The sequence below is a fragment of the Scleropages formosus genome, chromosome 5, assembly GCF_900964775.1.
Source record: "Scleropages formosus chromosome 5, fSclFor1.1, whole genome shotgun sequence".
Taxonomy (NCBI): Eukaryota; Metazoa; Chordata; class Actinopteri; order Osteoglossiformes; family Osteoglossidae; genus Scleropages; species Scleropages formosus.
Window position 1 is genome coordinate 32,630,577 of NC_041810.1, and position 72,089 is coordinate 32,702,665.

A 72,089-nucleotide genomic window follows, 5' to 3' on the forward strand; every position below is an offset into this window, starting at 1 on the left:
TTGGACAGGACACCTGTCCATTTTTAGGGTAGCCACACATGCCCACTATGGGTAATTTAGAGTCACCAGTTCACCTGAAACACATATCTTTGCACTGTGAGAGGGAAACGGAACACACTAGTTTTCATACTATGGGCCTTCACTTAGCTGCCAATGTAAGAAAATATTTGGAAATTATCTGTAAAGAAGTATTTGGAGAGAAAACAGTAGATTTGTTAACCTTTGACCTCAGTTTACTGACCTTGAGGCAGTACAGGGATGCTAGCTTCAATGCTGCACAAGGTTCCTAACTAGAGTACAGTACCAGACTGCTGTCCTTAGTACAGTATGGGAATGTCTGTTGTTGGACAATACTATATTACTGGCCTCTGTAGAGTACAAGACAGTTCAGGATATATCTGTTGAGCATAGAATACTAAAGAATCACTGACTAGATGAGTCCACTGGATTTCTCCACACAACTGAAACCAGGAAGGTAGCAGGAATGGTCAATGACGTGCACAATAGATGTATTATGAAACCCATGAAGAGTCGATCCATGAGATCCTAAACTGTTTGGACATGGAACCAAGTGAAGAAGGTGTTGAGGGACCTGTTTCATTTACATTAATTCATTTAGCTTACACTCTTCTCCAAAGCAACTTACAAGTATTTACCCATGTATACAGGTTGGTCATTTTATTGGAGCAATTTAGGGTGAACACCTTGTTCAAGGGTTCTACAGCCTAAGATGGGATTCAAATCTACAAATACCAGGTCCAAAGGCAGCAGCTCTAACCACTATGCTGTTGCCTGTTTAAGGGTGGTCACACTAGGAGTCACCTAGGAGACCAAAAATGGAACTTGGAGGGGGACACAGAGATGAATGAGGAAGGTGTCAAGCAGCCTGTCTCATGGTTGAAAATACATAAACACTGCGAGTTATCTGGGAGACCAAAGATGGAACTCGGGGCATAATGAGACATTTAAACATGACTGTATGCGATCTGTAACTGACATATATGCAATATGCAATAAAATGCATACTGGGAGGTGGAAGGAGCACTTTGAGGTACTCCTAAACCAGAGAGATATGATTCCCTTACAGGAGTCAGGGCCAAAGGCTTCCGGGGTACTAGAGTCCATTTCCCTGGTGGAAGTAACTGAGGTAGTTGGAATGATCCACAGTGGCAAAGTACCAGGGGTAGATGAGATTCACCCGGAACTGCTTAAGGCCCTGGATCTTGTAAGGCTGTCATGGCTGACATGCCTCTGCAATGTTGCATGGACCTCGGGGACGATGCATTTGGATTGACAAACTGGGGTGGTGGTCCTTATCTTTAAGAAAGGGAACCAGAGAGTGCGTGCCAACTATAGGGGCATCGCACTTCTCAGCCTCCCTGGGAAAGTCTATGCCAGGATGCTGGAAAGGAGGCTCCAGCCGATAGTTGAACCTCAGATTGAAGAAAAGCTATGCGGATTCCGTCCTGGCCGTGGAACAGTGGACCAGCTTTTTACCCTCTCACAGATAATTGAGGGGTATGGGAGTTCGCTAATCCAGACTACATGTGTTTTGCACACTTGGAGAAGGCCCACAACTGTGTTCCCCGAGAAATCCTGTGGGAGGTGCTTCGGGAGTACTGGGTGCCGGGGCCACTACTGCAAGCCATTCGGTCTCTGTACATATGGAGCGAGAGCTGTGTCCGCATACTCGCTATAAGTCAAGCCTGTTCAATGTAGGTGTTGCACTCCGCCATCGTTGTGCCTTGTCCCCACTCCTGTTTGTGGTGTTCATGAACAGGATATCAAAGCACAGCCAAGGTCAGGAGACTATTCTATGTAGGGGCTGAAAGGTGATGTCTCTGCTTTTTGTGGATGATTTTGTCCATTTGGCACCATCACATGGATGCCTCCAGCACAGACTGGAAGGGTTTGCAGCTGAGTGTGAAGCGGTTGGTATGAGGATCAGCACCTTCAAGTCTGAGTCCATGGTTCTCTCATGGAAAAGGATGACATGACCCCTTCAGGTAAGGGGAGAGAATTTGCCCCAGTTGGAGGAGTTTAAGTATCCTGGGGTCTGTTCATGAGTGAGGGGAGAAGGGAGCGTGAAATCAGCTGGAGACTTGGAGCAGCAGCAGCAGTAATGCGATCGCTGTACCGTACTGTAGTGGTGAAGCGGGAGCTGAGCCATAAGGTAAAGCTCTCTGTTTACCAGTCGGTCTATGTCCCTACCCTCACCTATGGTCATGAACTATGGGTAATGACCGAAACAATAAGATCACGGATACAATTGAGAGGAGCCAGTTGAGGTGGTTCAGGCATCTGATAAGGATGCCCCCTGGGTGCCTCCCTTTGGAGGTATACCAGGCACGGCGAACTGGGACAAGGCCCCGAGGTCGGCCCAGGACCCGCTGGCGGGATTATGTCTCACAGTTGGCCTGGGAGCAACTGAGGATCCCCTCGGTTGAGCTGGAGGAATTTGCAAGGGACAGGGACGTCTGGGCCTCTCTGCTCTCCCTATTGCCACCACGACCCTAGAAGGATAAGTGGACAAGAAAATGGATGGATGGATGGATGGATGGATGGAGGGATGGATAATTGTTAAAACCAGGTTTAAAGAGATGTGGAACAGACTACATAACTTCCACATGGTTGTGTTTACTGGTGAAGTCTGTCTTGTTAAGGTTTAGTCTTGACTAACTAGCTGTTTCCATGTAGGGAGGGCAAACTTGTTTCTAGTTGTCTTCTAAATTACAGCTTGTGTCATACTGCACTTAACATACTGTGTAATATCTTTACTCAGCCTTTTCTCCCAGGGTCATGCAGTAATTCCTTACTTTTCCTAAGCTGCTCCTGGTTTTTTGTGTTTGTTTTTTTATGTTCTACTTCATGTTCTCTGGCCAGGACTACTCATCGCACCATTCAAAAATATTTAATACAAGAAAAACTGACCTTACATGAGCCCAGAGTTGTATGTTCCACTTTACTCCTCTGGATTGCCTATAATCTGTTGTTTTCTATGTGGACTTCATGTCCTTTGGATGGAACTTGCTTTCTAAGAATGATTTGGAACAAATCTTAATACTATACGAGATAGACGAGCACGTCTGCAAGTTCCAGGGATTACTTTTCACAAATTAAATAATCTTGCGCATCCAAGAACATGACCTGTATGGCCTGGACAGCAATAAAGACCTAGAATAGTTAGGTCAGGGCCAGGCCTGGCTTGGGACAGAGGAGACATCTGCCTACATATGTTCCGCAGAGGGGGCCGTGTGTGCTATCAACTGCGCTAATGACTCCAAGCCATAATTGCCCTGCATAGCCCCGAGATAGCAATCAAAGAGCTCCAAAACTCTGAATTCCTACTGCTCTGTTTTCATCTAGCACTTTGCTTTCAGGGCACCGAGACAAAGGCATCTTAGCATCTATTATGTTAGCCAAGGAGAAGGAAGCAATGTGGTTAAATTGAACTAATAGCATCCTTGATAGCTCTTTGAAAAGTATCCGAGAATCCACCCCTTTTCTGTTTCCATTCTAGTTTTTTTCTTCCATAGCTTTCTTTCTTATTATTGAGCATTTCATCAGCTTGCCTTCATAGGCTTGTTCTTAACTGCTGCTTTTCTTGTTTGTTTGTTTTCTTATTTATACTGTATGTCTCTTCGTTTCATTACATTTTTATTTATTTAGCGGATGCTTTTCTCCAAAGCGATTTCCAATGAACTCTATGTTGTGTTATCATCCCACACACTTTATTCACCGAGGTGACTTACACTGCTAGTACTGTACACTGCTTAAAATGGGTGATGTTTCTTTGCTTGTTTATAATTTCAAAAGCATTCTTTGCATTATTGAGTCTGTGTTTTGAACCATTTAACTTGAACGTAAACAGACCACAACTATTTTTGAAAGTAGCATTATTGTAGGTAGATATAGTACAAATTGTGATCTGAAATTTGTATTCACATTTCAGATTATACGCAATCAGTTATGATGGTTGGATTAGGTCTGACTACTGAGAAGCAGTGTGCGTGGAGTTGTATCTGTTTCTGAAACATATTTGCATGTCTTTGTTTCTCAAGAGTTCTGCTGTCTTCCTTCAGTGTATCTACTCTACCTTGCCTTGTGGAAACAAGAATGAAAGAACAGGGTTCCAGTGCTGTTTCCAGAGGAACCCAGTACAGCAGAAATTGTGTATAATCTGTGCCAAGTTTGTGAGCGTCTGCTCCTGACACATAGCCACACTCTGTATCTGTCACTTTGGGTTCCGCTGAGACTTTAAACAACATGGTGAGGAGGGAGATGCATGGAGAGACACCCGAGGGGAGGTGCACTCATCGCTTTACAGGGGGTGAGGAAAGGAGGGAAAGACACCTGCAGTTCAGCAGATGTTCCATCAATCTCCCCAACATCCCTTCCCCTCATTTCTGTTTCACGTAGGGACACACACACACACACACACACACACACACACACACACACACCCTGTTACTGCATCTGCTCTCCCATGTCTGTAGTAGAGGAGCTCCCTCCAAAATCAACTATCTTCTCCCTGCTTGGAACAGTCACAAAGCAACATGGGAAATTGCGCCAATAGTGACGTACACACTCTGGATGCTGTGGAGCAGATGCCAGCGTGGAACGATGATGGAGGTGGTATTGACCCAAAAAGTCAAAACTTTAAAAAACTGTTACTCTTGTTCTTGCCTCGAGTGAGCAGTTCTCCATGAACAGTCATATCCATAAAGCTGTACAAATGGCAGAATTGTGCAACCATGAGACCTGTGGTTCCTTCTCCATGAAAACCCAGATCTGGATTCTAATGCTTATTTTAGAAGTCTTACACTTATTAGCCCACACACCTTATTCACCAAGGTGACTTACACTGCTAGATACATTACTTACACTAGGTCACTCACCCATAGATCAGTGGAACGCACACACTGTCTCTCTGTCACTCACACACTATGGGTGAACCTCAACAGCATGTCTTTGGACTGTGGGAGGAAACCCACGCAGACACAATGAGAACATGCAAACTCCACACAGACTCAGCAGAGACTGAACCCACGTTCTCTCACCCACGTTCTCTCACTCTCATCACCCAGGTACTGTGAGACAGCAGCGCTACTCCTGCCACCGTGGCTTCCTTTTCGGTTCACCTTTACATGGAATGCTGTAATAGAAGAGGGTCAGCAGGTTGGTTTCACCCACTGGTTGGGTCCGTAGATAAGACAGCAGCTGTTAGAGAGAGGGAAGGAGGAGTGCGGACAAGAGGACCTCCAAGCCGACATGCTCCAAGGGGGAGAGGCGAGAGGCCTGGCGGGCGGAACGGGCGGAACAGGCCAAGCGTTTGAAGTGGATCACTGCAAGCCAAACATCTGAAGAGGACAAAATTACAAACATGTCATAGTATTGTGTGCACGCACTTAGCAGCAGATGTTTGGTGTCTTGGGACCAGATAATGGCTCCGTAGTCAGGTTGGACTGACCTGATATATGAATAATACCGTGTGGAAAAGCTGGCACTGTAACAAATGGTCGTAGGCCCTACAGCTTTTCCCTTTTTTTACCTCCTTCTTCTCTTGCTACAGAATGCCCAGCCACGCTTCCTTTTAAGCACATAATGACTCTGAAGCAACTGAAGACCATGCATTCTTCCAATATAATTGCGCTGGAGCCATTTGGGCTTAATTTATGAGGAAAGGGCTCAAGGTTTAAATAATATTTGGATACTACACAACTCTAGATGTGTTCACGACATGATGGATAGAAGGACATCAGGCCTATTGTGATTCTGAGCATGACAAAGGTATTGGCACAAGGCAGTGTTATATTTTTCACACGCTTTATTTTGTATTCCAAGTACAGGTGGACAAAGAAAAGCAAGATACATGAATTATACAATTGAATGATGGATACAGAGCTTTACGGGGGATGGGAGGCACATGAAATTACATTTTTTCCAGATTTTCTTCCAAATGGTAGTCATTTCCACTTGTGTTTAGCTTTGCTGTTTGCAAGTATTGCCTTCTATGGGAGACACATAAGGTAGCACTGGTTCCCGAGAGTGCCTTGATTGCAGGTTTGGACATGGGATCAAATCCAGCTCATTATGCGTTGAGTTTGCAAGTTCTCGTTGTGTTCATGTGGGTTTCCTCCCAGAGCCCAAAGACTTGTATCTCAGGTGAAGTGGTGTCTCTAAATTGCAGCATGTTTGAGGCTGTTACTTTGCTCTCTTGAGCAGATGGGTGTGTAACTTAAAGTAGTTCAGTGTAATATATCTTGCATTATAAATTGCTTTGCACAAAGGGGTCAACTGATTATGAATTACAGATTCTTTCTGTGAGACAGGAGCCAGCTGAGGTCAAATCCAATCCAATCCAATGTCTATAGCCGCTTGTCCCGAGTGGAGTCGCGGTGAGCTGGAGCGCATCCCAGAAAGATAGGGCGCAAGACTGAAGGGGTGGAGGGGTGCACCCTGGATGGGACGCAAGTCCATCGCAAGACCGACAGCTAAGGTATGGATCAAACTATGAATGGTTCAAATACTGAAGGGATGAATAATGCATATCGTATTGCTGATTACTACAGCTTGACAGGTCATCATGACCACTTTATTTTTGCAGTACTCTTTGCTGGTGATAAATTTTTTGTAATTACTGTATAAATTTTGTTGACAAGACACAATGTGGCCATATCCAAATAATATACTAAATAATTTCCCCAGTATTTTAAATTCTATTAAATGAGAGCAGTTAAAGTGCAAACACTAATTCTGTACTGTAAATAGCTGTATCAGAAGGTATCAGTGCAGTAAAACAACTAACATAGGTGGTTACAACAACAGAAAAGATAGTGTCTAGTGTGACAGAACTTGTGAAAAGTATGATTTTGATATTGTACATGTCAGAGGACATTCAAGACAGAGCTTGTGGGAACAATAAATCAAAGTAGTTTTAATTTTATTGTAGTTCAAATTCAATACACATAGCAAAGTCTCGCAACCTTTTCTATTTTTTATGGCTATATCTATGGCTAAGATTTTTATAGAACCTAACTTGCAAATAATTTGAATGGGCCTAATGGAAGGCTAGAGTAACAGTTTTTTAACTAATTAGTTGAAAGTGTGGAGGAATTTAAAAATTTAGGAATTTAGAGACTTCCATGTGTCCATCCCCTGAGTGAAGGTGGGAGAGTAAGCAGCCCTGTGAGGCACCAGTGCTACCCGCTGTCCAAATCTGAGCTAGATAGATAGATAGATAGATAGAAGCAACTTGTAAATTTTGCTAGTAAACTTGTACAGTGCATTTTTAAAAAGAGTTTTGATTCTCATGACATTCAGAGTTGTAAAAAAAGTAAAAAAAAAAAAAAATTTAGATATATTAAAGGCATCTGGGGAGAACAGAGTGACAGCTAACCAGCAGAGTAGAGTGATGTATTGTACCTTACCTCAGTTTGAGAATGAAGTAAGTAAACATAGTTTTAAAAAAAAAAAAAAAACTATACAGGAGATGGAATAATTTCAGGACTGGATGTGTCTCATTTCCAGTGACTATATAATTTGCGTAACTGGTTTAACTGGTATGCAGACCAGTACTAAACCATCCATACACTTAAGTACAGTTATGAAACAACTTGCCAAGTCTTGAGGACAAAAAGTAGTACTGGAGTAACTGGAGTTATCTACGTGGATGTTGAAACATAGTGGGGACAAGTCCTCAAGGTGATTGCTGTTGGAGACCTCATTCTCCAATATGCAACATGAATATTGTCATTTCCACATGGAGATACTGCCATCACTGCCTGGCACAACTTCATTCTTTCATGTCATAAGGAACTGAACAAAACCAAAGAGACGGAATCACATCCCGAACCGACACTATTGCAATCAGGCCATCCATTTACAGCGTTAACTAAACATCATTTGACGTTCCTGATTAAAGCGGCACGGTCAAAATGCGGAACACCCCAGATGTTACTAGAAGTTGGTATGGTACACAGACTACAGCATTGCTGACGTCAGTATTTTCAATACTGTCCTTGCATTTAAAAATGGTTGCGAGTGTCGATCCAAGAGGACTGGGCAATCAATCTTGTGCTTTTGTGTTTTGGTTTCAGTTGTCAGTTTAATTCCTTTACCCCAGTAAGCAGGGTGCAAATGGCAGTGCTGGCTTGTAATACATGGAATTAAACATTGCCATTCAGTTTTAATGAACAACTTGTTGGAGTGCCATTGATTCTGTGGACATTAAGCTTTCTCTGAGATAAGACAGAGCAGAAAATTCTCTAATTTATCTTTGTCCCACGTCACACCAGCTTTTTTTAAAACAAAAAAAAAATCTTTAAATCAGAAAATGATTTCAAAATGAATCTGAAATATATTGCAAAAAATGAATTTGCGGGCTATCGGGAAGTAACTGCTAATGTAAGTGTGTGTCTGTTTTTTTCCTCTTCTGAAAATCAAGTAGTGTGTCAGGAATTTGGGGTTTGAACCTTTATTAAAATATACACATAGGGCTGATACATAACAAAGTGTGATTTTCATGGGGCACTGTGATTAAAGGTGGTTTGTCTTCAGTTTATTGCTCTGAGCTCCCTGGGATGGCTCCCACGGGGCGTGGGGGGTGGAGGGTAGATGGCCAAAAGGTAAAAACTGGTTGTTTTTACTGTCAATATTCCAAAGATAACATCAGCAAGAGAGAGCATTGTAGAAGTGGCTTACTCTTTCACACGTAGCTTGAAAAAGTCCTGTGTTCAAAGGCCGGGTAGGTGGAGGATGGGAAGTGGGGTTGCATTAAGAGATTGCCACCTGAGATTTATGAAAATGCAAAGTGATAAAAGAAGAATGGTGTTGCCTGAAGTCGGGTAAGTGGCTTTGATTCATGAAGGGGAAGGGGCCGTTAACTGCTCCAACCTCAGCCAATAGATGGATCTGGGGCTGAATGCTTTTACCGCTTTGCCATCAATTAGCAAACAATTGTTTAATTGTCCCTGAACAAAATTGCATTTTTATGGGACAATAACAAGAGTGAGAAACTAAGGAGATAAGTTTTCATGCCTTTCTGTGCACCATTTTAACCAAGAGGGGAAGAAATCAGCAGCTTGGCTGTGAGTGTGTTTAATGAATTGATGCCATTTAAAATGATGTTTTTTAATAATGTCGCTATTCCAAGCAGTTAGTTCGCAAACAGATGCATGCAGCTCTCAGTAACTGCAGCTATTTAAATTAGACAAATAAATAAGAATAACTACTCAGTAGTTCTGTGTGTGTGTTTGAGTGTGGCCTCATGTGAGGTCGATCCTTTGTTTCAATTTATATTTTAGTTTTCATATTCTCTTTCATATACTCTTTTCCTAATTAAAAAAATTATGAAAACTCAGGTTTTATGTGTAAACTCTCAAGCACATCAAACTGATCAAATCTATTGTCACGCTTTGTGTTTTGAGGTCTGTTTCAATCTCTTTCAGTATAATGCGGAAGCATAATCATTGATTAAAATTAGAGGGAATACTTGAAAAACTGTAGAATGGGTGGCAAGCAACCCAGCTGTATACTGAAGCTTTGGTCCATAGAAAGACATCCTTAAAGTTTCATTGCCCAGGAGGCTGTGCCAACAGCTTCTATATCCCATCAGCTCAGAAATTGCTGGGACGCGTTCAAAACCAGCAGCAACAAATAGATGGCGTAAATTCATCAAATGGACCGTAAAAGCAATGACATCATTGGTCGAGGTTTAAACCAGCACATCAGTGAGGACTGTGCTTTTTTACAACAAGTTTGTGTCAGGTGAACCATGGTGCACGTCAGCCCCCAGCACCCCAGGGCCATCCACGTCAAGAGGCGGACGAGCAGTCATAAACGTAGCAAATGGGCACGGTGCCTTCTAGCCTTGGAAATTCATCTCCTGCTCATAAACCCATGCCCTTGTTTGAAAAACAGGAGCAGTTCATTGGCAACAGGCCAAGGCAGACATAGGGTGAGGTTCCCCAGCAGGAGAAACCATCACTCTTTCCAAATAACACTGCCAACACAGCCACACCCATCTCACCATAACCTATAACCAAACTCATCATTGCCCTCTACACCAACCCCATGACCACCCCAAAGCTAACCACTCACTAACCACCCCACAGTCAATTCCATCAGCAGTACACAACCAATCTTATCATCATTTGACCCCCAAACTCATCTCAGCCCTACACTCAAGACCAACCACCATTGCTACTTATGGAATTAAAACCATCAGTTCCCCCACAACCAAACTTACCATCAGCATTCTTCACCAAACATACAACAAAAACCAGCTTCACCAGCTTTTCCATAGTTAACACCAATATCACCCCAGACCTAAATTCAACACCTGATAAATAACCAGTTACCACTAAAGCAACCAATTTAACTATCACTCAAAAGCCAAATTCCATACCTTGTCAGTAACCAACCCCACCACTCTTTGTCTCCACCAACTCCAACCAGCACAACCAACTCCATCATCACTCCAAACCTAAATATTCCTTTTCTTCCACATCCATTCACTCTAGTCTCAGTGTCCACCAAGCACAATATCTCCATCTTTTCCAAAAACAAGTCCTACCAACACCCATTAACCAAGACTGTCACTGTTTCTACAACCAATCAATTAAATACCACACAAAAAAACTCCTATCAAAGACAATCCCATCACTACCACATAACAAGCTCCACCACCGCCAGCTCCACCACCCATCATAACCATCTGACCATCACTCCACACTCAGGCCAGCCTATGTAAAGCAGATTCTTCTGTTTCATAAGGAAATTTGTCCAAAACCTAATGTGAACCATTCCTCTCAGACAACAACAGATCGATTCATCTACAAGTCAACACATATCCCTATAGGAGATAGAGGTCAAATAACTGAGCTGCACATGTTCTGATATGTCCAGTAGATTGCTGGTTGCTTCGCCAGGGGGCCCAGTGTCTGATTTCCCCAACCTTTTTTATTACTCGTTGGGTTGCCTGTCTCCACTTGTGAATGTTTCACCCTCAGGCGTATATTATTTCTTGCTTTACATAGGAGAACAGTAGCACCCTATAAATCATAATCTTGTTGACCATTGGCTTTAGCCGCTTGATTTAATAAATGTCCTGCTGTCAGTATAAGGTACTGTTAGCGCCTCTTTCCCCACAGCACAGTCCTCTATTTTCTTTAGAAAACATATTTGTCCTGTAAATGATTGCTTCAGGTGGTGAGGTGGAGGTTTTACTGATTGCCCTGAAGGTGACTGTAAATGAGCTTTTTCAATGTATCGGAAGTTGTAAGACATTTAAACCACTTCTTTTTTTTTATCCGCACTCCTGTGAAGTTGCTATACAAATCAATATTTTATTAAATTTATGTATTTAATGCCTTTAAATAGTATTGGAAAAGTATTCTAAAGCATTTTAATAAATACATTTCAAGAAAATTGCTAACAGATTTATTCCAAAAGGTATAATTTGCATATTCCTATGTAATTTATCTGTGATGTTGTTCTTGACATCTGATCAGATATTACATGTTCTGCAGTCTGACAGTTTGATTCGTCAGGAAGTGACTTCCTTACGAACTCTTATTACATCACATGCGGGTGCTGTTACATGCAGGAAACGCTTAAAAACCGTCATATGTTGCTTCAAAATTTTTGCAAAATCATGCTCCTACTGATTATTGTATCAGCAGTTAATCATCGGTTTTTAAAATGATCACCTTTATGAAAACATTTAATCTTTTTCTTTTCACATTGAATTTCAGAAAACTAATCCGGCCCTTTAACTGTAATTGCTACTCCTTTACTTTTCTGCAATGCAACTTGCATTTATGCTCAGCTCTTGATTTTATGGGAGTCATGCATGTTTAAATACCATGCTCGAGAATACAACAAGAGTGTCCCTCCAAACATTTAATCACCATGTTATCTTCTGCTCTAAATTCCACTAATCCACAAAGTGTATTTATGTTTTTTTTAACCCTTATTTTGCTAAAGCCTTTGGCAATTTAATCCAGAGCAATTTAGAATTTTAGAGGTTTTTTTGTACAGCAGCAAGGTGCTTACAGTTTTTAACCCATGTATTCAATTGAGTGTCTTTAGTAGATAAATTCAGGGTAAGAACCTAAATGACAGCAGGAGTGGGACACAAATTAAGAACCTTTAGCATGAAAAGCAACTGCACTACTCACTGCTCAGTATTTTTTTTTTTTACATTTTTAACAAAAAGCTTTACTTTTATTTCATATACCAAAATATAAATTTACAACAAATAAACAAAAATTGAGGGGGGTGTGGTGGCGCAGTGGGTTGGACCACAGTCCTGCTCTCCGGTGGGTCTGGGGTTCGAGTCCCGCTTGGGGTGCCTTGTGACAGCCTGGCGTCCCGTCTTGGGTGTGTCCTCTCCCCCTCCGGCCTTACATTCTGTGTTACCGGGTTGGCTCCGGTTCCCCGCGACCCCGTATGGGACAAGCGGTTCTGAAAATGTGTGTGTAAATAAAAATTTATGTACATTTATTCATTTAGCAGGCGCTTTTCTCCAAAGCGACATACATCTCTGCAAAAATACAAATTTGTCCATTACATTAGTAGAAAGAGACATAGTTGTAGACATGTGATTCTTGAATAAACCTAGTTTGTTACTTTCCACTTGATGCACTGATGTTCATCACTCAAGTAGGTGCTTAAAATGCAAGATCGATGAACCCTGATAACCTTCCTACAATATTTTTAATAAAGTACACAAACTCAGCGAAATAATCCTGTACTTTGGCTCTGTATATTGGTAGACCAATTTTAAGTGAAAAAGTCCCTGCAGAAATTGTTCCTATGTTGTTTGATAAATGTAAAAGATTTAGAACACAGAATGAATTTAATATGATATTATTGTGTATGCATCCGATTTCATATGCTTATTAAAGTGAACAATGTGGTATGTATATTTCATAGGACAAGTGATTATTACTGATAGTGAGTGTGCGCAATGCATTTGAATGACTGAGAGGGACATAGTTTTGCTCAACACTGATAAAACCACACACACAGTGAGTAGCGCTGCTGTCTCACAGCGCCTGGGTGGTGCGAGAGAACGTGGGTTCGATCCCTGCTCAGTCTGTGTGGAGTTTGCATGTTCTCCCCATGTCTGCGTGGGTTTCCTCCGGGTGCTCCGGTTTCCTCCCACAGTCCAAAGACATCCTGTCCAGGTTCCCCCATAGTATGTGAATGACACAGAGAGAGTGTGTTTCACTGATGCATGGATAAGTAACCCATTGTAAGTAGTGCATCTACCAGTGTAAATCACCTTGGTGAATGAGGTGTGTGGGCTAGTAGCACTACATAGAATCCATTGTAAGTCGCTTCGGAGAAAAGCGTCTGCTAAGTGAATAAATGTAAATGTAGAAACACGAAACACAGAGAAAGAAAATAAACACAGGTAAATACTCAATGGCAAAAGACACCAGATCTTAATAATTTGGCCTATATGAGATATTCTTTATAGAATGATTTATAATGATTTAATCCAGCTGAATACATATCTGAAAATAAGATGTTGGTCTCATTGTAAGCTTCCAGAAATAACCCATTGGCATTCATTTCAAACATTCAAAAATTTTAAACATTCCATTTAAATAGTTATGTAAAAATTGAATTCCAAATGAGGGAGATCACTTGTTTGCAAGTGGCAAGGGGGCTTGTTCTCCATCTAAAGATTCTGATTATTTATTCAGACCTGTATTAATTAGTTCTTTAAATAAACCTTGCGGGTCTCCCACTTAGCATGTAACAGCAGTGCAATTATCTGAGCACAATCTTACACCAGGTAGCCAAATGTCAGGTATCTCCCCATCAGATATCCCGCCGTTGCTTCTCCTCAAGAACATAGTAATTAGCACCAGTGGGACGTGTCCCAATAATCCATGAGCTCATAGTAAACATGTTTCCCTGGGCGGGTCACACATCTCCAGCTCAGGGATCTGAATCCGTCTGGAGGCTTTTGTCTGGTTCAGAGATTCACAGAAGGATCCCTTTCTCATTTACCCAGCCGGACTGAAACTATAACAGGGCCGGGCCTATGTTATTAATTTGTTTAGTTAATTCTCTGAGGTTTTTTGTTCAAATCAGCCTCATATTAAGGAAGTGAAAGAACAGATGATTTTATTGCAATTTTGGTTGAGTAAATAGTTACACATCCACCACTTTACGCAATCTACAGTAATAGCTGTTACCTTTGAGTGTGGAGGGGGAGGGTTAATTCCTGGCATGCTTGATTTCATAAAACTATGTACGTTTTTGGTCAAAGACTGTGTTAAATTTTCAGGGACGATGCAAAAAGTCTTGTTTGATTGTTCCTGTTCTTTTCATTAACTTTAGAGCACGTACAGGCCATGACGCGCCACTGGAACACCTGCTTGACTGCAGCTGTCTGTGGGACATGTTGGGGTGGGGTGCCATGGAGGGTGTCACCATCAGGTCGCAAAGCAAAAATCTCCATGTCTTGTCTTTGGTGTGATTCTCTGGTCATCAACTTGTAACCGCAACATACTCTCATCCTGTTAAACCTGTTCTGACTTTGCGCCCAAAATTTCTGGTTTACTTTAAAAGAAAAGGGGTGGCTGGTGGAGTCGTGGTTGGAGCAGCTGCCTTTGGCTCCGAAGGTTGCTGGTTTGATCCCTGCCTCCGACTGTAGTGCCCTTAAGCAAGGTGCTTGCCCTAAAATTGCTCCAGTACCTTCACCCTGCTGTGTGCCTGGGTAACAAGTTGTGGCCCGGTAATGGACTGGCGTCCCGTCGAGGATGTGCCTCCGCACCCCTTCAGTCTTGTAGCCAATGTCTCTGGGATAGGCTCCATCTCACCATGCCCCCAGGTCAGGACGAGCGGTTGTTGAAATTGGTTGGTTTAAAATAAACTGAAAGGAATTCAAAAAAAGAAAAGATTGGTCATGCCTTTATTGACATGCTGCAGAAAAGCTGTTGGTTCTCGTTTGATATAAACACGATGCTGTGCTTAAGAATTTTCTCCCTTTTTGTCACTGAAAGAATGCTTCCTGCTTGTGGATTAATTAAAGGCTAAACATTAAATATTGATTGATGCATTATCAGTGCCCAGCAGTTGCCTTCTCTCAGATTGATTTTCTCCGTGATTTATTGTCATATTTGCAGAGTCATTTCACTTGATAACAAAGAGGAATTGCTTGCAACCCTGGTATCCTCTCCCCTGCACCTCCTCCCCCTCCCTTCTTCGCTCGTCATGCTGTCACTGCTGCCCCCCTCCCCCGCCAACAGCGATGCCACTAAGTTAACTCGGTCCATTCCCACGGCATACACAGAGGACGCGCTCTGTCCTGCTCAGAGGGGCTCGTTGTGTCCAGCAGTCACTATGTGAAGGCAATTTAGATTATTATACCTGAAATACAGGGACAAGCAGTGCTGTAAAAACAACCGTCGCCTTGATGAATAAGGTGTGTGGACTGATAACACTATATAGAGTTCATTGGAAGTCGCTTTGGAGAAAAGCATCTGCTAAATAAATAAATGTAAATGTAAATGTAAACCATACTGCCACGGCCACGCCATCAACCCAATGAATAACACCTGGGGGAACCGCAAGGGGAGACATAAAAGGCTACAGAAGAGCAGTAGCAACTGCGGAACCTCATTCAGCCATACAACTCTCTACTATGTGCTCTGTATTGCTTACCTTCCTTGTTCTCCCGTCCTCGCCCCGTCCCCTCGCCTAACTCCTGACCTCCCCTTCATTACTTAGTGTGTTCTGAGTATTGCTTGTTTCTCGACGACGACTTTGGATAAGCCCTATAACAAAGTTCGCTCATCGACAACCTTGCCTGCCTTGAGACCACGATTCTTGGATTCCCCTCAATAAAGTCCAGTGCTCTGCAATTGTGTCCGACCCCCTACTTCTGGCAAGGACCATTACACATACCAGTTACACAGTACAATTTTTTCATATTCATTTAATATATTAATTATTCATTGCCCATAATTTTAAATATGTGGTTCCCTTGCATGTTTTTGAACGTTGATTATTTCAGTCAGCTATTTGACTGTGCTTCTCAGTTATGCTTTTTATTCCTTCAAATTATAAGGTCTGAAATATGATCTTTCGTAGTGTTTCTGACGTTACATTAACACGTTGTTAAAATCGTCATCTTTGCGAAGGAGTGTAGGAATATGGTCATGAGGTATATGGAATCAATTATGCTTTGTCAATAGCATGTGTCATAAATCTCTGAAGCAGTGCCATAAATTCATCTTTTATTTTTTTGCATCTTCTAACACAATTTGCAAATCTAAAGGCTTCTGGTTTAGCAGTGGTTAAAAGTGGTTAAGTCTGACAGAAGTTTCTCTCCATGAGGACAAGTCAGGGTTCATGGACTCCATGTGCCCTAAAATGCTATGTGCTGTTCAATGCTAATTCAATTACCCTTACTTTGAATATCTTTTTAGATAGTTTTACAAGTTGTCTTAGTGGAGACTGGAGACTGGGATTTTTTTCCTGAATTTCTTAGTATAATTCCATTTATTATATCTCAGCTGGAGAAACAAAAAACTTGTTTCAAGAGTTCTCTATATATTTTTAGAACAGCTTGTCCAATAATGGTATTATTCTGATTTTGACTAATTGAATTTTCCTGATGTCAGTTGAATTTGGTAACATTGAATTATGGGATATCCTCTATTAGAAGTGACTGGGAGTCTAGAATTGCCCCAGTCAGGGTGTCAAGCCCAAACTGTACAGGGTGTCGTGTTGTATCCCAAATTGCATTATTGCTTGTGAAGAGCGTGGGATAGTCCCGACTTTCAGAGCCAACGTTTCTCATGCCCAGGACCCAAGGGGACTGCTCCTTCTCCTGTTGCATCAGAATTTCTCTGCAGAGTTTTCTGAAACACCACCATAGAGAGACATTTAATTTAAGCAAAAAGGATTTTGAAAGTAACTTTCTAATAGTTCCAGAGTTTCTGTAACAAGGAAGTTTTTTACTAGGCCTTAAGATAAAAGAGACAATTGTCAAAGACTTCACTGCTTTGTCAAACCCTAAAGCCTTCAGAGTCTCCTCAAGCAGCTCAGGTGTCATCTTCCCATCCTCCCCTGATGGGAGTACTGCAAGGCCCTGTCCTCGGCCCTTTTTCACTCACTGCTTTACAGCAGCTGCTGCGGCTTATAGTTTGACCTGCTTTTCCACCGCATCACAGAGACTTTCAACTTGATCTGCTTAATTCACAGTGATGTTCACACGGATAACCCTTGCACCACCTCAAGCCACCAGGATCCTATTAGCAAATGATCATTGTTCATTAACAGTTTTAGTGTGCTTCTTAAACTGGTGTGTTTCCTTACCAGTTAACGTGTGTGACATTATGTATAGACATGTATTTATGTGGAGGTACGTGTACAACTGTGTCATTGCATAAGTGATCGGTTTTATAATTACTAACTACAGATGTATAAATGGCATGTTAAACACTGCCAAGAAATAATATATGTTCATATATTGAATATGAATACATCAATGTAAATATGGGGTGAAAAACAGGCATTTCTTTTCAGTGATTTCAGTTCTATATCTTCTCAGACATCCTCAGAAAATACAACTCACGATCACATCAGTCTGAGCGGAAGGTTGCTCACAGGCCTTATAAAACAAAAAGTAGAGCAGATTTTTTTCCTTTGCTTTTAATCCCTTAAGTATATTTGACCTACTAAATATGTTGAGGAGACAGTCATAGGACAACTTTAGATACGGGACTCTAGCAGGTGTTGCACAGATGAAGTCTTTGCTATAACAAGATACGTCACAACAAGCTGCCTCTTACAAAACACAAAGAATTATATATATATATATATATATATATATATATATATATATATATATATATATGTACAGTATATATGTGTGTGTGTGTGTGTGTGTGTCTATATATATATATATTTGATGTATTTCAAATTACTGCATTAAAAGTATGTCCATATGCTCAATCAAAAATATTAAAAGGACTTCAATCTCTTACCCCTGTGGATTCACCGATAGCTAACCACATTCACCTTTGTTCTGTTGTTATTAAATGTGCACATATGGTATCTTGTATACTTTCAGCCAGATTGATTTGACAGGTAAGTAGTTGGTGAGGGGGGCCAAGTTCCCCTCATGCAGAGTACAATACAAGTAAATTAATAAATGTAAAGGTAAGCAGTGTGTTAATCTGTGTCCCTTGTCAGTCTCACTCCTAGCTTGAAGACCATTTGATTGTGGAAGAGCTGGTTTTTAGCTGGGGGGGTGTGATGGCATGGTGGAGGGTGGATTTAGCCAGTGTCCAGGGGGTGGTGGGTCTGGGGTTTGAGCCCTGCTTGCTGTGGACTGGCATCCTATCCTGGGGGTGTCCCCTCCCCCTTCAGCCTTGCGCCCTGTGCTACTGGGTAGGCTCCAACTTGCCAAGACCCTACTCGGGACAAGCAGTTGTAGACATTGGTTTTTACCTACATAAAACTGAGTATAGAATCAGATTAGTAATACAGTGAATTCATAGAAAATTTGAGAGGTAATGAAGATAACACTTGGTCAAGGCTAATACTCCGTTGAGTGCTGTTTCCTACCACTGCAGGTTTACAGCTATCCCTGGATTATGAGTGACAGGGGGTAATAAAGGACCATACAGCCATTTAGCTCGATTCAGCTAGTAGCAAATGAAGGCATTCCATAAAAGCATTATCAGCGCTGAAATTAGTGTCATAATTAGTTACTGTATTAAAATATTATGTATTTGCAAGTCTCATACATCAAACTGCTAATTGACTGACTGTTCAGCATTGCAGGGAGTGACAATAAATTAATGTTTTCTACACTCAGCAATTTGTTAATTAGGAAATCATCAAACAATTAGAGTTAACTGCACTGGCCATTTAAACAGCAAGAGATTTTTTTTTTTTTTCGCAAGAAAAACATTATGATTTGAACCTGAACACAAACCCCATCTTGCCTAATTGATCTGTTGACACCTCAACAGATCTTTTTTGTTCTTATTATAAATTTGGAAAAGTTTTCACTTTTTTCAACAATCTGGGGCCAGTTTCCCTAAAACAGCTGGAGGATTTGTTTAACTCAATAGGGGTATGGTGCTAAAAAGACACTTGTTCTCCAATGCATGGTCAGATTCCATCTCATTCTCTGGTGTCTCTCCACATATTGGCTTGAGCTTCCGCCTCTTTATGGACATATCAATAATTACTGAAACACCAGGGGAATCAATAAGCATTTAATGTGAGGCTATATTTCAATCACTTGCTGTGTGAATCATGAGGAATCCCTTGATGTGACATTTATTTTCTGACATATTTCTCACAGGAATGATTTTTGTCTTGTCGTTTTTATGAAGGGATGCGGCCTTCCTGAGAATGAGATGCCCTGTGTGCCTTGATTGCTCCTCTCCATCCAGCTCCAGACTTCCTGTTGCCTTCTTGCTGTTGTGTGCTGAGTGAATGCTTCCTGAAAGTTATGCTGAGAAGCACTGCTCTTACACATTCAAATAGATGCCATCATCATAGCAAACAAAGGCAGAGTTCATCTCCACGGGATCTCATTGTGGCCTCTTGTTTTCTGCTGAAGGAGGTGAGCAGTAGTACCTGCAATAATAGAAGCATGCAACTTGCTCATGTGAAGTCGTAAGGCTTGAATCTCATCTGAGCAAGGTCATTTTTGTATGAAACAGACACTTAAATAAAGAGTCCCGCTGTGCCAACATTAGCCACTTGAGCACAAAAAATAATATTTTCATAGGAAAGCACCAACAGGCTTACAAATCCTTACAGTGTGGAGTTTGACAGCTCTCAGCCCATAAGACTTTGCGATAATCCTCACTTGCTCAGAAGTGGTATAACGGCAGACAGTGACTACTCTGTACTTAAAGAATTTATCTTAAGCTAGGGATATAATGCACTGAACAGTGTACAGGACTTAATGCATATTATTAGTTCCCTCAAGCAAAGAAAGAGGAACCTGGTTACTGATGCCAGTGCCATACTGGTATTAGCTGAAATAACAGTTATGTCTTAGTTCAGTGTTTACTTACATGGGCTTGTATCTGGATCGGAAGGTAATCGGCTTTTGCCCTCAGTAACTTTGAATGAGCTGCTGGAAAAAGGATTTGCGAAATGCATTGTTAGAAGTATAGAAAATATGTAAATAATTAAGCATAGAAAGAACAATGCAATACCGCAGTAGCACAGGCCTGAGTAACTTCAAATTCCCCTTTAAAGCCCACAGTACATCGCTGCTGACCAGGGATGAATTCTCCATGATTAGTTTTGCAGAAAATGCCAATGAATGTAACACTGATATCTTACAATAAGAATTAATGCATAAATTAAGTAATTAAATAATGACTGCAATAACTTAGAAAGAAAATTGTAATTTTGAAATAAAATCTACTAATACTCATTTTCATGAATCACTTGTCCTGGTCAAGGTTGTGACAGTCCAGAGTCTATCTCGGAGCCACTGGGTGCAAGACAAGAAAGTTACACCCTGAATAGGATGCCAGTCCATAGCAGAGTAGCCAGACACTACAGGCAATTTACAGTCATCAGTTCACCTGAAACAGATATCTGGGACTGTGGGAGGAAACCAGAGCACCCAGAGGAAAGCCGCACCAACACATAGAGAGCAAGCAAACTCAACACGTACTGAGCTAGATTCAAACGTACACAAAGACAGCCCAGGTGCTCTGAGGTGGCAAATGACAGGAATGCAGTAAAGACATGCAACTGTAGTCTCAGAGTGCAGTAAAATCTATAATAATAATAATAATAATAATAATAATAATTTGAGATAAATGAGTAAAATGCAGCATGCCACTAAGTAAGTAGCTAATGCACAGCAAAACCGGCAGGGCGATATCCATGGGAAGAGGCTACATGCGTTTGTTATAATATTATTTATTTTTAGAATGGATTTCACCCAGTTGATTTCACAGTGCATATAAGAAACTTGTGCCACTGTTTCTTATAAGTCACTGGGAAAGGCATTAAAATGCGGCAAAGCTTACGTTGTTTCCTTCTCCCTATGCGTTTGTTCTATGTATGTGTGTCTTCCCAGAGTTTTACAAAAAAACTCTGGCTAACGTGTGGCATGAGAGACCAAGTGTGACTGTGTATGTCGGAGGCTGACTGGGTGTCGGGACTCCTGCCACTTGGTTAACTGCTTCCCATCTGACTCAAGGATCAGTGGCGTGCCCACATACACACACACACACACACACGCTATGGAAGGTCCGCAATGTTTGCCACATGTCCTTCACTCTGTTTCCTCTGGGATGAAAAAGTCCCACATTACTATACTTTTTAGGAGTGGCTGCAAGTTTGGAAACCCTGTGAATGGATCAGCTCTGTCTTTGAATATTAATGTGAGTGGGGGGGGCAATACCCAGGCAAAACAATGCCTGGGCTGAGTGTAAAGGGGATAATAGGGGTGGTTTTTTCACCGCTGACTAGGGGCACTTGAACAAGGAGGGGGAAGTGAACGGGAAAAGAAGTAATAAGGAAAATAGCAAATTTCTTTGAAAGAAATTCTGCGTGTGGATGGGTAAGAAACACTGTAAGAAGGAGAAAGAGGGGTAAGAGATATTCATTTTGCATCTTGAGGAGCCGGGCTCTTGGATGCAGTCGATGGGGGAGCGCCGTGATATGATGGAGAGCATCTGGGGCGGGGTGCCACTCGCCGCCCATGGGAAGGTAAAGGCACTTAACCCTGTGACTGAAACATGCACACCAGTGACACAAACATCAAATGCCCAATACAAACCTCCTCTATTCAGTCAGGGGGACATAAACTCGTTTGGCACCCAGTTTGAAAAACAGACAGACTTTGTTGTTCCATGTAGCCACTTTCAGTAAAAGATTGTTCTTAATTTCATAAAGAAACTATAATCATAAGGAGAAGGTGCCTTGAAAGAAAATGTATTTAACCAATTAATTTGGAAATGCTGGAATACATAATAAAGAGCCATCACCATGTGTACAGTACGTCCAACTGACTCCAATTGTCTGGCACAGTTCTGCACGCATTTTGTGTGTTATAAAAAAAACCATGTTACGCATTCTTGATTTCGTAAGAACAAAGTCCTGAATGATGACTTTGTAGGAAATCAGGACAGACGGCTGACCTGAACAACCACTGAATATGGAATATGATCACAGAACATTTTGTTCATTACACACCTTGTGACGTCTGGAGCCGTGCAGCTGTAAAGCCCTTCAAAGTCTCGACGGTGGGGAGGGTGCAGGAGTCCATCATGATCTGACCTCTGCCTTAGGCAGGTCAGCTGGCATGAGGAACTGAGTAAATTGGGGATAATGGGACACCTATTTGCATGCTGTCCAATCCCCCTGGAACACACTGTACACTTTTGCTCTGCTGAGGTCACACTGACTATGAGCATGTCTTTGAATCAAAATTAGGCAAATGTCTTAAAATTCAGCTTGGAAGTGCAACCATAATCAAAAGTCAGGGTTACATCTTAAAAGATAATAGCAGCAAACATTTTGGAGCACTTCTTTGACTCTGTGACTTTCACAGTGTTCTCATTGTTCTTCATGAGAGCAGGAGTCTCGGGGTCAGGGCCCAGATCCAGTAGGGTATCTTATCACAAGACGACCCCCCGTACCTACCTGTTTTTGCTGGTTTGGTAATTGACTTGTCTATTCATGTCACTCTTGCATGTACATATACATTGTCTGGGTTATTGGTGTTTGCAATATTTTAGAACTGTGATTAATGTTATGAACACACACACTTTCAGAACCGCTTGTCCCAGACGGGGTCGCGGGGAACCGGAGCCTACCCGGCAACACAGGGCGTAAGGCCAGAGGGGGAGGGGACACACCCAGGATGGCACCCCAAGCAGGACTCGAACCCCAGACCCCCTGGAGAGCAGGACCCGGTCCAACCCACTGCAGCACCGCGCCCCCATGTTATGAACAATTATAATTAAATTGCAATTTAATTATCGTACTTTTGACCACTTCTAATTTTATTTCTGCGAATGCATCAGGTAGTGCATTTGTTCATGCGCTAGGAATTGTTCTATATTTGTGTTGTAAAGGGGGTAAATAATGCATTTCTGTGTGTGCTTTAAAGCTACTTGAGCGTGTATTACTGTCCATACTCCAAGCAATAAGTGGGAGTCAGTTATTTATTTATTTGTTCATTAATTTGTTTTAGGAATAAAATGTTATAAATGAATTTGTTTAATACCTAACTTTTGAGGTGGCTTTAAGGGGTGTTTTATTGATGAATTCTCAAGTAACTCCATTACAGGTGATGTACGTAACTGTTATTTGACAGTTTTAATATTGACGTATTTTGTTTTAGAGCTGACGTGGAATTTTAACGGGTGTATAAAGGAATGTTTTATCCTTTGATTATTTGACTATGAATTCTGCATTTCATCTTATCAGTGGTAAGATTTGTTTTGTGAGTAGCATATTGTATACTGTGATGGGACAGGTCTTCTTGGGAAATAGATTTTTAAAAAGTTGAAGAAAGACTTCGGAGAATGCCAGTACTTTTTGTCATTTATTAGAGAATACTGGCTAAAATGAACACAGAAATGTTGTTCAGTTAATTATAATTTTCCCTTGGGCTCTTATCTTCGATTTGGTATGGTGTTATATTTTGTAATTTTTCTAAAAATTAAATAAGAAAAAAACTTCTATGAGGAACTTCAGAAGAAATTCACAAAAAAGTAAAAGTTTGTTTCTAAACCATTATGCTTCAGGTGCTAATAATGCACAGTGACCCAGAAATCCCGACAGTGGTGTTTGCTGAAAAGCGGCCAGCACGTTCACACCACTCTCTCTTCAATGCCACATTCATTCTTCCGAAATGTCGCTCATCCTCTCCGGCACTTGCCTGATCTGGCTGTCATTCCAAATTGGAGCTGTGTTTTATAGAACACTGAAGAGTGTAGAGGGATTTCCATTTATTATACTCTCCAGCCCACACACACACACATAAATGCAAACCCTTCCCAGGAAAGGTCGTTCCCGTGATATGCAAGAGGTCACCTCACCTGGTTTCCTATCCTGTAGCAGGAACACAGGGGCGTTCACCTCAGACAGAGTTCTTCCCATCCAGCTGGGACGGGAGGATCCTTGGGTTTGCCTGCCGGCATCCAGCACGGCATCCAGCAAAATGCCAGAAACAATCTGACTTTACAGTTATTCACTCATACACCATCAATACCACCTGTCTTAATGCAAGTCCATGGCAGAGAGCGAAGGGAGGGAAGCATATGGGCACTAGGAGAGGCATGGTGCACCCTGAACTGGAGACCGGAAATTATTCAACCGTGTATAAAACACAAAAAAATATTTTTTGAACACAAATTCTGTATGTATGTTGGAGATCATTTTCCTTTCGATTTTTTTAAATTAACATACGCAATCCAGAGAAGCAATAGTGTAACTAGTTTAGACACACACTGCCTTCGTGTAACGTTTATGATTTCTTCAAGATGTCTCAAGTGTTTGTGCTTCTCTTGAGGACAGCCTCGAAGAGCATACCACGTGCCCGCGCAATTCTGTTTTATTTAGAGAAACGACTAACACAAGGGCTAAGACTAAGCATCTCTCACTCAAAAAACAATTCATCAACGTCATGTGAAAGCAGAATACATTTAGACAGAGGAAAAAAGACGGTGCTCTGGAACATCCTCACTGGTATTTAAAATGCAGTGCTTCCCTTTATTATACAATGTGCATATGTGGATATTCTTATATTCAAGACATTCTTCTTCAGTCAATAATACATAGATATTCAACGTTAAGCCTCTGACTATGAATATATATTAGTGCATATATGACTAAGAATATTATGTATATATATTCTTGTAAGACTTCAAAATATTACTAATTGTAACTTGACAATGAGATAACTAAAAACTTCTTAATGAAACTTTGTTTTATTTTTCTATTTTTCTTTCCTTTTAGAGGTATGTGAGTTAGGTGTACGTTGATTGTACGCCCCTTTCCCTAGACTGTCCTCTGATATTGAAAGCTTGCTGATCCACACCTCTCTGGGCAACCAGGGCACAGTGAGAAGGACTGTTATTAAACCTTTGGTGAGGCTGTTTTTTCAGGGTTTCACAGAACACAGTTACACAAACACACACACACACACACACACACACACACACTGCCCCCAGTGTCCGCAACACACTCATTCCAGCTTGCATTTCATCGTTTGTGCAGTAAGGTACTTAGGAGATCCTCTGCAATGAAACCTCCCAGGGACAACTTTGCGCGTGTGTGTGTGTGTGTGTGTGTGTGTGCTGCTGTTCCTCGGCCTTTGGGCTCTCCCACGTGCTCACGGACAGACACCCACCCCCTCCCCCAGTGGCCCGCGCCGCACGGCGATCGCGACGTTCAGCAACACTTGAAGTGTATAGGAAGCGCTTCTGTTTAACCTTAGAACTTCAGGAGAGAGGTGCGCTCGTCTCGATCAGCGGAAACGGGCCGTTGCTCACATACAGTCATGGTGACTAAATGTTATAAGGAAAACTGTAACCAACCCTGCAGCAGAGTCAAGCGGTGTGTGACACTGCACGCGGGAGGGTGTGTGACACTGTGTGACGTCTGATCTCTTCATCGTCGTCATCCATCACCTGCCTGCGCAGGTACTGCATTTTAACACAGCTGACTAACAACAGCGGCATGAGCCCCCCCACCCAAAAAAAAAGAAAACACAGGAAAGAGTCAGTTATTAAAAATTATTTTTTTCCTCCTCTTTCTCGTTTTAAATGGGCGGCCGCGTGTCGATATTTTAGGAATTTTTTGAATGTGAAATAAAATTCTTGGTCTGATATCTGAAGTATATCTGAAGTCCAGATTTATTGCCATACGCTTTGTGTTTTTTTTTCTTCATATATGAAATTTTAAAAACATAATTTTTTTTAAATGAAATAAACATAATATGTATATGTATAATATAAATGTGCAGACATTTAAGTAAAAATAACTATATCCACACACAGAGAATAAGACTAAAGAAACACTAAGATAGTAGTCGCAGTTACGCAAACACACACACACAAACACACATACACACAACACACTGCCTCTTATTTTAGTTTTTAAAAAGCGTATTTCGTAATGACAAGTTATTTAGTGTTTTTGAATTTCTTTCTCTCCCTACATTTTTAATCAACCTTTAATTGAGCAAATGTGTATTGACAAATCGCGTGGATAAAGTACCGGGTTCCCGCACAGTAAATCATAGAGAAAGAGTGCAGAGCTGCGCTGAGATACAAGTAAAGAACAGAACTGTTCATCTTCATGGGTAGAAATAAAGCTCTGAGGCAGAGGATCCATTACTGGGCATATTCTAATATTTTATAATTATAATTCCACACACGTTACGGACCACATTAAATCAAATGCATCTCGATGGTTGAAAAGTTTCTTATTTTTTAACAATACCTTAAACTGAGTGTGTTCTGTTTTTTGGTAAACTTGAAAAAAAAAATGGTGTGAGACAGTGTACATGTAATCCACCCCCCCAAACACACACACCCCACCCCCTACTCCGCCGACACACACACATCCCTGACCCATACAGCTTATGGTATTCAATTATGTGGTCAAACGCGATGTGTTCCTGAACCACGGTCAATTATTGGCTGTCAGTAATAATAGTGAATGATGACCTCATGCAGAACCCCCTCTCCCCCACACCCCCGGACACACACACAGACACACAGACACACACACACACACTCCCTCCTCCCCCGATCCTCCCCCCGCCGCGTATTGATTAGCTGGCTGCGCGAGGAGGGGCCGCACCGAGCAGCTGTGGACAGGAATTGGGAAACGCTGTAAATTGTCTAAAATATCTTATGAAATAGTAATAGGCCGGTGACCTTAGTCAGCAACCCTGTAGTCAGAATGAAACTGTTTTTATTTGTAAAGTCTGTACTGCAACTTTACAAAATGCACATTGAACCGACTGAAAAGTTGTATTTTACAAAATGCTGAGAACATTTTGATCAGTTGTTTCCATCTTTGATTAGTTATACCTTTAACTGTGAGCGCAGTGCCGGTCAACTATTTCATTCTGCGAAAAAAAAAATGCAATTTGCGTGGTCGTGTGAGTGTTTCCACGGCGCAGCCCCACGCGGTCTCACCGAGGACGTGTCTCTGTCTCGCTCGGTCGGACTGCAAATCACCCTGTTTACAATCTCACACCAACACTCACATCAATTAACTGACCATCGATTTCCCTCCTCGGGACATCGCAGCGTCGCACACATCCCTCCTTTTACCGCATGGCTTTACTGCCGATGCCATTTAAACAAAGGAGAAATTTCCTGTTTAGGATTTTACTGGTGTTTCTCGTGAAATAACGAGAAACAAAAAAAAATCTTCCATTTCCCTCATGATCCTTTGAATTTATATAATTTCAGGTCTTGTATTTTTTAAATATACGGCAACGTCTCCTCGTTATGCGCGATCATTTCATCTTTAACAACTTCATACTTTTTGATCAGTTACAGTGAGGTTCTGATGTCTTTGCAGGTGGGTTATGATACATAGTTATCAGCTGGGTTGTTGTTACTTCTATACAAGTTATTAGTGTGACCTTAACAGAAGTAAGCTGGAGGTTTGTCATCCTCTCCTCTTTTCTCTCTTTCTTCCATTAATAAACGAAAGAGCGTCCTAAGTAGGTATGTGAAGCAGGAGAGCACTAGATCCATCTCGCCTGCAGCTGCTCTTTAAATATTCAGTGAAAAATAATGGCATCCGAGAGCATCACCTATAGTAACATTATTATCTTCATTCTTCAAAATCAGCCCAGCTGATGGCTTCGTTTGTCTTTTCCCCGTAATAAATCACACAGACCGCGGCATGCGTCCTGTGCACCTTCTAATTCATTTATATTCAATCTTATTATTATTATTTATTATTATTTTTATTATTATTATTATTATTATTATTACAAGTCTTTTTTTAACCGTAGACATATAATTTTGCCTGGTTGCTAGACAAGTTTTTCCAGGAATAATATACATGTCATGCAAGCTGTGTCCACTTTGACATATTTACGGGTTTTTGCAATTTGGTTGGAATTTTCCGTGCTCTTTTAATTCCTTTTAATTAGCTGTTAAGCGCTTAAGTCGAGTTTTTTTTTAATGTTTCGGATTTCTGTTTAACATAAAAACAGATACACTGCTGGGAACAACGTTTTTAAAATTATTCAGTGAGTAAAAACAAGTATTGTTTCTTCGAGAAACTCCAGATATTAACGCGACATTCCAGTTTTTTTTTTTTTTTTTTTAATATTTTCTGTTTAGTTTATTGTCAGGATGCAACGTTTCACTGCTTACTGTGAATGTATTACGAGTTTGCCGAAACAAAATATGTGGTTTTTAAATATTATCATATACAAGTGCTGCTATATCTAACTTTAAGAAAGAGAGAATGTAACATTGCACTGTAAAATATATGTTTAAAAAACTAATTTTAGTTACATAATTATTATATATAACTGTTCTGTTGATGGTTTACTGTAATTTTGGAAAATAAAACACTTTCAGTTTACATTGCACGGAGGTAGACCAACTAAACGTGAGATTTCGAAGTAACACAAGCAAACACAAGACATCAAAAACCGAAATTGTGCGGCGCTATTCCTGTCCAAGTGTATCGTACTCGCTACTCACACGCACGAGCTCACACGCAACACTCACATACACGCGCGCACTCGCTCGCAGGACAGGACTCGCGCCCCCGCCGGCCCGACGGAGTGATCCGCTGACCAATGGCGTGGCCGGTGGGCGGGGCCCCGCGCTTCTCACACCGCCACACGGGACAGCAGAAGTTTGTTTGCTCGCGGAATGCCGCGTGCGCCCGAAACGTGTGGCCACCTTGTTTTCCTCCACGGCCGTAATTACGCGAAGCTCCGTGGGGGGCACCGGACACGTTCCGCGGACCTTCGACATCCTTCCACCGCCGTTCGGTATCAAACTATTTCTCATTAGTCCGCTTAAGTTTGTCTGTCCCTCCGCCGCAAAGGAAGAGCTGCCGTAGGGCTCCGGAGAGAGTGACCTGTGGCGTTCGGGGGCACCGGCGGGAGACACGTCGGATAGGCACCGTGGAGAAGCCCCCGAGTGCGCGCGCACGTTCGTGACACTCGAGTGCGATCTGGACTCGGGCAGCGTGTGACGGCCGGCGGGGCGGACGGAGGGACGCCGCGGGACCGCTACATTCCAGCAGTAGCGCGGGGAGACGCGTGGAAAAGGGTTAAAGCGCAGAGGCGGCCTTCCCCCCGCCGTGTGGCCCGAGCCATTGGGCGCCAGCGAAGAGAGACAGGAGTCCCCAGCAAATCAGCGGCTAATTGATTAAAGGGGCTTCATTTGAATAGGGGGGCTGGAGAGGTGCCAATCGCCTCCGAACGACCCCCCCAAGCCCCCCCCTCCCCCCCCTCCTGTATGATTAATCGCTCAGCATTATTGATAATCATAATTATAGTAGGACACATGCGCGCCGGATGGGCTCCGCTCGGACGCGCTCTTTCTGAGAAGGTTTGCGGTAATTTCCCATGACTGCGTCCCCGGCTCATGTGTGAGACACCATGTCGCGGAGGAAGCAGGCGAAGCCTCAGCACTTCCAGTCGGACCCGGAGCCGGAGCCGCGTCTGGCCTCGGAGGAGCACAATGGTGAGTCCGAACCCGGGCCAGCGCGGCCACAGTGTCCACAACATGCACGCGCTTCTGAGTCTCAGCGCTCGCATCGGCGTGGTTTCACTTCACCCGCACAGCGCAGCGTTCGTGTGTAATACGCGATACATGATAACAAACAATACATTTAATATAACTGCGTTAACGAGGGAAATACAAATTCCCACTTTTCATAAGTTTTTTTTTTTTTTTTGTCTAGTTTGACTTCGGAAATGTACTTTTGAAGTGCTGAGCGCAGCATCACCCACACAGTCGCATCCGAAGGTAGAGTTTAGATGTTTAAGATACTGAATTCGATACTTAATTGTTACTTTTGTTTTGGAGCGCAGCCGGTGTCCCGAGCTCCTCCGTCTCTTCCTCCATCTTGTCCCGCTGTTTGTCCCTCGAGTCCTCAGCTTGTTGGACTGTTTGTTCGGCCGCTTTTAACTGCTTTGTTTATTTCTGGAAATAATATGTTTCAATACGTTCATAAACCACCTTGAATGTTTACTCACCATCTCGCGCAGCAACGCGCCTCAGTCCACGCGACTTCGGCAGAGTAAAGTTACTGAAATGCCGAGGACACTTTTTTAATTAAATATTATAGTACTTCTGTGGAGACTGAGACGGTGGGAAAAATGTGCAGTTTTCCTTCTCCATCACTGAACTTTTTATCTATCATAAAAAAACGAATTTATATGTGATAAAAATCAAGATTTCTGTCAGATTACTGCGTGATATTTAATGTGTGGACGACTAACGCAACCGCAACGCTAACGCAACGTATTTAAATATTTAGTAAAATCCCACGTCTGTGTAGCGCCTCAAATTTGTGCGCAAATGTTTATTTTTCCGTGTGTATAAAAAAATTGCAAAATAAATATTGCGATATCTCTTGGTAGGTTCCGACAGATCATTTATTAATCCCATTGTATTGCGCAAGTTTACCTGCGAAATACTTTAAATACCGTTTAATCTGGTAATTGATGTAAAAATGAAACTATAATAATTTTTCAGGGTCAGCTGTCCGGCTCACTAAGTAGTTTTTAGTGTGTGAGGCGAGAAACACGTTTCTCTCTGTGGGGATTTTTAAAAAGTTAGAAAGGAAAAATAATTAGTGTGCGTTATTTCTTCTACCTTTTTTCTGGATCTGCTGCCCTCGAGTTTTGTAAGCAATCGCCGAAAACTGGAAAACGCACAAGAAATGGGTGAGTTTTTGCGTTTGGCTCCGGTGAAGTGCGGACGTCCCGATCTTCGGGGCCCTTTGGAGCTCCGTGTGTGTGACCCGCTGGTTGCGGAGGAGCTGCGCGCGGGGGCCTCCTTCACGGGCCACAGGTAGAGGCTCCGCGAGCCGCCCGTCGCTCCCAGGTTCCCCCGCGAGCTCTTTGATAAGGGCCTTTGATGTGGCCGCTGCACCGCTTCCCTCTATCTAAACAAGATCAAGTAATTTTCTACACAATTTAACCTTTTCATTCCATTTTACATATTGGCTCCAAATGTGAGGTGTGGAGAATGTGTGCAGGGATCTCTTTCTAAACAACTGCTTGCTTGATCCCTTCAGCTTGGGGGTGAGATATTTTTTGCGTGGTTTTGTTTTCAAGGGAGAATAAATGGTTAAGATTTTCTTAACCTCTTGTTGCAGCATATCTCCGTGCACTAAAAGTTTGCTCAAAAACATTGTAACAGTTCTTGCTTTTCAAAAGTATATTAGACTTTAGAATATGAGGTTGAGTTTTTTCTAAGTAAAACTCTGTTATACCTATCCTTTGTGTTAAATGAATATTTATAAATTACTCACCAGTTCCTGAAATTTTAATAGAAGCTCTGGAAGTTTTGACTTTTTTTTTTTTTCTTCAGGGTTTCTGTTAACTGAGAAATTGTCTTCGGGATTTCTCAATTTATTTGTGGTGTTTTGAGTTTTCTGCATAGGTTCTTGGATTGCTTAGGAACATCATGGAAGTCGTCTCAACTTTCTAGACCGGTTAACAGTTACACATATTTAACGCTGATTTGTTTAATTCTTATATACATTTTTGTTCCGCTATAAAGTACACTTTGAAAGCCACACATTTTATTGTAATCGTGTGTAACCTGCTTTCTGTCTATACACTTCCCAAAGATTCAAGCTGTGTACTGTAGCAGTGTGTAGCAGCAGCATTTGCCCTTCTGTGGTTGCTCTGCATTTTCCTGATTTATTACTTTTTGAAATGTGTCGATTAGTGGCTTTGATTTCTCTGTGCTATTAAAAGTTGTGCCAAAAGTTTGAGAAGACTATTTGTAATTCAACTGTATGGCACATTTTAAGGAAACTCAAAAATGCAAAAAAAAAAATTCACCCTTGTACTCCCCTGCGAGAGAGTAGACTATAGGGGTCAACTTTTTATTTATTAGTTGTATTTTATTTATTTGTTTCAGTGTCTTAAACTGTAATGCAAGAAATTTAGCCCTGTGGAATGGATTCTGGGGATGGCTGCTGGGGGTCTGTGTTGGGGGAAGGAGCTCCATCGCTGCCTCTCTGCTGTTTTAACCTTTGTCAGCGTCCCACCATGGGCCGAGAGCGCCGAGGCCATAGGAGCAGCCGCTTTTCCTCGCCTGGCAGTTGACCCCCAGAGTTGGACCCTGCAGGCTGCCTAGCAGGAGACCTGCGCTTTAATTGAGAGGGGGGCCTTATCAATGTGGCTGTTATAACGGACCCTTTCACCTTTCCAGAGCGGCCCCTAAAGGGAGATTGACAGGGTGGTCCGCTTGCACTCTTCTCCTGAGCAAACAGCAAGGATTCAGTTACTTGACATCACGCCAATGTTTATATAGTGGAGGTTTCGATGCAGCCCTGAGGACTTGCTTTCTTTCTCGGCCCCCTCTCGTCTCCTTTAAATGTGGTGTCGGCGCGACGGGGGCTGGCCAGGCCGCAGCTCCGGGGGACCCCATCTGGTGTCGAGTGGGAAGCCTGTGGACTGTAGTCTGTTACAGGCTCGACGACCGGAGCGGTGCTCCTCCGGATACCTCCTCAAGTCCCAGGCGGGTGACAGGATGAATGCGTCAGCCCTACGATGTAACGTAGACACTCCAGAACTTTCTTTTTCCACTTCAACCAGTCAAAACATTTTTAAAATGATTATTTCCCCTTATTCTTTTGTTGATTTTTTTTCATATCTGAGTTGCGGAGACTTCCAGGGCTCCTCGTTGCCACTCCTAGACCTTTTCTCTTCCCCTTTTTCTTGTGTCGGTTTCTCCACATCGTGTGGGCCAAGTGGCGGGCCTCGCTGTCGCAGCCTTTTGGTGTGCTGTTCCTTTCGTGCTGATGAAGTCGACATCCAACAGTGGGGCACTGTTTGTGTGGAAAAGCAAATCGAGCTTAATCCAGTCAAACGCTGAGAAATGCAGATTCTGTACATAACTGGACTTTGTGTTTTTGGTGGCTTGTGAAGGGTCAGTGTGTCTAATATCTCCAGTTTTGAATTACTAGTATAATGCAACATTTCTTAAATGGGACCTGACAAAAAAAAAAAAAAAGAAAACATTTTGGAAGCGCTCCTGGGTGTTAGGAAGAAGTTGCCTCATTTCTAACTGCTGTGGTTATTAGTTTTAAATTTGCAATTTAAAAATCAAAATGACTTTTGTTTATTTTATATAATTTCTCACTAAGGTTTAATAGTTTGTTACAGGTGTACTAATTTGTGATGTTATATAACAAAACAATTTTCTAAAGTGTCTGGTCGTTTAAAATATTACATGCTCGGAGATGCTCTGACTTTCATAACTGGGAAATGCTCTATAATGCCGAAAGATTTTTTTTTTTTTTTTTGCTGTTATTTAATGATGTTTAATGCTGTATTCAGCTTTGTGTAAATGGTGGTAATTATTACAGTAATGTTCCTCATAAGTACTTTTATTTCAGCTGTTCGTTTAGGTTTTTTATTCAGTGTGGTTTTTTCTGAGAGTTTCAAATGTATGGGAAAAGAGGACAAGTTTATCAGTCGGATAAGAAGTCGTGGAAAGTGGTGGGAGCCATAAGATAATGAAATGTGCAGCTCTTGTCTGTTTTCCACATTCCTTTAATGAAGGTGGTCAGTTTTTCTTTTTGTCTCTCTGTAGTTGTGGTCTAGTTTTGCTTAGGTCTTATTTCCGTCGAGCGGATTAGATGAGGGAATCGCATCTGAAAATGCATGTATGTTTGTGCATACGTTCACAAGAAATTTTTCTTTTGAGGTTTCGTTATGTATGCAGAGCACAAACTGGATGACACTGATATCTTTGCATTTTCTCATTGCTGGATTTCCACTTCTGTTCAGTCCACCAATGTAAATATAGTTTTATTTTCTGTTTTTTTTTTTTTTTTTTTTTTTTTTCCCCTCAACCTGTAAACTTTAGCAGAATGCTGTGGCACTGATCATTTATATCTTACTCCTTGGATTTCAGTTAAGATTCAAAATAGCATTTTAAGGAGCATTACTACAAATATAATTTTAAAAAGTCACTGTCATAAACTGCAATAAGAATTCGTATTTATTCCTGCAGCAAACATTTAATCTGAAGCGACTCAAAGCGCATTCATAAGAGACGAACACTTAGCTTCAGGAACTTTGTTGTGTTTAATACAATTTAGCATTTGCGTTTTCATTAGTAAAGTACGCTGAAGAAATGCAAATATTTTTACTTTTTCTCCAAATAGTTTTTTTAAGATCTGTAGAGCGGTGCACTTTCCTTTTTCCTGCATCGAAACGTGTTTTCAGCGCATCCATCGGTCCGTATTGAACTGGCCCTCCATTAGCGGAAGCTTGAAAAGAGCACAGCAATATGTTTAATATGAAATTGTGTTAAAGTCCCCCCCTTTCCTTTTTGCACAGTTCTGTGTAGCGTAGCGCTCCAAAGTTCCACTGTCATGGCAACTTTGTTATCTGATGTTTCAGTGCAGAGAAACATGGAGGCAGATAATCCCTGAATTGAACAAGATCTGCTGTGGCCGAGCGGCGGAGATGGCCCCGCAGCTTTGTCGCTCAGCCCCCATGCTGGGTAAACAATGGAAAGCCATCCTGTCCCTCAATGGGACTGGGGTCACACTAGTGCTTTTTCAGGGAGGGGGGGGTTTCATTTGCAAATGAATCCTCACGCTGACATATAATGCAGCGGGGCAAGGGGACAAAGGGAATGAAAGGTATTCATAGAAAATTGTAATTTGTAAATCAACTTATATGTTAAACAGGCCAGTGCACATGGCTCGATGGGGCTGGCAGAAGCACCAGGAAGAGGGTGCGGGGCTGTTTTTTGTCGCTCTGGACCAAGTGCGCGTGAATGTTTCAGAAGTTATCACATACTGTTATTTGCCTGTACCTAATTACTGGTGTCTGCGAGAGGCTCGCTGTTGTGTGTCTCACGAAGTGTTTTTTACTCTCCGGAAAAACCGAAATCTTCATTATTATTATTATTTTGTTGATGTAACTTTAAGTAGTCCAAAGGAAACTTTACAATTTTTTTGGTTCGGTTTTCCACGCAACGAAGCTGCATTTTACGGGACGGTTTCGTATTGCATGGACAAAACGGTCCAAACTGTGGAAAGTAATATTTTAATTTTATTATTTGGTAAAGGGCCTGTTGCTGCCTTTAGCTATGAAATATATATTTTGCCCATGTGAAACATGTGCGTGAGGAAGTGGATTTTTTGATGGAGTTTCTGCACATAAGGAAATGCACACAGCCGGCGCTCTGTTCTCAACACAGAAGGCTACAAGTTTCTTTGTTGGCTCGTGGAAACTGACCAAGGTGCCTCATGTTTGTAGAAAATGAGCAGTGTTGACAGTGACTTGAAAGCCTAATAAATCCTTCAAATGGTTGATTTGCGCTCAGTGAACATGTAGACATTGAAGAGTCTGAAATATCGGAAATCAATCCTTCTCTATGAAAATGCATTAAGCCCCAGTGTCTTCAGTTCAGAGTATTTTATATTTTGATGGATCATCTAAAGAAAATGATTATCCAACACGGCCGCATTGATGAACATCTTCAGAGATCAGTTTTAAGCAATAGTCGGTGTGCTATTGATTTCTTCTCTTATCCCCTTTCTCATGGCGTAACATAGTGCTGCTGGTTTTTCTGGGTCCATGAGCAGATAAATAGAAGACAGATTAACTAGGTAAGAGCTGAATAAAGCAGCTGCTTCCGCCGCAACATGTTCGTAGAGGACTAATCCCTTGTCCTTGTGCTTTTTAGGGGACACGGAGCCATGTCCAGAGAGCCCCCCCAGAGCGGACTCGGACCCCCGCGTCTGCGAGAGCTGTTGTGCCGAGTTCTTTGACCTCACTGATCTCGAGCAGCACCGGAAGACCTGCACCAAGAATCAACTGGTCCTGATAGTTAATGACAGCCCGCCCTCCCCTTCTGAACCGTTCTCCCCCAGTTCCCCGGCAGAAAACCCCGGTGAGGCAGTCGGCGACGCGGACCGAGGCGACAGCAGCGATCCTACAGAGCGCAGCCCGCTAGCTGAAGAGGAGTCCATGGAAGTGGATGTGCCTGCGGCTCACAGTAGCCACTCCGGCAGCAAAAGCAGCAGCAGCAGCAGCAGCAGCTCCAGCATCAGCATCCACAATCACAGCAGCAGTGGTGGGAGCGAGTCGGGCCCCGCCGTGGCAGCCTCCACCCTTTCAACGCCTCTACCTCAGCTGGGAAACGTGGTCGAACTGGGCAGCCTGTCTGTGATCAGCAGCAACGTCATCATAGAGAACCTGCAGAGTACCAAGGTGGCTGTGGCCCAGTTCTCTCAAGAGGCCCGCTCAGGCAGCACCGGTACCGGTGCCAAGGTGGCTGTTCCGGCCCTGATGGAGCAGCTCCTTGCCCTGCAGCAGCAGCAGGTGCACCAGCTGCAGCTTATTGAGCAAATCCGCCACCAGATCCTTCTGCTGGCCTCCCAGAGTCCTGAGGCACCTGTGGCCACCAGCTCTGGAGTGGGCACCGTGGGGACCGGTGCCAGCCCGCTGACCGCTCTCAGCTCGCACCTCTCCCAGCAGTTAGCAGCCGCAGCCGGACTGGCACAAAGCCTGGCGAGCCAGTCAGCCAGTATCAGCAACCTGAGGCATCTGGCAGGGGCAGCACAGCTACCTCAGGGTAATACTGGAAACAACGCAGCGATGCCCCCAGGAGGCCAGTTGTCTCAGAGCGTCAGCGCGCACACATCAGTGACTCCCAGTGGTCAGGCTTCTGACAAGCGACCCACACATCCTGGCAGCCTGCACCCTCAGCTCACCAATCCGTCACTGGCAAAAACGTCTACGGGTGCCTTTGGGATAGGGAGCCTGTTAAACCCTGCAGCAAATCCTCTTCTACCTCAGCCTGTCACTGGCAGCCCGCTGTTCCACAGCTCGCTGCCGAGCGTGGGAACAACCATGGAAGACTTGAGCTCACTGGCTGCCCTGGCTCAGCAGAGGAAAGGCAAGCCCCCCAACGTCACATCGTTTGAGCCCAAAAGCAGCTCCGAGGAGGCTTTCTTCAAACACAAGTGCAGGTTTTGTGCCAAAGTGTTTGGGAGCGACAGTGCCTTGCAGATCCACTTGCGGTCTCACACTGGGGAGAGGCCCTACAAATGCAACATCTGTGGCAACCGCTTCTCGACCCGTGGCAACCTCAAAGTTCACTTCCAGCGGCATAAAGAAAAGTATCCTCACATCCAAATGAATCCCTATCCTGTCCCTGAACATTTGGATAACATTCCCACAAGCACTGGTATCCCCTACGGCATGTCCATGCCACCAGAGAAACCAGTCACCAGCTGGCTGGACAGTAAGCCGGTTCTTTCCACCTTGACCTCCTCTGTGGGCCTATTGCTGCCGCCAACACTTCACAGTTTGCCTCCCTTCATCAAGAAAGAGGAGAGTCACTCTGTAGCTATAACCAGCCCCTCTGGTTCAGTCCGAAGTGACTCTGGGACAGTGGAGGCGTCTTCAAAGAGTAATGACTGTGTCTCAGAAGAAGGAGAAGGAGGCACCTTGCCTACCTCAAATGGGAAAAGTGAAGAGAGCACTCAGCCCGTCAAGTTCTTTGGCAGTGGAAGTTCCGCAGCAGAGAGCAGTGTCGACTGTGCCCCGATCAACAGCCCTCCCATGAACACCAACCCGCTGCTGTCGCTCATGGCTGAGCCGTTCAAAGCCAAGTTTCCCTTTGCCGGGCTTCTGGAGCCCATGCAGGCTTCTGAGACCTCCAAGCTGCAGCAGCTAGTGGAGAACATCGACAGGAAGGCGAGCGACCCGAACGAGTGTGTTATCTGCCATCGCGTGCTGAGCTGCCAGAGTGCCCTGAAGATGCATTACCGCACGCACACGGGCGAGAGGCCCTTCAAGTGCCGTGTGTGTGGCCGGGCGTTTACTACCAAGGGAAATCTCAAGACACACTACAGCGTCCACCGTGCCATGCCCCCACTGCGCGTCCAGCACTCCTGCCCCATCTGCCAGAAAAAGTTCACCAATGCTGTGGTCCTCCAGCAGCATATTCGTATGCACATGGGCGGGCAGATTCCCGACACCCCCCTGCCCGATAGCTACCCCGAGTCGATGGGATCTGACGCAGGCTCCTTCGACGAGCGAAACTTTGAAGACCTGGAGAATTTCTCTGATGAGAACATAGAAAGCATGGAGGACTTTCCTGACAGCAGCGTCCCTGACACGCCCAGGTCCACGGAGGCATCTCAGGACAGCCTGTGTTCCTCCCCAGCTCCACCAGAGGTAGGTGCTATGGCAAACATGGAGAGCCAGGTCAAGACCCCCCAGGCAGAGCTGTCCGAGGACCTGCAGCATGGCCAAGCAAGGTCGTCAGAGAACGGCTTGATTGAGGGTGACCGCCTCACCAATGACTCGTCGTCCCTGGGGGGCGACGTTGAGAGCCAAAGTGCTGGGAGTCCAGCCGTTTCTGAATCTACCTCTTCCATGCAGGCTCCCTCGCCCTCCAGCAGTGGCCCAGTTCACCGCAGGTCGCCCAGTTTTGAAGAGAGGCAGCAGAAGGCCATGTCTTTTGACCATGTCGGTACAGGTTCCTTGCAGTCCCCGCCCAGTGGAGCTTTAGACCTGACATCTTGTAACTCCTCAAAAGACCCTTTGAGCATGATGTTCCCTTTTCGTGAGCGCAGCACCTCCAAGAACACGGCATGCGACATCTGCGGCAAAACTTTCGCCTGCCAGAGTGCCTTGGACATTCACTACCGAAGCCATACCAAAGAGAGACCGTTCATTTGCACAGCCTGCAACAGGGGCTTCTCGACCAAGGGCAATCTCAAGCAGCACATGCTCACCCACCAGATGCGTGACTTACCCTCACAGCTGTTCGAGCCCTCCAACCCCAGCCCCTCACTCCTCTCATCAGGCTCCCTGGCATCCATGATCAAAACGGAGGTCAACGGCTTTCTTCATGGCTCTTACCAAGACTGCAAGGAGCCTGCGGTGAGCTTGGTGACCTCGCAGTCTGCAACGTCCCCACCAGTGCTATCCTCAGCTCCACCCCGCCGAACGCCCAAGCAACACTACTGCAACACATGCGGCAAGACGTTCTCATCTTCGAGTGCGCTACAGATCCACGAGAGGACACACACTGGGGAAAAGCCGTTTGCGTGCACCATCTGTGGCCGAGCTTTCACTACCAAAGGCAATCTCAAGGTATGCGCCCACTTTGCTTTGCATGGGTGCACTACTGCTTGGTCTGCATCGTGATTTCCTTCTTATACTTCTCTCCCGTTTTTTCAGTCCATCACTTGCAGTACAGCTGTTTTGCTAAACGTCTTAAACATGACATTTGTGGTTATATATGAAGGTTTATGGTTGAACAATTATATGTTAAGTTTATTCACGTAACAGATAATCAGAAGAAAAAATAATAAGAATTAAAAGTGAAATGGAATGGAGTTGAATTTCGTCCTATGTATGTTCTGCGTGTTCAAAGCTAGCGTACTTAGCATACCTCTGCCATTTTCCGTTATGAAAAGAACAAAAGACATGTTCTGTTCTAAAATGGTATTAATGAAAAAAAACAAATTGACAGCTCTGCAATCAGTATTCTGAAACAAAGCAGTAGCGGTGAACTTTGAAATAAATTATATTTTATATGTATTATAAACTTTGTTTAACTAGTGAGACTTGCAGACTTTTTTAAAACATTAGTCTGTATTCTGAACAGTTCCTTTATTTGATATAAATATGAAACACTTGATCCAAAACAATAAACCAGACCCATACTGTTTGATGGTCAAGTTTATTCAAATCCAGTTGGCCGTAGTGATCATTTTTAAATATAAACAGCACAAGGCTGGTTATAAAGCCCTACAGTTGAAATTTATTAATATATTATTGAAACAAACGATGCAGTCTTCCAGCTGCATAATAATTTCTCTGAAGACCGCTGCTGTTGGATGGGGAGGTCTTACTGTTCATCTTGGAGGAGGGTGAACAACAGCTCAGAGTGATCACTTCCTTGCAGTCTCTGCTGATGATGATGCACTCAACAACTGGTAGTAGTGTAAACTGTTAAGAATCAGTGGTTAGCTGATATGCTCGCATGAAATATTTATGTGTGCATGTCTCTCTGTGTGTGCTCTTGTGTGTTGATATAGCGCTGTAATTTTCCAGCCGTTCTAACATTTCTGAGCATGTGTTTCGTGGGCAGGTTCACATGGGAACACACATGTGGAACAGTGCTCCTGCAAGGCGTGGCCGTAGGCTCTCCGTGGACGGCCCCATGGCCTTCTTGGGCACCAACCCTGTTAAGTTTCCTGAGATCTTTCAGAAGGACGTGGTGACGAGGGCTAGCAATGGGGACCCTGCGGGCTTCTGGAACCAGTATGCCGCAGCATTTTCTAGCGGCCTGGCCATGAAGGCCAACGAGATCTCCGTCATCCAGAACGGAGGCCTGCCGCCACTCTCCGGCAGCATGGCCCACGGGGGCAGCTCCCCACTCGGAGGGGGCACGGGCAGCCTGGAGAAGCTTCCGGGATCTGAGGCCAGTGCCGCGCTTGCCGGTCTTGAGAAGATGGCCAGTACCGAAAATGGCACCCACTTCCGCTTCACGCGCTTCATGGAGGACAACAAAGAAATCGCGACCAACTAGCTCACGGACATTCCCACGACTGGCAGAGAAGGGACAGAGGCTGTTTGGGCCTGCTTTAGAAATTGAATTAACTTTTGTACAATGTACAACACGTTACAGTTTTAAGGAGCTTATTTATTAGTGATTGTAACCTTGCTTGGATTCGAGATGAAGCGTTAACCGTTTTAGTTTTCTGTTCTATGGCCAGGATGGGTTTGTATGAGTGCTTAAAAATGTGCTTTCGAAACTTAGCATTTGCAACCATATCTGGGTAGATTGGCATTAAATTATTTTATTTTATATATGTAGTATATATAAATATATATAACATAGCCTTTGATGTTCATGTAATGTGTTAGGTCTAATAAACGAGAGAAGACTGTAAATATTGTACACTTCTGTGCTGGAAAACCTGCTCGCTTTGTATCGTTTTATCTTTCTTCCATGGAAATAATTGTGACTGCAGGAGAAGGTTTACACCGCTGATTTTTTTAAATTAATCCCCCGTCAACAGTTTTTCTCCTTTGTTGAATACTAAAGCAGCTCTTTCAGTTTCGAAAATTAACCTGTGTTCCCTTGAACAAATGTTCTCCATATGTACTTTAATCCTTAACTTTTTGTAGCGTTGTTTCTTTTTTTTTGTCTCTGATTTTGGATGTAATATGAAAAGCAGGGCCACTGTTTGAGGAGCGTTTCAGTCTCTTTTGTCTTCAAAGGTCAACTGAAAAGACAATAAATGCCTTGTGGGTATTTCTCATGTAGTGACAGTCCCCTTTCCTGCTGTATTCCAGTATCTTCCTATACATCATATGCATATTCAAGTGTGCTCCTGTAAACTGTAAATAATGTCAGACCTTGAACGACATGGTCCCTTAAGTTATGTACATACAATCCCCAGAAAGTAAAGTTCATCTTGACAGGGGACTTTTTTTAAAAAATATATGTAAATGAGATTTGGAAACTTATGCACTTTCTCGGAAAGTTGAGAGCTCATTATGGGGTCCATTTTTCACTACCGTTTAATACATACTAACAAATAAGAGACTGTAATTCATTAATGATCAAATACAGCAGTTTTCCAAAATATAGTGTGTTCCTGTCTTCTTATAGGTACCTTTCATATAGGATATTCTGAGCACACCACAGCTGGATTTTGCTGTCATGTATTTTTAAATTTAGCTGGGATTTTCCAGTATTGTTTCTAATCTGCTTCGCAGAAATGGGAGAACTGCGGCACATCTTTTAGCAATATCTTTTAAATAGGTATTGCTTAAGAGCAGCCAGTGTAAAGAAATTTCTTATGCCCTCAAACAGCCCACAAATGAAGCACTAACTGATCACCTTGATTGTAGAGACAAACCGATGGCGATGCTGAAGCCAGGTGTGTATTATTCCCATTGGAGGAAACGTTGGGAATTTCTTTTTACATTATGGATCATTGGAGATCCCACAATGTTTTTTTTTCCTTTTTTTTTTCTTTTTCACAGTATTTGTACTAAAGACCTGTGCAGCCCATAAAAGGGTTTATTCTGAATGCATCTGATTTCCATAAGAAACAAACCTAAAATCTTATGTATTCCAAAGGTTGAAGTGCAGGCATGTTATACATAAGAAAATAAAAGTATGTTTAGACTTAAAATTGTGAGAATTAATTGTCAAGCAATGACTTAAAAATTCTAAACAAAAGGTGTGTAGATATTTAAATTTAATGTATAAAAAACTTACATTATAAGTACCACTGCTTGCATCATCCCCCGCTGTCCATAATAGTACATTTCTGGCTTTGTAGTCACCCACCTTGGACAAAATCCTTAACTAAATAAAGAATAATAATAACAATAGCAGGCCCTTTGGGCATGTTGGTCATTTAGTCATTAAATATTAATTTAATACTTGCAATTGCAACAGTTAACTGCAAAGTTTCATTATAGTCTCAATAACAAATTGAAAAATATTAAAAATAATTTATGCATAGGATAAAGATCTAACAAAACCAGTTTAAGTGTTCTGATAAGTTAACTAAAAAATGTGGGTATTAATTTTGCTATTGCTATTATTCTAACTGATATTTTCTTTTACTTTTTGAACAGCTGCATTTAATTTTCCACACCATTGCACTTCCTGCAGTGCAGGATCTGTTCATTAGAGTCCTGCATCCTCTCCCCCTACATCCCCCTCTGAATACCTCCTGCATCCTTCTGCATCCCTTCAACATCCCCCTCCATGTCCCTTTCCATTCCCTCCTCATCACCCTGCAGCCCCCACCCTCTGAGTCGTACTGCTACTTAAATTGGCTAGTACCCTCAATATTTACACAATTTAAACACTAAATGGTGCTTGCAGTGGGCAAGCCCCTCTCCCCTACTCCTTCCAGGCCAGCAACATCTGGTCCCCCAGTAACACCTAGTTTGGATGTACGCTTTTATTACAGGAACCAGTACCTTGCTGAGTCCCACTTACTCACATCTCTGCAATCCAAGGTTTTTTTTTGATTGTTTTGACAATAAATAGATCATAAATTAAACTTCATCATACGGAGATGACAGCTTCCCTAAACGCATTACTTTACATATTGGTAAAGTATACAACGGTGACATTTAATACAATGGTTACATGGTGAGGCTCAACAGCTGATAAATGTGAAGTGATTTTTCTGCTTACCATGAAAATCTGCCTTTAAAATCAGCATAGATAAAATTTAAAAACACACACAGTAAAAACCATTAACAAGAAATAATAAAATCATAGCCAGTCCTACTACAGATACAAAATGCAACAAACTGTGTTTTTTTTTTTTTTCTTTACACTTCTAAACTTTCTCCATTTAGAAAAGTGGCATTGAACAAAAGTGTTAATGGGTTTTGCCATCGGTTTTTACTTATCATAGAGATAAATTTACAAATTCATGGTGTTATATTTGTTATTTCCTATTTCTTTTCAATTATTAAAATTTAAATTAAACACATCTCCACATTAATTAATATAATTAATATAATACTTTTCCCATATGTCAACAAGTTTTTTTATTTATTATTTTTTTTTTAATTATTGGGTGTCTGTGGCTTACACCTGAAAATAAAACAGGTTATAGCCTTTCATCGTATTTTTCTTCTATATGAATTGATATAAGCCAGTGTGAATGGCACAAATTTTTGATTATCACAAAATATTATTTGAGTGACCTCCCTCAACCTGGGTCAGTAATCAACAAATAATAAAAAGTAGTCACCTCAATAGTGTGTTTAATTTCCTGGATGTTCTCTCTGAATTATTTTGGAGACATCGCAACATCTATCTTTAAACGGACATTCTGAATAACTAGGAAAAGTAATGGTCTAAATTATGAATTTTTTTGCACTGCAGTGCATTAATATTTGCTACTGGCAGGAGCCCTACCTGGGAGGACACAATTTACCCTTCTTCTTCTTCTTGTTTTTTATTATCGTCGTTGTTGCTATTATTGTTAACTTACAGCATAAATCTGAATTTCTAAATTGAAATCTTTGAAATTTCAATTTGTCAAAAAAATATGTTAATATAATACATTTTTTGGTGCTAATCATGTCATCATTAGTTAGTTTGCTTCAATGTGTTCTTTTTTTCAGTTTTCTCAGTTAAATCATATTTAGACATCTGTCAGCCCAGGCCTGTTATTGCTTAAAATAAACAAAAAAACAAAAAAATAAAAAACAAAAACAAACTAGTTGCCATGTCTGCACTAAATTAATTGTAGTCAATCCTTATGTTTAGTGAAAGATGTGCAAGCTGGCTTTCCTAAGTGAAAGCTGTCGCTATGATTGCAGAGTAATCTATGACTTTCAATATCTTCTGGAAGTTCTTTAATGATGCAATACCCTAGTTTAAAGGAAAAATGACTCCGCAAAGATATGTTTCTTTAATTAGATGAATATTTCCTTTTAATTTAGCTATTTAAAAAGAGATTAAGTCAAAACCCAGTAAGCGCAGGAACAGCAATTGACCAGTGATTGCTAATTATATGAACCTAAAAAATAACCCTGAGTGCTGTTTGTGATTTTGTCAGGGAAAGGAGAGAATGGAAAACGAATATTTAGCTGATGAGACACTTTGCAATTCTTTTTTTTTTTTTCCCCAAAGGCTGCAAAGACTAAAAGGGAAAATAAACAACAAACACAGTTAGCTCTGTAACAAACCTTGCAGGGATCTATCCCAGTGATTACCAGTCTCTCTTTTGTTCGCAGCACCACATATTTGGCCCAGTATTGACTGAGCTGTGAAGACACACAAAAATACTTGCAGCTCAGGTGGCAAGAATTGATCTCAGGGAGGCCATTTGCTCCTCACCACCATAACGACACACCATGGGGGGTGGGCAGCTCCAGGACCCCACTCACTGCTGGCCAGGAACAGCTAAAAGCTCATCGCAAGATTATTCCATGTCACGCATTGATTTTATTGCGGCCCTTCATGTTGCAGGACGCTCAGAGCAAATACCCACACACACACACGCACGCACACACACACACATATACACACACACACACACACACACACACACACAGGACAGGAATCTGTTCCCACTTCCGAGCCACATGTCTACTCAAGGTGCTCATTATCATTTCCTCCTCCAGCAGCAGCGATGTCATTGATTTTCATCTGTGGTTTTACAACACAACTTTTCTGAGCACTGTCAGGTAGTAGAGAGTGTTCCTACAATGCTCAAAGGACCTCTGAGAAATAAGATCCCAGAGATCACAAGCACCGCAGTCTGCCATGCGTGTGGACTGTCACTTTTCTGCTGTTCACTCACAGCAACCGCATTTTTTCATTGTATTAATAGCACGTTTTGCCCTATGGTTCTACCCACAAAGTCTCCGTGGCGCGTTATCTTAATAACATCTTTTCATGATTTCACTGTGCGTAGCCATATGCGACTTAGAATTATGCCCATGCTAATACTTCACAGGAACTGTTTTCAAGCTTTGACTGTAATAGACCAGTTCTTGGAAGCTGCTGACGGCCGAAGGACCACAGTGGTAGTTTGAAGGGGTTGTTCCTCAGATTAGATCAACTTCCAGGGCATTTCAGTTTGAATATTAGTGTAGTTGGACATATAATAACATGAGGCCAAGCACCCACTGCTCCTCAGTCATTCTCTGCTGCTTGGTTTCCTGAATGAAGTCCAGTTTTGGGACGTGCGGACATGCTGAGTGGAGGACAAGGGCCCCTCCCGCGCTGCCAAGCTTCGGAATTCAGTAGAGATAGTTGCCTCGGAGCTGTGAGTGTACCCCCCACGGAGCATTTGGCCTCATCACGGAAAATTAAATGCCCACAGTGGACAATGGTGAGCAACACACCGCCGTCTTGGAAGATACAGTCACACCTGCAAAGGCAGCGGGTAACTTGATTCCCATTAGAGGTTTCTTCTAGAAGCCTGTACCTTCTAACCACATTAGGCTACGGGTAACTTTGATTAGTTCACCAAGGTGCTTGTTGCTGCTTTTCATGCTTGTTCTGAAGAAAACAAGTAGGCAGAAAAGGAGAGGCTGAAGACAACATGGAAACTGGACCTTCTTTGTGTGCAAGTGAGCCGTTACTGAAATATACAGGCGTCCCTCACTTTACGAAATTGATCTGTCCCTGAAAACAGCGTAACTGTAAAATTCTGGATACCAAAAGCTTATTTCCCACTATTTTAAATGGGAACAATGGGAAAAATAATAATGTGTTCTCAGCGGCCCATCCAAAAATTCCACACTTTCCCAAATATGACCAGAAAACTGTAAAACACTTATATAGCTATCAATCCATGGTTTCAGCACAATATAAAACACTTACACACACACACACACACACACACACACACACACATTTTCGGAACCGCTCGTCCCATACGGGGTCGCGGGGAACCGGAGCCTACCCGGCAACACAGGGCGTAAGGCCGGAGGGGGAGGGGACACACCCAGGACGGGACGCCAGTCCATCGCAAGGCACCCCAAGCGGGACTCGAACCCCAGACCCACTGAAGAGCAGGATCCGGTCCAACCCACTGCGCCACCGCGCCCCCCTAAAACACTTACATTTACATTTATTAATATTGCAGATGCCTTTGCCCAAAGTAATGTACATCTCACATAACAATACAAAAGTACATTTACACCTTTGACCTTTGGTGTCCTGCTTCCAGAATGAGCTCCAAAAACTTAGGGATGTTTTCTGTCTCCACTTAAAATTCCAGGGCCAGAGTTACTGCTTCAGAGTATAATCTTTTCTTTTTAATTAATCAGTTCTAAAATTATGAGAAATAAACTAATCAGGCTTCCAGTGACCGTGTCACAGTTACTGCAAACAACTTTCTAAAACTGCGCAGTTTCCAAAATGTGCATAGATACCCAAAAAAACCACCAGTTTACATTTGCCTGCTAATTGCTCTGCTGTCTCCACGATCTTTTGATTACACAGACAGCCAATAGGACTGATAGACAATCTTGTGGAATTTCATACACTTCCCATAATGCCCCACTCTCTTAAAGCAGCACTCTCATATTCTTAACACTAACAAACGGGGAGATCTGGATGCAGACGTGCAAACTATAATATATTACAGTACTTCCACTCCACTCGTGCAATACATGACCACGCACTGGATAAATTTTGTTATATTGAATTTTTTTTTCCTGTAAATTGTAAATTGGATATCAAAAGCCAAGAGCTGTTTTACCAAATTAACATAAAGTGAGGGATGACTATACTCGCTAATTTGTGGAATTAACCATAAAGAAGTGGGCAGTGGGCAGTGTAGCTGGTTGTGCTGCAACAATCCAACTGTTGGACACAGGTTCAAGTTCCAACCCCTGCTAAAGTATCCAAAGTGGCTCCAAGAAAGCACACACAGCTGTATAAACGGCCAAATAATCATAAACTTCTTTTGAGAAAACCCTCAGCTAAATCAATTAATGTCAATCAAAGGCCCATCAAATAAATGAATGAGAAGTACAGTAATAACCAGAATCAGAATGAGTTTTATTGGCCAAGTGTGCTGACGCACACAAGGAATTTGCTGTGGTTCAAGATGCTTCCAGTATTTACAGACAACAAACAGCTGACACAGGATTACAGGATAAATAAATGAACAACATATTTTCTGAGTATTCAAACACGAGAGTATAAACACAAAAAAATGTGAATAAATAAGAAGTAAATTACAAAATGTCATTGGATAATGTTGCACTGACAGGAGACCTAAAGGGGAGTGTTAACTGTTCATGAGAGTGATGGCCTGAGAGAAAAACTGTTCTTATATCTGGTCGTTCTGTTGGACAGTGCTCTGTAATGCCTGCTAATAAAGCATTTTGGTCAATTTGAGGCAGAGGACAGAACTGCAGTTAGAACCGGCATCATCCACTGAAGGACATTGATTCAGATCCACCTCCTGCTGTGGTACCTTTGATACATTACAAATTACTCTGCTGTATAAAGCGTTGGCAAAAAAAAATGCAAATGTAAATGCAAACTGACTGAAAATCAGCTTATAACAATGAAAGTTTTTTTTTTTTTGCATCCAAAGTGTCATCCAAGGGATCCTTGGTTTCTTTTCCTTTCATGCTTATATAATTTGAAGGAAAGTGTTTGTATCAGTGCATTTTCTCCCCTCCTTTTGTTTGGTTTAGCAATAGGAAATCCCTGGATATATATATACACAATATGATGTGATATGATATGGTATGTGATTGACACTTACAGGTGGTCCCCAATTTACGATGGGGTTATGTTCTGTGAAACCCATCATAAGTTGAAAATGCATTTAATACACCTAATACACATCTCTGCTTGACAGACTGGGAGATGCGGATCACTGCCGCTGCCCAGCAATGCGAGAGAGTATCGTACTGCATATCACTTGCTCTGGAAAAAATCAAAAATCAAAATTCAAAGTACGGTTTCTACTGAATTTCTATCACCAGCTCGCCATTGTAAAGTCGAAAAAATTGTTGGTCAAACCATCATAAATCGGGGACCACCTACTGTATATTGTCATCTTTCTCCGAAATTTGTTTTGTATAATAGCAGCTCTATATATATTTTGCTGAGTAGTGCCTGTCAACAACTAATTCAAAAGCCAGTTTTTCAGTGTCTGTGTGGTGTTTTAGGTACATGTCAGATTTATAATATAGCGTCTCACACTACTGAAGTGTGCCCTCTAGAAACAATACTGGGGTATGGACTCTAAATAACTGTAAATAATGACAATGATGGGTAATGTAAATAGTTCTGGAACTTACAGAGGAGTCTGTGAGGGACTACAGGTGGGCAAGTACTTGTTACCTGATGTAAAAGCCTGGCTGGAGGGGCAAGTCCTAGAGGAGAGGGGTTCCTCAGGCAAAAAGCATTCTTTCCTTAGGCCTTCATAGATATCTCCTGCTGTTTTCTGGCATTCCAATAAATATTTGGTGATGGACAACTTCCACCCCTCCGTGAACCGCCACCTTACCGTGGTGTTTGAGTGCCTGAATGAGTCCAGGAGCTATGTTGCCTGGGGCTATATGCCCCTGGTAGGATCTCCCATGGCAAACAGGTCCTGGATGACAGATGAGACAAAGTGCGGTTCAAAAACCCCTTATGAAGAAAATAAAATCAAGGCTTTCGTTTACCCCGCCGCTATGGGGTCACCGGGGCCCCACCCTGGAGCCAGGCCTGGGGGGGGGGGTCGCATGCGAGCGCCTGGTGGCCAGGTCTATGCCCACGGGGCCTGGCTGGGCTCAGCCCGAAGCCATGACGTGGAGCCGCTCTTCGGTGGGCTCACCACCTGCCGGAGAGACCGTAAGGGGCCGGTGCATTGTGATTTGGAAGGTGGTTGGGGCCGAGTGCCCGGCCGACCCAAACCTCGGGCATCAACTCTGGTTTTTGGGACTTGGAATGTCACCTCACTGGTGGGGAAGGAGCCTGAACTGGTGCGGGAAGTTGAGAGATACCGTCTAGATATAGTCGGGCTCACTTTCACTCACAGCTTGGGTTCTGGAACCACTCTTCTCGACCAAGGGTGGACTCTCCACTATTCTGGCGTTGCCCAGGGTGAGAGGCGGCGGGCGGGTGTGGGCTTATTAATAGCCCCCCAGTTTAGCCGCCATGTGTTGGAGTCTACCCCGGTGAATGAGAGGGTCATCTCCCTGCGCCTTCGGGTCGGGGAACGGTCTCTCACTGTCGTTTGTGCTTATGTGCCTAGTGGCAGTGTAGAGTATCCGACCTTCTTGGAGTCCCTGGAGGGCGTGCTGGAAAGCGCTCCCACTGGGGACTCTGTCGTTCTACTGGGGGACTTTAACGCCCACGTGGGTAGCGACAGTGACACTTGGAGGGGCGTGATTGGGAGGAACGGCCTCCCTGATCTGAAACCAAGCGATGAGTTGTTATTGGATTTCTGTGCTAGTCACGGTTTATCTATAACGAGCACCATGTTCATGCATAAGGGTGTCCATCAGTGCACTTGGCACCAGGACACCCTAGGTCGGAGGTCGATGATCGACTTTGTAGTCGTTTCTTCTGACCTTCGGCCATATGTCTTGGACACTCGGGTGAAGAGAGGGGCTGAGCTGTCAACTGATCACCACCTGGTGGTGAGTTGGATTCGATGGTGGGGGAAAAAGCTGGACAGACCTGGCAGGCCCAAACGCATAGTGAGGGTCTGTTGGGAACGTTTGGCGGAGGCCCCTGTCAGAGAGGTCTTCAACTCCCACCTCCGACAGAGCTTCAACCAGGTCCCGAGGGAGACTGGGGACATTGAGTCCGAATGGACTATGTTCCACGCCTCCATTGTCGGGGCGGCGGTTCGGAGCTGCGGCCATAAGGTCTCCGGCGCCTGTCGCAGCGGCAATCCCCGAACACGCTGGTGGACACCGGAGGTAAGGGATGCCGTCAAGCTGAAGAAGGAGTTCTATCGGGCCTGGCTGGCTCATGGGACTCCTGAAGCAGCTGACAGGTACCTACGGGCCAAACGGAGCACGGCTCTGGCAGTCGCCGCGGCAAAAACTCGGGCTTGGGAGGAGTTCAGTGAGGCCATGGAGGAAGACTTTCGGTCGGCCTCAAAGAGATTTTGGCAAACCGTCCGGCGACTCAGAGGGGGGAAGCGGTGTTCCACGAACACTGTTTACAGTGGAAGTGGTGCGCTACTGACCTCAGCTGAGGATGTCCTCGGGCGGTGGAAGGAGTACTTTGAGGATCTCCTCAATCCCTCCGACACGCCTTCCGTAGAGGAAGCTGAGGCCGGGGACTCGGAAGGGGACTCGTCCATTACCCTGGCTGAAGTTGCTGAGGTAGTCAAAAAACTCCTCGGTGGCAAGGCTCCGGGGGTGGATGAGATCCGCCCCGAGTTTCTCAAGTCTCTGGATGTTGTGGGGCTGTCTTGGCTGACACGCCTCTGCAGCATCGCGTGGAGTTCGGGAATGGTGCCTCTGGACTGGCAGACCGGGGTGGTGGTCCCTCTTTTTAAGAAGGGGAACCGGAGATTGTGTTCCAACTACAGGGGGATCACACTCCTTAGCCTCCCTGGGAAAGTCTATGCCAGGGTACTGGAAAGGAGAATCCGACCGATAGTCGAACCTCGGATTCAGGAGGAGCAATGCGGTTTTTGCCCTGGCCGTGGACACTGGACCAGCTCTATACCCTCACTAGGGTGCTGGAGGGTTCGTGGGAATTTGCCCAACCAGTCCATATGTGTTTTGTGGACCTGGAGAAGGCATTCGACCGTGTCCCTCGTGGCATCCTGTGGGAGGTACTTCGGAATTATGGGGTTCGGAGCTCGCTGCTACAGGCTGTTCGTTCCCTGTATGACCGGAGCAGGAGCTTGGTTCGCATTGCCGGCAGTAAGTCAGACCTGTTCCCAGTGCATGTTGGACTCCGCCAGGGCTGCCCTTTGTCACCAATTCTGTTCATTATCTTCATGGACAGAATTTCTAGGCGCAGCCAGGGAACGGAGGGTGTCTGTTTTGGTGGCCGTGAGATCTCGTCTCTGCTTTTTGCGGATGATGTGGTCCTGTTGGCTTCATCAAGTCAAGACTTGCAGCGTGCACTGGGGAGGTTTGCAGCCGAGTGCGAAGCGGTGGGGATGAGAATCAGCACCTCCAAATCCGAGGCCATGGTTCTCAGTCGGAAAAAGGTGGATTGCCCCCTCCGGGTTAGGGGGGAGTTGCTCCCTCAAGTGGAAGAGTTTAAGTATCTCGGGGTCTTGTTCACGAGTGAGGGAAAAATGGAGCGGCAGGTTGACAGACGGATCGGTGCGGCGTCCGCAGTAATGCAGTCATTGTATCGGTCTGTTGTGGTGAAGAGGGAGCTGAGTCGTAAGGCGAAGCTCTCAATTTACCGGTCGATCTACGTTCCTACCCTCACCTACGGTCATGAACTCTGGATCATGACCGAAAGAATGAGATCGCGGATACAAGCAGTAGAAATGAGTTTCCTCCGCAGAGTGGCTGGGCGCACCCTTAGGGATAGGGTGAAGAACTCAGTCACCCGGGAGGAGCTCGGAGTAGAGCCGCTGCTCCTCCGCATCGAGAGGAGCCAATTGAGGTGGCTCGGGGATCTGTTCCGGATGCCTCCTGGACGCCTCCCTGGGGAAGTGTTCCGGGCTTGTTCCACTGGGAGGAGGTCTCGGGGCAGACCCAGGACACGTTGGAGAGACTATGTCTCCCGGCTGGCCTGGGAACGCCTTGGGGTTTCCCCAGAGGAACTGGAGGAGGTGTGCGGGGAGAGGGAAGTCTGGAGGACTCTGCTCGGACTGCTGCCCCGGCAACCCGGCCCCGGATAGTGGAGGAAAATGGATGGATGGACAACTTCCATGCATTGCTCTTTACCCCATCAGAGCTCAGAGCCATGCTCACTATAAAATATACAGTTAACCTTTGAACAACATGGGAGTTAGGGGCACCGACCCCCTGAGCCGTCGAAAATCTGTGTATAACTTTTGACTCCCCATAAACTGAAGTACTAATAGCCTACTGTTGACTGGAAGCCTTACTGATAACATAAACAGTCAATTAACACATATTTTGTATGTTACATGTGTTATATACTGTATTGTTACAATAAATTAAGTGAGAGAAAAGAAAATTTTATTAAGAAAATCATAAGAAAGAGAAAATACATTTACAGTACTAAATAAGTTTACGTCGTCTGTTTACAAGATGAATCGTCTGTCTTTCAGTACCTGCGTCAATATTGTCTTATACGACACAAAACACTGAGGTTATACATATCACGTGTATATTTTATTGTAGTAAATGAAAAATAGACTAGTATCTACATATATTTCATGCATTCATAGTTTTTCTTAATTTTTTTTAATATTTCTAGGCTACGTGGTTCGTCTGCAAGTTTTTTCAAATTGTCGCAAATCTCCAAAAAATTTCCCAGTATATTTATTGGAAACAATCTGTGTATATGTGGACCCACACAGTTCAAACCTGTGTTGTTCAACGTTCAACTGTATATTGAGGGAAGCAAAAGTTTTAAAACAGAAAGGCTGGCCAAGTTTGAGACCTGGGCCTACCAACCCGCCAAATACACTCCACACACCGATGTGAATCTTACCGTACGATCCCCTGTGGGAGGGTTACAGATGCGGACTTGAGTCTTACCAGTTTAACAAAGCAGTCATGCCTGTCAGATGTGCACAATGATCCATCTCCCTACAGTCGAACAGGCCCAAATAAATGTACAGTGACTTCTTATCATCCACAGAGCACTGCTGCTATCGCTTTGCCTCTCTTATCGTTACCCACACAATTGGAGACTCCTTTTAAACTGGGTTTTATTGCAGAAAGGAAAGCCTCCACATTGTCATGCTGATTCTCTAAATTTGTGGGCCTGTGTGTTTTGTGGTCTAAGTTTTCAAAGTGCACAAGTTTATAAGCAGCTTTTTACGGGTGGGGGCGAAGCAAAAAAGGATAAGGCCAGGAAGATAGAAAATAGTGGTCAGTTTTCCGAGTTCAGTCCTATCGCTGTCTCAACTAATGCGCATTTCCATTTTAAAATGAATCTCTTATACTTTTGTGCTGTACAGTAGAATGGAGGCAGATTGCCTTTCGAGTTCTTTTAAAAGATTCACTTAGAGATTAAGTGGAAAGATTGAGTCTCTTTCACCACAAGAATTACAAAGGTAACTGTAGGCTGCTCTTGTCTCTGGCAGACTTTGGAGACCAGACCACATTCTGCTTTAATGCCATTTCAGAGATTAAATTACCTCATCCCAATCTCACCTTAATTTATGCTGAGGGTTTTAGTAGTTGTTGTTCCCCTTCACCACTTTTTTCCAGCTACGCAGCCTTGCCTTCAAGACGATAAGATTTAGGCTTTTGAAGAATATTCTGTTACACACAGACTGTGGGAAATTGAGGAACTCTGGGTTATTGGAATATTTTTGTTTCACAGTACTTGCCCTGGGTTACCAAACCACCTGAGCCTTCTTGTCTTCCAGTTTTGGTGGCCACCCTAATGCTGTCAGTTTATTAGATCTGTCATTTTTGGGCCTGGAGTGAATAGAGCACCTGTCTAGAGTTTGATACTTCTCTCCTACATTCTCTATACACACACACACACACACACACACACACACACACACACACACACACACACACGCAAACATGACACCTCTTAGGACACCAGCTGAGGCATCCCAGGTCCCTAAGGGGGCTGAAGGTGCATGATGTTAATGCAACCGTTCCTCTCCGTCATCTTCATGTCTTCTCATGAACAGCATTAAGAGGTCAGCTGTTCCTCAAATGAAAGCTGAATTTAATGACTGAGTCAGTTGCATTTAAAGATTGAAATATGGATTATTCATAATCCCAGTTTATATATTCCTCTCTATGAGGCTTTAAATTGTGGAAGAAATTTAGGTTAGCCTTAGGGTCAGGGTTAGAAGGGGTTAAGGGTTAAAAATTTAAGTTGTAGACGAGAAATTGTGAAAATCAAATTTTAGACCTGTAAATGAGATGCAATAACCTGACAGTTTTGGATCAGCTTCTTTGAGTCATAGACAAGTCATTGAAGGTCAGTAAATACATTCTAGATGGACTCCATTCATTCTGGATGTTAGAAGGGCTTGTGGATTGTTTGTACTTAAAATAATTTTATTTACTGACTTGAGAAAAGGACTTTGAACTAATAGAGAAATTTAATCTTTTCCAGTGTATTTAATTTTTTGCAGCTCCGAAAAATTCTTGCCATTATTTTTGGGATGTTTTTGGATTATTTTGTCCCTTTTTGGCTCCATGTTGGGAAACCAGCTACTCCAAAACTCCTAATTTGTTCAGTGCAGCCTTGGGCCCTTGGGGCAGAATCTGCACACTGAACCATTTTAAGTACTAAAGCAACCAGAAATGACCAGCTCAAACTGCCACTTTGAGAAACTGTGTGTCCATTGACTGAACAAAGCTAATTTGCAAATTTCACCTATGATTGCATGTCACACAGCCAGCTCAGTTGACAGCATCTGAACTCAACGGCGAATATCCTAAACCAACTAGTTAATGAGTAAACAGCCTATAAAAGCCTCATTTCATTTCAGCTTAGTCACAGCTCCACTAACAATGATCATATTATTTTTTTAAACTACTGAAGCTACAGTATGTCCACAAATGGTGTTTCATTTGAACTACAGAAAAAACAAATAGTTGCACATTCACTGACCCTTAACCATCAGTTGCTTTCACAGAAGGTTGACTGCAGGAAGGACTCAGATCCTTGTCTTAGGAAGTCAGCACTTTACTCATTAAGCCCATGAGGCTCTTTAATACCTGTTGAGAACTTACTGTATGTCTGGGTACAATAACAGGAGTTCTTCTGCAGATGCCCACTGCTTGTGTAATACTGTGGCTTATTCCTCGCTTCCATGAGAATGGGTTGAACAATAGCATCATAGATCAGGAGGACACCTTTTATCCAGTCATAAATGCATCATAGCTTGGCCGGCTATAGAGGCAGACCTGCATTAATGACCCCAGCAACCCGGCTTTCCTATTAAATAATCAATCTATACAACAACAGTAGATTAAATTGTCGGACCGTTATATGCTTAATTATTGCAACCACTTGACCAAGTAACATTTCTAAGAAAGGAGCTTGTCACAGGCTATAAATATGCCTTTAATTGGTGTTAGTTACTGCTGTTGCTCTGGCTTTCAGCAGGGTGGGGTCCCTGGTAGTCAGCCGACCAAGGAAGAAGGGAAATGAGATGCTAAATGGTCAGTTTGATCGCTGCTCTTTAATCCTCACCATGTGGGTCTTTCCCCGCAGGTCAGTGCCACTCACCTCTTTTCAGTCAGTGGATTGAGAGTCCCGTCGCTCTGCAGTGCCATACTGATACACCTTGCAGTGTATGTCAACCTAGTTTGGGACAACGTGATTACCAAGCATCCTATGTTCAGGATAGATTTCTTCCCGACATTCACATCTTATTAACATGGCTATACATTGATAAATCACAGCCTTTTTGGTTTAAGGCGGTACCTTTTTTATTTTTAACTTCAGGCTATTCACTCTTGGACAACAGTAACAAAAAAATGTTCTTGTTTGAGACTTGAACTGTTGAAAATTAGATAATTCTGAATATACTTTTACAAGATTATTAAATGATTATTATTTCATACGAAACTTGAGATGTCTTGTTCATTATTTATCAACAAAATTTCATACCCTCCTAAAAATGTATTTTAAAAAGCAGTTGCAAAATGTATGATATGCACTTAGCAAAACCTTTAGGATTTTTACAAAAATTTTTACATTTATATAACTACAGATTTCAGTTTTTACTGAATCTTCATTTTAGTCTGTGTTTATTTTGTCTTTTTTTATCAAAATGAAAAGAATAAATATTTCAGGTGAAAAATACTACATCTGTAATACAGAGAAAGGATAAAATATTTTGAAAACTTGAAAATTTAATTATCTTATTGTAAAAAACCCCTCGCAAACCAACAGCTTTAAGACCTTAAATTCAATCCCTTATGTAATATAGTCATCTATTCTGTTTTGAAAAATATCTGAAAGTAGATCATGTTATAATTTACACTCGTTAAGACATTAATTTTAAAAAAATCATAAAATAATGTCATGCACACACTAAAGTACACACACACACACACACACACACACACACACACACACACACACACACTTTCAGAACCGCTTGTCCCATACGAGGTCGCGGGGAACCAGAGCCTACCCGGCAACACAGGGCGCAAGGCCAGAGGGGGAGGGGACACACCCAGGACGGGACGCCAGTCCGTCGCAAAGCACTCCAAGCAGGACTCAAACCCCAGACCCACTAGAGAGCAGGACCCGGTCCAACCCGCTGCGCCCCCGCCCACACTAAAGTATATAAAGTATATTCATATTATCTATAGGTATTTACTGAGCAGTATATATTGCATAAGTTAAATACTGAGTTTACTCAATGATACAATGTTTTTAACTTCCTGTGTAGAGGTATGGGTTGACTGACACTCATCATCTCTGCCTAATGTCTAACTGCACCAGTGCTATGAAATTACAGACATGCTACCTCAGGTATTTTTGTGCATTTTTAACTTTGTGGAAAGGTCTTGGACTTGCTTGAATTATAGCCTCGGGTTGTCTGGGGTTAACTATTAACATGAAGGTGGCCTGTTTCCACGGACTGCAAAGCCAGCCATGCCCTTTTCCCCTAGATTAATGTGGGTCACGGTTTTCCCAGAATTTACATTTCAATTAAAAACCAGTAATAACACATTGTGTTAATACTGAATGACTCCTGTCTGGGGAAAAATGATACCTCCTGTTACTCTGTAAATGAAAAAGCTCCTTCATCCAAAGAGTGGCCACACATCTTGTGGGTCAGCAAATCAGCCTTGTAACTCAGTACAGCCACTGCTATATGGACTGGCTCTTCAGTGACTGACAATGGCCAGGAATTACCCATACTCATTTAATGCCCTGTACTGAAAGGATTTCTTTTGGGCTTTGCTAGAGAATGCCCGTTTGTTTGGCTAAGAAAAAAAAAAAAACTAGAGGATTGTGGGAAAATTACCATATGTGCAGACCTTGTTTTCAGGTGGTGGCGTAACCAAACCTGTTCTGCCTGATATCTGACCCATTGCATTTTTTTTGCTAATCAGAGAAAGAGAGAGTTTAATCTACAGTTACTAGAAAGAGTTTTTATGTCCACATTTCAGTAGGAATGGGGGAGGATTCTGCTTGTGTTTCTTGGTATTTTTATTTGTGCTTTTAGGTATTTGGGTGTCTGTGTTGGACATGGGGTGTCAGCAAGATCGGTTGATCAGCTTCCCATTTGTGACTACTTGTGTGTAATTTGTGTACTTTTGATTGGCTTGGATTCCAGGAATGACATCTACTACTGAGGTGCTGATATATCCAATTCTGGATTAACAACACACTGTACATTGATGATGGTAACATTGTCACAGACCAACATGTCGCTCTTAAAACAAGTGGCCACAGTACAACACTGACAAGCACAACCCTTCAAAACCAGTTTGGTGAGATAAGTAAGGGATTTTCTTCTGGAAACAGAACGGTGATTTGTGCAGGTTTGAGTATAATGTGGAGAAGTTGACATGGAATGTGAGGATGGAGAAGTGAAAAAAGTGATCTTGACGATTGTCACAAGGCGGTGACTTTAGGAGATGAGGTACAATGCCTGAAAGGTACAATTTTAGAAAAAAGCAGATTTTAAGAACATTTGCGAGAAAGTGATATAGATTAGAAGCAGGTTTTTAGTTTGGCTTTGTGAGACAAATAACTGGTCCTTGCATACACCAATCAACTAGGCTACTTCAAACACTGCCAGAACATTGCTGGTGAATAAAAAAAGAAAAGAAATTAAGACAAGAAACATGCAAAGCCCATAGAACAAGGGTGCTGTCTTTGTGGACATCACAGTGTTCTAGCAGGGTGTTGGGTTCTCTAGAGGCATGTACAGGGCCACCAAAGAGGTCAAGGAGAAGAAAAAGAGGAAACAATGCAAAGGAGCCAATAGCAAAGTGTGAGAAGGGAAACAGCAAGATGTAGCAGGGGCATACCTGGCCTATAGCTGAAGGCAAAGTAATGGACCCATCAGCTGATGGAAGATCCATCAAGGGTCACAAGTGCAGATGAATGGGTAGGGATGAGGTCATAGTCAAGGGACACAGAGTGGCCTGCATTCCCAATCCCAGACTGGCAGTACTAGGGAATCCAAATGGCAGGGACATAAGAAGAACAGGTGAAGCAACATGATGAATGGGTTCAACAAGTGAGGATGAGAAAGGCCCAGGTCGGAGATGCAGAGAGCAAGTCACACAGTCAGCAATTTTGCAGGACATGCAGGACCAACAAATGAAGTGATAGAAGGAATATGGCTAACAAGTCAAGCACAGGAGTAGGTCCAATATCAAGGCAATAGGAGACACAGGGCAGCAAAGCACCACGAGAGTGTTACCAGGTGGTACGGTCCACCATGGGTCCAGGAAGAGGGCAGTAGGAGGTGCAGAACCCCAGCAGAGGACACTACATAAAAAGAAAGGGCAAAAGAACAAGGTGATTCAATAGTCAAATGCAAGCAGAAAACAGATTGAAGAGTCAAACTAAGGTCAAGAGGCAGGAAACAGGCAGAAGAACAAGAAGCACGTAAGGAACCATGTATAAAGGGGCAAGCGGCTCAGGCTGGGAGGAGAATAGGCCACTAGGGCCCAATAAGGGTAGCAAATATAAGGGTAGGGAGAAAATACAGGACAGGAAAAGAACAGGAACGAGATGGCAATAAGAGTAGCAAGAAGAATAGAAAGAGAAAGAACAAGAACAAACAGAATAAGCAGAACACACAAAGAAACCCAAAAAGGACAGAGAGAATGAATAAAATAAAGCATCGAGGGAAAAAGAAACGTTCCTAAAGGACAAGGCGAAGAATGAAGCAAGCCGGAGATGGAAGGCAAAGGTGTCTGGGACAAGAGCACTGGAAACACCACCAGATAAGAGCATCATAGTGTAGTAAGCAGAACAGAACAGCAAATGAGAGGATTATGGAAAATTTGAAAAAAACAACCATGACTTTAAAGCAATGAGACAGAGAGCAGAACAAGAGGCAGCAGTACAGTCAAACACATGAATGAAATCGGAGCACCGAAAGCTAGGATGGGTCACGCAGCAACAGCAGCATCGCAAAACATTGAAAACGATCGCAGGAAACTGGACGAGTCTAAATGTACAACAAACTTCACAAGAAGAACAAAGCAGCAACAGAGGAGTCACCAGAGGAGCAGAAATGAGATGGACGTGGAAAGTAAGAAAAGGCCGCAAAGCAAGAGGAAACAGCAGAAAGTGTCTCAAACCGAATAAAGAGCAAGCAAACACAGCGGAAATTTCAGGCAACACAGCTGAATGAATTGGAAAGAAAGGCCAAAGAAGGACAGGAGAAACACCATCAAGAGGACAAGAAACAGGGTGACGACTAGCAAAACATGAGACTACATGTGAGAGGGAAAGCTGTGAACGCCTGTAGGCAACATGGAGAGTTGGAATATTTCGCCAGTTGTGAACAAGTTACAGCCGCCGACATGCTGTCATCGAGGTAGGAACACATTATTTACATTTACATGTATTCATTTAGCAGAAGCTTTTCTCCAAAGTGACATATAGCTCATAGAAAATACAGACAGCCCCGGAGTTCAGTAAAACCATACTTAGAATTTTGATTTTTTCCCAGGCAAGCCACATGCGGTACGATACTCTCTTGTGACGTTGGGCAGTGGAAGCGATCCGCATCTCCCAGTCTTTCACGCGGTGGCTAGCATATACAACCGATAGTCTGCAGTGTTGTGTTTCCAGCATTTTTTTGGATACCCTCCCGTATCTACGTTGTGTTTTGTGCATCCATCATGTCTATGAAATGCCCATCTGTGTCTCCTGCTACTGGTGAGAAAAAGAAGAGGAAGACAATTAATCTTGAGGAGAAACTCAAGAAAATTGCCCAGCATGAAGGTGGCAAGCCCTTAATGGCCATCGGAGATGAACTTGGACTTTCGCAATCGACAGTCTCAACCATCTTAAAGGATAAGAAGCGATGATGCTCGGTAGGTTATGTGTGTTAAATGCATTTTTGACTTACGATGAGTTTATCAGAACGCAACCCCATTGTAAGTCGGGGACCACCTGTACAATGTGTGCATTAAATTAGCAGAAAGAGAGACAAATGCAGACGAGTGATTCTTAAGTACAGTTAGTTTCTTTCCACCATGTCCTGTGTTCATCACAAGAGTAGCTGCATAAAACTTTATTCGAGTATCCATGATTCCAAATCAACCTTCCTAGTAATTTTTTATTTATTTATTTTTTTTGAGATACATGTAAACATTTATGTTACATTACAGTAGCAGCTGTGTAAAGGTTTATCCGGGCATTAACTTAAAGTTATAGTGCATGAACATTTACACCTTATGGCAACTTAAGAGATCGTGGGTGAAGTGAGTCCAGAAGAGATGAGTTTTAAGACTATTTTTAAATGTGGGCAGATACTCAGCTGTTCTGAGTGAGAGGGGGATGTCGTTCCACCGCATTGGAGCCAGACCCAAGACAGTATTTACACTTTCTGTTTAGTAACAGGAGCAGACCGAAAATTCACTGACAAAATCATGATGGTACTTGATCTGATTGTGTGTGTCATGCTTGTGTATGCACCTGTGTGTTTACGTGGTTGGCCTGTTTGTGCTAATGTAAGTATATGGTTTTGTGTGTCCATTTTCGTCAGTTTGAATCTGTGATGATGTGTGTGTTTATGTGTGTTTAAGTGCTCGTGTCACACTCTGACTTGCCCCACTCCCCGGCTCTTAGCAGGCCATACAGACTCATAGTGTGGTTTTTGGGAGCCTTGGCTCTTGAAACGTGGACTGGGAGCCAACTGCGGACTGGCCGCCAAGAAAGTGTCAGAGTGGTAGGAGAGAGCACCTAGCAGGGGCCTGGTGACACAGTTATCCCTCCCTGGGAACCACACCGCAGCGTTCTGATCTGACCCAACAGGATATGTGCTCCGGAAACAGTGCGGTCAACAAAGAGCTAGATGCAACAGTGGAGATGTGTGTTCACTGGTTTCTAAGTCATTCATCATGAACTGTGGTGTTCCACAGAAGAGCTCTTCAGGCTGTCCAGTAGTTGTTTAGCAGACGGTTTAATCCACAGAAACTTGCAGCACTTGTATTTCACATTTTAACTATTTTTACGTTATTATAGATATTAGATATTGTTCGCTGAAATAATTTTTGTTAATTTCCAAGTGCAGTACAAAGGAACCCGCTGTAGTACCTTTTGGTCAATAGGCCAATTCCTTAGCTGCTAGACTACATTTGAACAGAAGATAATGTAGGAAAAACCACACTGGTCACCAGGCACTGGATAGAGGAAGGCTTGACCACCAGTCATCCTACCTACCAGACCTTGATGAAACACACATTCGCAATACAAACACAAGAAACCTGGCTGAAGAGATGACTAGACCAGGAGCTCAGTTTGCACCCAACACCTTAACACATGTCAGGCTCCCTGTTCTTAGCCAAAAGATGAGTCCAGTCATCGAGGAGGCAAAGGCATATACAAAGAGTATGTTGACCCTTTGAGACAGACACACATCGCAGGCATTTAGAAGAACTCAAAAAAAGTTTATTCGAAGGTGCCAAATATGTCGACCACGCTATCAGAGAAGTTACACATTTCTGTTTTTAAAAAGAAAAGAGCAGAGTTCACATCCAAGGTATCCTCCAGCAGTGGTTTAGTTTTGCACCTTGAGAAAGACAGATGAATATTCTTATAAACCATATGCCAAAATTAAACATTTACGTTTATTAATTTCGCAAACTCCTTTCTTTAAAGCGAGAGCTCTGACTAAACAAAGTCCATTTTGCCAACGGACTCAAACCCCAGACCCACCAGAGAGCAGGGCCCAGCCAAGCTTGCTGTGCCACCACACCCCCGTGCTTTAAAAAAACAGATATTTTAAATTATTTAGTCATGACAGTTTCGGCCTGTACATGCAAATCCTTAGATTTGGAACACAGTAAAAGCAGTGGCAGTGGTGATCCATGGTGATTATAGTCATGCACAGACGTAATCACCACCTTATGAAACTGAACTTTTGTAACCTTTCGCACTACTGCTAAAATTCACGCCCTGCGTTCCTTGCATTGCACATGAGCGCACTGTCCGCAACTGTACTTCTGTACGTAGGGATGCAAGTAAACACAATGTGCAATGTTGAAACAAGTGACACATTTTCCCTATGGCCCAAAGCTGCTTTGGCTGCAAAAAGGACAATGTATATGTGCAACTAAAGTGGCCCGACATGAGCTTCACTTTCAAATCTGCAGCATGGTGGCACAGCAAGTAGCAGTTTTGTGTTCTTGTCATAGCTTTGTGATCGTATTATTTATTGGCACTGAATTGATCAGTCCCAACCATATCAACCAGAAAGGGAGGAGGACTCTTAATTTGGGCAGCATGATGGCACTGTGAGCTGCTCTGCTGTCACACAGCTCCTGGGTGGTGCAAGAGGATATAGGTTTGATCCCTGCTCAGTCTGTGTGTAGTTTGCATGTTTTCCCCATGTCTGCGTGGGTTTTCTCCCACACTCCAAAGACGTGCTGTTCAGGTTCACCCATAGTGTGTGTGAGTGGCAGAGAGTGTGTGTGTTCCACTGATGTATGGGTGAGTGACCCATTGTAAGTAGTGTATCTAGCAGTGTAAATCACTGCGGTGAATAAGATGTGTTGGCTGATAACGCTACATAGAGTTCATTGGAAGCTGCTTTGGAGAAAAGCATCTGGTAAATAAATAAATCTAAATCAAACCAATTGGCAAACGAAAGAAGATGAAAAAGTTGTGCCCATGCTGATATGATGCAACGGCCACACAAGCCCAGAGCGCTGACACTGTAATACTATCCGAGGGTGACGTTCTGAGAGCTGTAATTAAATATGAATGGTTTTTGCTTGTTTGGCGCTGTGCTGGCTGAGGGAGGGAAGCTCATCAAGTCACTTCTGTTCTTGTCATTCTAAACCCCGGCGCAGCACCTGACGGCACGGCTTTATTCGGCCCGTGTGTGAATTGAAATTGGAATCACATGTATTTAAAAGTGATGGATGTGAAATCACCCTGTGGTCCTGGCTTTAATGAGAGTTAGATTAATGAAAAAGGAGCCCCTCGCTTCAGATTGCACAACCGCGCTCGAAAACGGCTTTCCTAAAACATAGCATTCACTTATTCAGAGTAATTGGATGCTTACCGGGGTTAATATGTACGTCATTAAATGAAAATTTTGTATTGTGAGCAGAACTGTATAATACCTGAATTGCCCTCAATAGATTTGCCTGGACCTCCTAGTTCATTCTGCTGCCAACTGTTTTTTTGGGTGAATTCAAGCATGAATTCTACACGGCAAAGATGGGGATAATTATATTCAATTCTGTTTGGTGCCCAGATGAATGAATTGACCTTTTTAGATAAAACGAATCTCTCGAGCAAGTATGCTGAAGAGAGGCACACACAAAGAAGGCAGATGTATTGAAAGGAACTTTTTTTAAAATACAACAGGCCAAAAGAGGGCCGGTAGCCAGGGTCATTAAAGGATAATGCTACTCGCCGTTAACCCCTTCGCACCCCGGTGACACCCTGGTGATGCATGGAAAGGGAGCTCTGAAACACACACGAACTCGATCACACCCAGTTTCTGCAGAAACTCAGGTTTGTGCCTTATTTTTTATCATTATTTTCACAAATGTGTTTTCGGTGAATCATTTCTTTTTCCGTTACTGTTCCACTGGTCACATGAATCACGATTTATTACCGTCGGGCCGAGATGTCCGTGCAAAATGGAATGGACAGTAAAGACAAGGTGCCGAGTTACCGAGTGTTATTAGCTGGAAACCTTTGCCTCCCACTCGGAAAGAAAAATCCCTTTTACGCCCCCGTCGCCGAGCAGAAGTCTTTTATTTGGATGAGTCAACTTGAATTGTTATTATGCTCAGGAATGCCATGCCACGGCGGCTGCCGGACAGCCTCGTAAGCTGCTTTCCCCAGCTATGTCCACTGTAAAAGTTACCCCATGTAAAAAGTATCCCAAAGGGCGACAGTTAACCGTGGAGGAATGCAGCGATATGAAGGGGCGTGGGCGTAGTTAAGGTGCGTCGCTGGGCCCACTTCCTGCCCGCCACCACGTTTCGAGTGCCACCAACAGCGCCAGGCGGCGGGAGGCTGGGGGAGCTTTTTAATGAAAGTTAATCATGTGTCCCGGGGCCGCACACAAAAGGGACCGTTTGTAACCCCCCCCCCCCCCCCCCCCGGCCTGTAATTGGTGCTACAGCTCGCTGCTCCGGTTTCCTGTCAGCGTTATGTCTGTGTTCGCGCCGTCCAGCTGCTAAGACTCTCACTCCCTGGAAACCGGAGGCTGCGGGTTTGATCGGTAGACTGTGAAGTGTCAGTGGGGCGGGCTGGGCCAGCCGGGGAGGAGGATGTCATCGGGGTCTTGGCCCACCGGAGGAGGCTGCCCAGGAGTGTTGTGCCTTGTCCTAAACACAGAGGGCGCATTTCAAACACACATATTTCAGATGTTGCAATTAATTACTATTGTTTACTTTATACACAAAGCACTCAGTATTTTTGTCTTTATAATTAAATAATTGAAATAGTATGTTTCATTGCTTTTGACTGACTTTTGTAAACCATGTAATGTAACTGAAATACGTATTTTAAGAAACTTCTCATTTTTATTCATGAATTTTTATATTTTCATTTTTATGTTGTATTTGTAAAAAAGTATTCTTGTGTATGAACACATTGTATTGAACCGTATTGTACTTTTTTGTATTGTGTTATATTTTTCTCTGAGATTATTGCTTTGGAGAAAAGCAACTGCTAAATGAATTAATGTAAATATTAATATGATGTGGCATTTGTATTATCTGACAGGTCACTTTTTAATTTTTTTCACAATTCAAAACCATGTATTTCTCTGGCTACTTTTCACAAATTTTTATATTTATTGTGGAATGTTCTACCGGTAATCTTTATATTTCAAATTCCATAGGTATGTTAGACAGGTAACAACTGTAAAACTAAATTAGAAGAAAATCTCTGCTTTCCAAATCTCCATCTAATCACAAAGAAATCTAACATTAAATTATCCCTCATTTAACCATAGTTCAGACTTTTTGTGCAGTCGCTTAGAGCTTTTGTGTTATTCTGTTGAAAGAAGGAGTAGCTCTATGTTTTGTAGAAATAAACATATTTTCTCAGTATAAATTTTAAATTTTCTATCACGCTATGAAATATTTTCCCTTAAAAACAATTTTCTCAGTTTTGACCGCAAATAAGCCTCCTCCTGTCTACATTAAACAAACATACAATTTTTTTTTTAATCTTGCGAACACAAGGAGACCTTTTTAATGAATATCTTATGATAATGAACAGATTGCACCAAGTGGAGGGCACAGACAAGAAAGCAAATGTGGTTCTTTTTTTATCAAGACACAGGAAGAATTTGAAATCAGAATTGGAAATGCAACAACGCTTGCACCTCTATGTGTCAAGGATTGCATGTTCTGCACAGCACCCAAGCAACACCTCTGAACAAAAGTGCTTTCAAATTCCCTTTTATGCCCCTTATTTAGTGGTGTGCAATAAAGTTAGAGTGAGGACTGTATGCTTACACTTACATATAAGTGAAATAGTTGTTTTAATTATGAAATACATTTTTGCAAAATATTTTTTCACTACAGTTTACAATATAGCAAAATGTGCTGGTTGCTGTTTGTGTATACAAATCAAATGGAATAAAAAAGTACTTGAAGTAAATGAAAGAAATGGTCATCTGAGCAACCGAAGAAACTTTTTTAATTGGAATTCCTAACAGAGTCTTTAAGGAAGCAGATGTTTCTTTATCTTAAGCATACAAATATTTTCATTTCTTCACTATTTGGCATGTTTGGAAACGTTTTCACCCTGTTTGAAAAGATATCAATCTACTGATATTTGCATGTTTCAGAGTAAACCTGTTTGATCACATCTGTGTTTAGTTTTTAGTTTTATAAGGACTGCTTCCTGTCACAAAACCACAATGTGCCAAAGCTTCTGTTTCCTTACAGCATGAAACACAATGTGTTTGGGGTAAAAGTATGGTTCAAAAAAGAACCATGGAAGCACATGTGTTTGTGAGAAATCTGTTTTATCTAAAAGAATGAGTAAGATATGAGCAGGTCCTTAAAAAAAGGGATGTCTGGAGTCATCTCGACGGTCCTGAACATTTGCATATTATCATGTAATATCACACCGTATTGAAATTTCCACATTCAGTACAATGTTTCTTCCAGGAAGTCTCTGAGGTGAGGATTTATACAGGATGTTTTGCAGGATTTCTACCTGTGAACTAACGCAGCTATAAAATGGCTATTTGTTGTGCATTTGTTGGTGTTCTTTCAAACCTGCTGCTGTTTTAATAATGACTCTGGAGAAAATGTCATTTTTATCGAATTCCCCTGACAAAGATAATGCTCAGCACTACTTATTTTCAACATTAAGTGTTGCAGGGACTATAGCAATAAAAAATCAGACATCAAAGATCAAATATAAATATCAAATGCAGAATTTGAGATTTGTAATTTTATCTTATAGTTCACAATTTAAAGCATTGGATAAAGCATATTCAGTTTATGAGGCTGAACAGCTTTTCAGGAGATCTGAGGTTCATAATATTGTTATGTAGATAATTAATGTTATATGCCTAAATTTGAAGGGACAAATGAGTACTAAGTATGTTTAAATTTTGTGGTTAATAATGACAGAAGATTATGAGATATTGTGTGAGGAACACTTGCAGGACAGATAATACATTTTCCATGCTAATTTAATAATAGCAGTATGGACCTAGTTAATGTATATTAAACATACATCATGTGCATTAAACCTGAAGGCTGACTTTGTGCTGAAAGGAAAACTTCAGTCTTTAACTTTAGTGGTTTTTAAAGAAGTCGTACTCCGAATAAGTCAGCCGGTAGGATTCAGAGTCTTTTACATGTGTAAAAAAGCAAATCTGGAAGAAAAGAGTAAAACAAAAAACCCGTCAGACTTTCTAAGCAACGTATTTAGACTGAAGGAATTGTGAGTCTGGACTGTACTTAATTTACTTTGGTGTCAAAGTTGAATGTACAGCATGTCCATTCGTAAAATAAGGTTCATGAAGAACATAAAATTGGTCAAAAACATTAAACATAAAATATACAATGACACACAATCATACTTCAATAGAATAAAAGAAAAAAACTGGATAGCTGGTTGAACGTTAATACCCTTGGTTTAAATATAAATTTGAATACATGACTTACTGAATGCAAACTGATACTCCTACTGTACATTTCACAGTCCCAGTAAAGAGTTTTGAGAACTTATTCATCATAAAGAGTAAATGACAGTTTAAAAAAAGGAGTTTAACGTATCAGACTTCACAATCTAAAATAACTGTTGATGTATAAACTGAGATACCAAATACAGATATGTCCATAAGCATAACTTTTATTACGCTTCTAACCAACAGCAGGGAGAAACTTGAAAATATGCTGACTGGGTTCTTTAATATAAACAGGAATGATTTTTTTCTCACTGCATACAAACCTGAGTCTGGCAGATTTTCAAATGAACACAGTGTTGTACCATAAAAACAATGAAAAGATTAATTTGGAAAATCTTTGCCCAAAAAAAAATCTTAATATCACCCCAAAGAAATGTGAGATTGTTAAAACAGCAGAATAAAAAAAAAGATATTCAGATTTTATACTTTTTTTAAAAAATTTGTGCAGTATAAAGATATTCCTCAAAACATTCTGGAAGGACAGAAATCAGGGATGAAAACTTTTGTTTCTCCAGTTTGCTTGAACTTGCAGAGATAACATCAGCTATGTCATTTGGCAGTTTATTGTACTGTTGTTGGAACAAATTATGTATTATGAGATAGTAATAGAATATACAATTTTTTAATGTGTATAAAGTATTCTTTTTAAATAATATACTTTACTTTTGCTTCATGTAAATGATTCAGCTGGTTTGTTAAATAATATGACATTAATGACAATAGAACAGAATAAATGAAATTATTCTAAGGTGATTTAGTGACTTCTTGAAAAAATTTACTGGCATAGGAAGCAAATTCAAAAGTTTGCCGATCTATTAAACTTGTGACTGGAAAATGCACCTAAATTTTCTTTTTAAGATCAATTTAAATAATGTTTTTGATCCATCTCTGCCAAAGTGGCAAAAAACAAGTGAGGCATTTCCCCATTCACAACTAGCAAATTTTAAATAAAGAGGCACAAAGGGCTTGAACTATGTCCCAAATATCAGGATAAGAATTACTAAACTAATAGAAAAGTTTTATCTTTTTGATTAATGAAAAGACTGAATTTGCAGCTATCAGCAGTGTCTGCATATTTGTCGAAAGAGATATGTGTGCAACAGAATATATGTGTGCAACAGAAAGAGGAAATGATTTATGGCTGTGAGTGAACGATTTGTCCGTATCCCCTCATTTGGAAAAACAGTAGTTAAACAGTTCTGACACACAGCACATCATGCAGTGCTGCTTTTGCATCTCGCAGAGGGTCTTGCAAATGGCAGGAAGAGTTTGAATAATAATGGTCATTAATATGTCCATTGTGGGTCCCCACGTTGTGTGCTCGTATCAAATCCCCTTTGAATGAGATCTAGTCCCAGTGCTGTCAGAACCCATTAAATATACCCCACAGCCTTCCCTCCCAGCTGACTGAGCCAAACTCAGCACCAGCCCCCCATAATTAGCATTATAAAATGAGCAATCAGCCAGAATCAACTAGGGACACGAAACACCAAGCCCTTAAAAAGTTTTTTTTAAAGATACACATCTTATACGCTCATAGACCCACATAACTCAGGATTCATGCACTTTATTTCCTAATTCTTCTTTGCCAGGACTAAATAAACACAATTTGTTTTTTTAAAAACTACATTGATAGGTACCTATAACATCTTATCAATTTTTTTGTTTGTTGTTCTTGCTTACTGCTTTTTGAGATGTATTTTATAACTGGTAAAAATCATGGATGTATTTAAAGAAAGGGTGTTCCAAAACTACAAATTTAAAATGTAAAATAAAATTAAATTAAATATTAACTTAAATATGTTTTTCATTATAAACCATTCAGACAATTATACCTAAGTATCTGAATTAAAAAAATTCTGTTCTACATTATTATTTTTAATATTTCTTGTGCATATCAGAACAGTGTGTACTAATGTTCAGGCCTTTAACCAGACAATCCATCTAATGTCAGCCTAAACTTATTTTATATGCATGTTTACCATTTACCCCACTATGAACACTATTTGCAGTTTGTTAAATGAATAAATGTAAATGTAAATGTTACAAAAATCAATATAACTCTAGCAATCTTGTCAAAACACTTTGACACCTCTTTTCAAGATGCATGTTAACTAATTGATGCTGACACAAAAAAAATGAGTTAAACCCTTATATGTGTATGTATTTGCAGTTTCTTGGTGGATTTTTTCTGCCTGTTTGTTGCCATGACCCAGTGCTATTCATAAAACAATAAAAAGGAAAAAAAAATTCATATTGCTCCATCCAGTGAAAGATTCCAGATGATTCGTATTGTGAGCACAGGTCCTCCTTCCTGTGTTCTCCATTTGATTTTACAAGGAGATGTGCTTGTAAATACCTGTGTGACAGTTCAACACAATATGCTCGCTCTGCCTTGACGGCACACATGGCTTGGACCCAGGCTTCCGGTGTGCTGCCGCCTCTGTGTGGAGGTGACACTTCAGAGAGTGGCGTATGGCAAAACGAGAGATAGGGAATGTCTGGCACATGCACAGAACTCTTGCACACTTTTACACTCCATCTGTGTGTACAGGCGATCAGCATATTTTCAGGGAGCTTCACTTCTACAAGAAGGTACGACCATCTCAATGCTTTTCGTCATGATTACATGGTACCGCTTTGTCTTTGTGTTGTAGTTCAGAACTTTAAATGGGCACCGTTTGTGATGCTACCTTTTAGTGGTAGGAGAAGACGTTATGGATTTCCAGCTGAGAGTCTGTGTGGCCGCAGCTGAGCTACTCTTGCTGGGTAGTCATTGCCCTCAGGGGGGGGTGGCGGTGGGAGCAAAATGTGGGGGGGGCTCAGTCGAGCTGAGAGACAGCGGAAGCAGGGGCCGCTGATCCTATCGCCGGCCTATTTCAGTCTCCTACAGTAAGTCTGATGTCACCACAGACTCCCGGCTCAGTGCACTGTGCAAATAAAAGCAGGATTTCCTGGCAGCGAGCTCTCGCTGAGAGCCATTCGGCCGCCTTTTCACCCTCGTCTGGAGAGTGAGTCACAGATGCGGCTCAAAGGGCCACAGCAGATTCCATGCAAACCACAGAACTGTCTTCTGTGCTGCTTAATCGGGATCCTTGTGTAAAGTTTTGTGCGGGTGTCTCGGCTAAGTCAGCATCCATTCCACTATCTGTGTGAAATAAAGTAGTGGTCCCTCCCCACCCCATCCGCCACACCCTAGCCTTGGGCTCGATAGCAACTCCCTATTTCTCTGTCTAAGACAATATGTCTGCTATCTCTGATGCATTTGTCAGACTATTATGTCATATGACAGTGACTGAACCAGGGGCACAAAGGACATTAATTACCGTTATGGGAAGCGGGAAGCATCTCACTGATGCTTCCCCTGCTGCAAGATTTGAATTAAACTTTAACTCCAGTGTCTCCCTCTAATAGTCCCTCAGGAGCTGCGTCCATAGGTATGCCGCACACAAGGCAAGCGATCGCATTTGTTCAAGCTTAACGGTGTGATTATGAGTTCATTATACAGTGTAAGTCCTGAAGCATGTCCCCTGCAGTGGACATGTTGTCCATGTGCTGAAAGCGTGGCCTTGTACCAGCAAACCAGGTCTACTTCTGCATGTCTCCCTGCCCCCGCTTAGCATTCTCCATCTAGACATTGTTGTGATGATTTCATTTTCTGTTGTGCTGCTAGGGTCATCACCCATCGTGCTGTGGACACCTCCTTTTGCATTACATGCTTGGAAGACGTGCGCAAGGCACACATCACAACATGATACTGTTTCACCAGTGGTTTCTCGTCACCACTACCGTTCACACTGTCACTTCCCCTTAGTGCATAGCTGACTGTCCTGTGTGCCCCTCTGCAGCTTAAAAAAATGTGATGGGTGACGGTGGGGGTGCGTGTTTCAGGGGGCTGGAGGTTGGTGTAACTGACTAACCACTGAATGGCT

At 42.5% G+C, this 72,089-nt stretch overlaps 1 protein-coding gene across 4 annotated transcripts; it reads left to right on the forward strand.

Annotated features, from left to right (window-relative positions):
* Nucleotides 1-26,068: 26,068 nt before the first annotated feature.
* On the forward strand, nt 26,069-42,540 carry LOC108932951 (sal-like protein 1). Of its 4 annotated transcripts, none has more exons than XM_029251822.1 (3): nt 26,069-29,747; nt 35,958-39,346; nt 40,350-42,540. In XM_029251822.1, exons 1-3 carry the CDS (start codon nt 29,630-29,632, stop codon nt 40,788-40,790), a joined length of 3,948 nt encoding a protein of 1,315 aa, XP_029107655.1. In that variant the 5' UTR covers nt 26,069-29,629; the 3' UTR covers nt 40,791-42,540. The 4 variants fall into 4 exon arrangements, with proteins under 4 accessions (XP_029107655.1, XP_029107653.1, XP_029107654.1 ...); XM_029251820.1 differs by having other exon boundaries at nt 26,074-29,714; nt 35,922-39,346; XM_029251821.1 differs by lacking the exon at nt 26,069-29,747 and adding an exon at nt 30,697-30,922 and having other exon boundaries at nt 35,922-39,346.
* Nucleotides 42,541-72,089: the final 29,549 nt, after the last annotated feature.

Bases quoted from the DNA above. Each gene is read 5' to 3' on its own strand.
- LOC108932951 (XM_029251819.1), top strand. From the start codon at position 32,589: ATGTGGTGTCGGCGCGACGGGGGCTGGCCAGGCCGCAGCTCCGGGGGA. The intron at 32,767-35,921 runs GTAACGTAGACA...TGTGCTTTTTAG, and splicing joins GAATGCGTCAGCCCTACGAT to GGGACACGGAGCCATGTCCA. The intron at 39,347-40,349 runs GTATGCGCCCAC...TTTCGTGGGCAG, and splicing joins CTACCAAAGGCAATCTCAAG to GTTCACATGGGAACACACAT.